Source organism: Pristis pectinata, chromosome 4 (genome assembly GCF_009764475.1).
Source record: "Pristis pectinata isolate sPriPec2 chromosome 4, sPriPec2.1.pri, whole genome shotgun sequence".
In the NCBI taxonomy this organism is placed as follows: domain Eukaryota; kingdom Metazoa; phylum Chordata; class Chondrichthyes; order Rhinopristiformes; family Pristidae; genus Pristis; species Pristis pectinata.
Window position 1 is genome coordinate 86,340,249 of NC_067408.1, and position 58,580 is coordinate 86,398,828.

A 58,580-nucleotide genomic window follows, 5' to 3' on the forward strand; every position below is an offset into this window, starting at 1 on the left:
AAATGAGCTAACGTTTCAAGTCTGAGTGCATTCATCTGATGGCTCCAATAAAGGGTCTCCCACCTGAAATGTTAACACTGTTTCTCTTTCCATGGATGCTGCCTGACCTGCTGAGTGTTTCCAGTATTTTTTATTATGGATTTATAGTCAGCATGGCTTTGTGCAGGGAAGATTCTGCCTTAATAATTTGAATTAGTTTTTGATGGGCTAACCAAGAAAGTTGATGAAAGCAGGGCAGTAGACACTCGCTATATGGATTTTAGTAAAGCATTTGACAAGGTCCTGCATGGTAGGCTGATCCAGAAGGTTAAGGCACATGGGATCCAAGGCAAACAGGCTAATAGGATCCAAAATTTGCAGTGTGATAGGAGGCAGAGAGTAGTGGTGGAAGGATGTTTTCTCATTGGAAATCTGTGATCAATGGTGTATTGTAGGGATCAGTGCTAAGTCCCTTGCTGATTGTGACATACATTAACTTGGATGGGAGTATAGGAGGTATGACTGCTAAATTTGCAGATGACACGTAAATTGGTGTTGTGGAGAGCGAGCAAAGTTCCCTAAGGCTTCAGCAGGATATAGATCAGATGGAAAGTTGGGCAGCATGATGGCATATGGAATGTAATCCTGACAAGTGCGTGGTGATGCATTTTGAGAAGTCGAATAGGGGTAGGACATATATAGTAAATAGTAGGGTGCTGAGGAATTTTAATGAACAGTAGGACCTTGGGGGTCAGGGGGGAGGGTTCAAGTCCATAGTTCCCTAAAAGTGATGAAGAAGGCATATGCTTGCCTTCATCAGTCAGAGAGTGGTATATAAAAGTCAGGACATTACACTTGGAGTATTGTGTGCAGTTGTTGTCACCACACTATAGGAAAGACGTGGTTCCACTGGAAAGTGCAGAGGATATTTACCAAGTCGTTGCCTGGAATGGAGTACTTTAGTTATAGGGAAAAGCTGGGCTTGTTTTCGCCAGATCAAAGGAGGCAGAAGGATGATCTGCGACATACTAATTTATGAAGCCTAAGTAGGGTGGACAGTCAGAATCTTTTTCCCATTGGTAAGTATATCAAAATCAAGAGGGCACAGATTTAAGACGAGAGGAAGGAGTTTTAAAGGCAATTTGAGAGGAAGTTTTTCTTAAACACAGAGATTGATTAATATTTGGAACTCAGTACCAGAGATCAGATACTACCACTACAGTTAAGAGACATTATAAGAGGCGTAGAATTATATGGACCTAATGCAGGCAAATGGATTTAGTTTAGATGGACCGAAAGGTTGGCGTGGATGTGGTGGCCCGAAGAGCCCGTTTCTGTGCTGTACAACTCGATGACCCTCTAGTTTCAACCCAGGTCGGGTCAGTGCAGGAGTTTGGCCGCGGGTGTTCCGGTTAACGGACCATCAGTCTACAGGATGCAGCCGCACCGACTGGCCGTGCACAGAGAGGTAGGTGCACACCGAGGCGGCTGAGCCGAAACGATCTCCATCGGGTCAGGGGCTCTACCCCGTCCCGCCCCGACCCCATGCGGAGACTCCGGTCTCCAATCCTCCACAACGCGGCTTGCACGACCGCCTCTTATTTTCTCTCAGACTCCCGGACCTGTAACTTTAACCCTCTTTCCCATTCCCGCAGATGCTGCCCGGTGTGCCCAACACTTCCAGTCTTTACTGCGCCACGGCGGCCTGTGACATGGCAACCACCCCGCCAGCCCCGCCCCCTGTGACGTCAGCGGCCACATCCGGCGACTCCACCGGAAGCACGGCCTGGCTCTTCCCCCTCCCCCCCCCCCAGGTGGACGGAGGCTCCACCTTAGCAACCCGATCCGGGGCTGTAAATAGACAGCGCGGCAGAGGCGGCTTACGCCGAGCGAGGATGTGCGTGCTCACAAGCTGGATTCTTTGACTCGTTCTTCTTTATTTTTCGCGTCTTTGGAAGATGCTGCACCTGCTTTCAGTAATGCCAGGATTCCAGTGGGTTTAGTGCTTGGGGCCGGGGGATCAGAGAGGGTGGGAGGTGAAGGGAACTGCAGTTGCTCTGAGGGGAGGGCTGAGCAGAAAAGGACCAGTTGCCTGCAGACAATCTCTTGAAAGAACAGTTGTGGTAAGTATCTTTATATGCTAATTTCATGATGCATGGTATAGGGGGTGGACAGACGAGTGAAGTACCTTCAATGCTCTGGAGTGAACTATAACCAAACTAAGCAATAGCATTAATTGTAATCATGGCTACTGATTTCACTAACAACCACCAGCTTTAGCGCTTATCCACCATTACCACTGCTGTCACTGTTATTGAAATAGGCTGCAATTAATATCACAATCATTTACATCACTATTACAACTTGCTTTTTATATATCCTTCATTTAGTAAACCATCTCAAGGTAACAGAAATGTTATTGAGCAAATGTTGACAGCCCAAAGGACAGATAACCCAAAGAGGTAGGTTTTAAGGAGCATTTTAAAAGAAGAGAAGTTTTGGTTATGAATTCCATAACTTAGATGGCTGAAACCATTGGAGCTCATGGGTGGATCAGTGAAGGTTGCAAGTGGGCAAGAGGAGCACAAACATACCGGGTGGCAGACATGCTGGAAGAATTATCACAGAAAGTAAGACTGTGAAAGAATTTGAAAATCTGGAGGAGAATATTAAAACCAAGGTCTTCCTGAACTAAAACTGAAGAATTGGAGGCTCCTCACATTGGCACTGGAGTGGTCATCTACAAGTAACCCAAATGCAAATAAGGGATTCATCAGTAAATGCAGGTGAAAGGGTGGAATTGGTGAAGTTGCAGAGTAGGATGCATGTGATATTGCTAATGGAGGAAATATAGGGATCACCAAAGTTAAGATTTTTTTGTTATGTTCTCAGATGATTGGCAGGTAGACAAAGTCTATGGGTTGGGAATGGAGCTGGTGGCACATTGCTGGGACTGAAGATGGTAGCCTTCGTCTTCTCAATGTTTAGTTGAAAAAATTGTTTCTCATCCAGAGTTGAACATGGGAGAAAGTAGTGGCATTCAGTTAGAGCTGAATGTGGCGAGTGTTGATATGGAACCTGTCAAGCTGCACAATGGAGATTTTGGGAGACTTGGATGTAAAGAAACATCAGTTTCTTGTACTCTGTCAAAGTGCCAGATGTGATTTGGGTAGCATTTCACCTCCGAGTTAGATGATTCTAGATTTGAGTTCCGTTCCATAGACTCATGTACAGAAATCCAGGCTCGCACTTTAATGCAGATACTTACAGTGCATTGTTGATGGCCTCTTGGTCAGAGCTCTTGATTTGCAAGTGACAGCTTATTTCAAGGAAGACTGGAAGTTTTCCAGTAAGCACAATTTTTGTTCTTATTGCTTGCAAAACACTTTTTTGTTATTAATGTAATGTTGACAAACATTGCTTTTTTTTTCGAAAATAATCATTTTAATTCGTGTATAAATCATACCAAGTTTTTTAGGATCCCATTTGCAAATGGCAAATTGTTACTGTGATTCAATTTTGTGTGGTAACAAAAGTATTTAAATTAATTAGATTAAATATAATATCAATTTTAAGATTTGGCTGAGGAAAGTGCCAGAAATTCATCCTCGCACCAGTCGACATGTGTATTTGATAGTGATCCCTACTGTTCTACTGTTGAGTCAGCTAGAATTTGTAGATTTATTCACTTTACATGCTGGTTGAAATTTTCTCTGGGAGAATTTGTATTTTTTTGTGAGACCCCCCTCTTTCTACCACCCCCCCCCCCACCCAGTTGACCTCAAATGCAACTTTTACTGCTTACCATAAGCTGCTGATGTGCCCACTAGTGTAAAATGAGGATACAGGAACTTCTGACGTTAGGAGTTGCAGGCCATTGCGATGTGCCCATGTCTCTTACTGACCTTGTAAGAATTGATTGGAGTTTCCACTATCCAGGTTGTAGTTTGAAACAGTTTCTCCTATGAAGAGATCTTTTACTGTTTTCCAGAGGAAAATAAAAGCAAATTCTAGTTCAAAACCAATGGAAAAAGTTGGACGGGATAAATTTCAAAACTGGAAGCCACTTATAACTTACAGTAGAAATTCAGCATTATTGCTACCGTCAAGGCACTCTCATCTATAAATCTTGGACAGCTGTTATGCACTTTTTGATAAGTAGCTCAAGAGCATCACTGGCAGGTGCCTGGGTGAAGGCCCATCTCCTTCTGGCATTTAGTGCTACTGTATGTGTTGGAAGAAAAATAAGGTGAAGAATAAATCAGCATGTCTAGCTTCAAATCTACTTTAACAAAAATATTCCAGTGGAATAAGGTTCTGGACCATGATTGAAATGATTCAAGCTGAATTTATATTCTTACAAACCTTTGTGGCAAATGTGGGGTTGAAATTTTGAAATAGTAGCATTGAAAACCATTGATGGTTTGTTGGTTATAGAACCGGCATAAATAATCTTCTTTTAGTTTACTTTTTATACATTAGCATCTAAAATGGCATCATTGAAATTATTGTCATTGAAAGTGTACACAGACAAAATTCCTGGATGGGTATGTTTTTTAACTGTTTAAAACGTATTATAAATGCAAAAAAAATTGTAAACGTTGGACATTCGAAATTGAAAATAATCTGGGGGGGGCGGTGGTGGAACTCAGCATTTGTGGGAAGAAAGAGTTATGGGAATCAAGAGTTTTGGGAGAAGGGCAGAAATATTGACTTGAGAAAGCCATGATTGGTGGTACATGTTAGGGGCTGAATGGCTTACTCCTGTTCCTACTTATGGTCTTAACATTTTGAGTCAAAGACCCTTCATCAGATCTGGAAAAGTGAGAAAAAAAATTTAGATTCAAGTTGCAGAGAGGTTGGGGGAGGGATGGATGGAATATCTCTGATAATACTAGAGTTACCAAGGTTATCCTAATGTTTATAGGGCCATTTGATTGATAAATTAAAGAGGGAAGTTAAAGAAAGAAAACAAACAATATAATGTGATAAAGCTGTGAAATGCAGGTCAGATCAGAGCTATCGTTCAAATCTAAAACCCAAAGGAGAATGCTGAGAATATGTAGCAGATTAGACAAACTCTATGGACAGAGGGGGGGAAAAAAAGAACTAAGTCAATACTATCGATCTATCTCTCTCTGTTGCCAGTGTCATTTCCCACCATATTCATATTTTACTTATAGCTTTCCTTGTTACAGAAGTGTGGTCATCCAGCAGGTCATGAACTGGTGCCAGATCACCATACTTTGGGAATACAGTTATCACCCATTAGGTGAATGTGACCAATCCACTATAAATGTTGCTAGCTTTTAACTGTATGAACATTGATGGGCTTAGCACACTCTGGGACCTCTAAATTGGTGACCTTGCCCCACCAGGAGATGTGTAAGATGTGTCTGAGGCAACAGATGGAAACTGTTGAGCATTTTCTCATGCCTTGCATTTGTTGTCTGTGTCTTGCTACTAAGCTTTGGTAGACTCTAATTTGGTGTTCACTGTCAGGTTGCTAAGCCTGGAAATAGCACCTGCAGAGTCTTCAATGTACATGGTAATTTTGGCATCCAATGACAGATAGCTGCTGTTTGAAGAGCCAACATATGTGAAGTCCTCAACAACCTCCAGTAATATATTATGTTTCTTAGCATCTAGCATTACCAGATCAGTTATAGGAAAACTGAATGCAGAATTTAGATTTCTTAACCCGTGGCATTCTTCACTGGTTGCCAAGTGTAAACATCTACAAAAGATATAGAACTGAATACTAACTTTCATTCTATATTCTTACCAGTAATCATATCTGCCACCTCTGCTCCCGTGACCTGGGAATCAATATTACCTCAGGTACTGTTTGTGTAGCATTTGCATGTCCTCTTTATGACCAAATAGGATTCCCCAGTTCTCTGGTTTCCTCCCACGTCCCAAAAATGTGGTGGTAGGTTAACTGACTACTTACTGTAAATTATTCCTGGTGTAGATGGATGGCAGTAGAAATAGCGGGTGGGGTGGGGGGTGGTTGATGGGTATGTGCGCGAGAATAGGTTATAGGGAAATGTGAGGAAATAAGGCTAGCGGGAATGCTGTGAGAGTTGGCGTGGACTTAATGGGCTGAATGGTCTCCTTTGCCATATGTAAATATGAGCAAATTCTGTATTTTAGAAGATGTTTGTCTGAATCCATCTCTTCACAATTCAAACAATGTGATTTAGTTTGAATCTGAAAAGACTCCAATCTACTTGCATAATATTTTTTCAATAATTTAGGCCCTTTTTGATGACACAGCCAACTAACATGACAGACTTGTGCTCTTGATGCATACTAACTAGGAATTGATTTGAGGCTGTCCAAACTCGCTTGATGTATTATCCATACTGTTGGCAGTTGTCCATTCTATCAGTCTGTTGCTGGAGTTTAACACAAGACTGAGGTGAAGGGTCACTGTTTAACCACACAGTTCCTTCAATAGTTTGTTAAAGAAAAGTAACATTTCACCCTGTCTCCCAATAATTTAAAAAGTATCAATGGATACGCTTGGTCATGATACCGGCACTTACCATTGTAGCAATTAGAATCTGACATTTCCTTCTACGAAAGGCAGATTTTGAAGCAGAACTGCACCTCTAGAGTATTTAAATGCTGTATTCAGCTTTCCCATAATCTGGTGCTGAGTGTGTTGCAAGTTTTCTTTTATGTTCCTTGAAAGTACATGTGTTTTATACAGAAAATAAATTCTAATATATATTTTTTTTAAATCACAGGTTATATTTCATTGAAGTATATCTGATTAAATTAGAATTTGTTAATATGTTTAAAAAAACATTTGTATTTTATCACAGAGCACTTCAAATGCAAGGATGGCATTATTTAAAACCCTTGCAGAGTAATCCATGACTGCAGTCTGCTCATACTATTTACCCAATTAAACCAGCTTCCATTGCAATGTCAGGTTATTCCTCAGTAATCCATTAAACCACTGTTACAAAAATACAACCCCTCATTTGATCTTTGCTTATTTATTTCTGTTTATAACTGAAAATTGTTATTAGTGAAGAGAATTATTTGAAATATTGTACGCTTAACAAAGGAATGACTTTTATTCTGAACTTCTTGCATTACATTTTAAAATTTAACTCTTCACTTTTTAATTAGGTCATCTGGGACCAAGATCATGGGACTATTTGACAAACTAGCTGGCTGGCTTGGTTTAAAGAAGAAGGAGGTTCATGTGCTGTGTCTAGGGCTGGACAATAGTGGAAAAACGACTATTATTAATTACTTAAAACCTTCAAATGTAAGTTTTTCTATGCTTTTGATGTCTGCCTTGTAAAATGAAACCAAATTTGTGTAAGTCTGTAAATAACCTTTTTCTCTAAATTATACACATTTTTTCACCTCTTTCTCCTCTGTTTGACATAGTAATATTTCTTCACTTCCCTTTTCTTTATAGTCTTTCTGTATACTTTATTCCTCTACCCTTCTTATCAATCTCTCAGTTTTCTTATTTTTCTTTTTTTTTCTTAACAAATTGATTTCTTTTATTCAATTACCTTTGTAATTTGTGGATCAATGGTCACATTCCCACTTCTGAGCAGGAAGATTGTGGATAAAAGTCCCATTTAAGGGATAATTGTATAATCTAATTGTGGATTCGTGTGCCCATTTTGAATTTGCATGCTCTAGATGCTTTGCCTGGATATGCTTAAGTAGACCATTAATGTCGGTTGGAAAAATGATTGTTATTCATGATACTTTTAATATTATTTCTTCTTTGTGTATTTTAAAGTAGCATACAAAAAGAATGATGAATTTGAGATATTCACTAGTTTTCCTAGAAATAATTTAGTTTTCATCTTTTTTCCCACTTCTGAAGTGCTGATTGTCATTGAATTGCTAGTAGCCCTTTGGTATCAAAATCTCTTTCTGTCATCCAAGAGGCCAGCCTTATGTTTGAGCCCAGACAGTAATTCCTTTGGGCAGTTCCTATATGTGTGGTATCATTGATTAAACTAAACTAGCTATTATCTCGAAGGTGAAATTTTGGCTCTTTGGCAGAGAAGTAGTCACCCTTTGGCTAGGAATTCAGCAGGGTTGTTAGCTTTTTAGTTGTCAAGATCATTAATCAAATATAGAAAACTTCATAATAAATCATGGGATTTTAATCTGAAGAATGATCATTGATTAAAACCAAGGAGAAATATCATCTTTTCTGCATATTAAGAAGTCGACAAAGCACACACAACAGAATCGAGTGATTCTCTATTTAAGTATGCAAAATAAATGTAAAGTGTTTTATTTGTATTTTAATTTCAAAATTTTACATCATCTGGGGCAGAAATTGCATGGTTTTACATTTGGGTAGTGCCTTTCCAATTGCAGTCTGTGATAAACACCTCTTTACATTCCAACAGAAATTCCCTTTTGATTTACCAATATGAAAGATGGTCTGTGCTATGGCAAAGATGTGAAGAGCAAGACACTGAGATTGTTAGTACCCATTTTGACTGTTGCAATCATTTTGGAGCTCCAAAATAACATTGTGCAGGACCTTATTTACATGAGATCATTAGCATGCATGTACATCCTCCAGCTGAAGAAGATGATCAGTCAGATGACAGCAGTGCTGCCATTTTGGAGCTTGGTGCTCTAGCTGCTACTTTCTTTGCAAATTTGAACATATTTATATTATTAATTTATAAGTTGTCAGTGTTATTGTGAGGCCAGCATTTATTATCCTTCCCTAATTGCTCTTGGTGTAAATGGTTTGCTAGGCCATTGCAGAGGGCAGTTATGAGTCAATCAAGATAATATAAATGTGCAGTTGGATATCAGACCAGATAAGTACACCACATTTAATTTCCTAAAGGTGATTAGTGCAAAACATGTATTTTACAACAATCCATCAGCTTCATGTTGCTGATAATAGTTATACTGGTTTTATTTAATTCACAGAAATTAATTTAAAATTCTGCACAAATATCCATTGCTATGTAAATATTCATGGCCATGAGCAGCTGATATTAGTTAGCATTCACTCTGGATTCGAACATAATTAGGAACATAAGTAGAACTCTTGTAGATGAGGAAAGCTGTTGGAGGGAAGTAGTGAAAAGTTCCTCACAGGAGCCATATAGACCCAAAATAATCAAAGGTCAATACTCTGTTTTGAACCTCTGTAAGGGATTGAACGGTTGAGTAAGGATGTCCTTTGTGAAATCGGTCAAGTGCTATAACAATAACTGCAACCTCACAGCAGAGCAAGAACTGTGTTGCCAGTGACTATCATGGGGACCCTGGCAATGAAATTCTTTGACCAACTGGAAGGAACCAGAATCAATCAAGTCAATTTGATTAGTATCCCTTTCACCACCTTAATATTCACTTCCCTGCATCACTGGTCCACAGTAACAGTGATATGTACTGTCTCCATGATGTATTCAACTGTACCTCCCAATGCCTCAGTCTCTACCAGAAAGGAAAAGGTGGCAACAACTTGGGAATGCCAGCAATAGTAGCTTTTTTTAAACCGTCAAATACTATCCTGAACTTGGAAATTAATTGCTATTTCCTTTTTCAATGCTGGGCCTATATCCTGGAGTTCCATATCCAGCCTGTATGTAGAAAAAATTAACCTGAATTAAATACCAATAAATGCAGGTCTAATTTACTGTTCACCAGCGCTACACATTTTACCTTTTCTCTGTTGCTGACCATCCACTTGGCCACAATGCAAATTAAAAGCCACCATAAACTAACTTTATCAATTAGAGCATGCTGAATTATGTACCACAATCAAATAATGACCTTTATTCATTGCCTAGTGGTTCTCCTCGAGGTTCATTTGTGAGTCTTAATGCTCCTCCCCAGGGAGGTTGGGTGACAACAGATAGCTGGGAACTTGTACAGTTGGGGGGTAGTGTAAGCAAAATTAGGGATGCCACCAGTGTTTGTAGTGCTAGAAAAGAAGAATTGGGTATACAAAAGAGTTGGAGTATTGGATAGTACAAGAGAAGAAAATAGTGCAGAATTATATAGTGTTACAGGTCAGGTTGCTATTTGGTGAATGTCCCTTTAAGGCACCTGGACAGCAGTGGTGTCTGTGTATGGTGTCATCAAGACAGCAAGATAACAACGTGCTGACGGTTTTGCTCAGTCGAGAAGACAGAGAGGGAGAGACACTGACTGCTGGTCTCCGTAACAATGGATGAAGAACAATAGCTGTGTCTGTCACTACAATCCATGTATGGATTTTTGGAGCAAACAAGTGGAGTCCACTTTGTCGTTAACCTGTAGTGGGAAACAAGTATCTCTGTGGGTGGTCACGTATCGAATACCTTTTGGGGTGGCAGATACTTTGGAACAAAGCAATGGAGATCACAGGAGATCGAGGTGTCGTATGGGTTCCATCATGGAACATATGGATTTCTTAATCTCTCTCTATATTCTCTCTGCATTTTTTCTTCAGTCAATGGTGGTTTTGCAAAAGCCTTTGCTCACGTCTCACCTAATGACTTGCTGAACTGAACTTTGAGAACTATTCCTGGACTTGGGGTTTGGGAATTTGCCACACACACACTTTGAGTTTAGTTTTGGGGGTTATGTTTGATATATGACATTTTTACTTATTATTACAAGTAGTTATTAATAGTTTTTAACACTTGTACATGTCTCGGTGTGTTTCTGTTGTTGCTGGTACGTAATAATGGGAGCAAACAAAGAGACTACAGGGAATACAAATATGGGTTTAGAATGCATGAACATAAATGCGGGAAGTGTGGTGAATAAAGTTAGTGAATTTCGAGAACAAACTACATTATTAAGTGAAGTGTAGGTTGAAAAACAGAGATGAGCACTTAATATTCCTGTTTATGAGGTGTTCAGAAAAGAGATAAGGAAGAAAGGTTGTAGATTTGCAATGATGATTAAATAGGAAATTACTGCGCTGGAGAGAGAGGATGTCCTTGAGAGGATAAGTACAGTATCCATTTAATTAGAATTGAGGAGCAAGAGGGAGCTTTTGTGCTACTTTGGGTATTCTACAGGCCACCAAACTGTGAGAAGAAGATGGAGGAGCAAGGCTGGAGAGTAATAACAAATGTGCAGAAACTACAGAGATACAATATTGGAGGCTATCAATTATCCCAAATTGATTGGAATAATAAGGGCAAAGGGACACTTTTTGACATGTTTTCCAGAACTTGCTTGATCAGTATATTGTTGGTCCAAGGAGGAGTGGGGTGGGGTGGGGGCGGGGGGCGCATTGCTGGGTCTACTTCTGGTGAATGAGGTAGACCAAGTTCAGCAGAACACTTTTTTTTGTCTTGTTAGTCTCTTGCAATTGATGACTTACTTCACTATAGTTCTGTGGACATATGGTGACTATTTGGGAAGGGCAGCAAGGATAAGCTAGATAACTATAAGCTAGGTAAGCCTTGCTTCTGTGGGAGAGAAATCTAAGGGACAGGATTTATATTCGTTTGGACGGGCAGGGACTGATTAGGGATTGTCAGCATGTCTTTGTGAGGGGGGAAATCCTGTCTCATTAATTTGATTGAGTGTTGTGAGGAAGTAACCAAAGAGATTGATGAAGGCAAGTGGTAGATGTTGACTATGTGGACTTCAGTACAGCATTTGACAAGGTTCCACTTGGCAGGCTGGCTATTTGGATCCAAAATTGACTTGGGAATAGGAGGCAGAGGGCAGTGGTGGAAGGAAACTTTTCTGATTGAAAGTCCTTGATTAGTGGTGTCACAGGGATTGGTGCTGGGACCTTTGCTGTTTCACCTATATTAATGACTTGGATGTGAATGCAGGAAGTATGATTGGTAAGTTTGTAGATGATACAAAAATTGGTGCAGTTGTGGATAGCAAGAAAGAGTGTAAAGCTACAGCAGGATGTAGATCAGTTGGAAAGTTGGGCAGAGTCTGACAGATGGAATTTAACCCTGACAAGAATGAGCTGATATATTTTGGGAAGTCAAATAGGCATGGGACATCTACAGTAAATGGTGGAGCACTATGTAGTGCTGAGGAACAGAGAGACTGAAGGGTCCAAGTCCATAGTTCTCTGAAAGTGCAAACATGGGCCGATAGGTTGGTGAAGAAGGCATGGCATGCTTGTCTTCATAGGTCAGGCATAGAATGTAAGACTTGGGATATTATTTTGCAACTTTGCCATACACTTGTTAGACTGCAGATGGAGTATTGTGTGCAGTTCTTGTCACCACACTGTAGGAAGGATATGATTGAGCTGGAGAGAGTGCAGAGGAGATTCACCAGGATGTGGCCTGGTTTGGGGGACTTTAGTTATAGGGAGAAATTGGATAAGTTAGGCTTGGAGTAAAGGAGGCCGAGGGGTGACCTGACAGAAGTGTATAAGATCATAAGGGTATCAAAGACAGGAGGGCATATTTTTAAGGTGAGAGTTTTAATGAGGGTCTGAGAGGTAAGTTTTTTTTTTACGGAGGCTGGTTGATAACTGGAATATGCTGCTAGAGGAGCTAGTGGAATCAGATACAATTACTATATATACAGACACTTAAGTAGACAAGGCTTGGAAGTATATGATCCTAATACGGTCAAATGGGATTAGTGTACATGGGGAGAAAAAGTCAGCGTGGATGTGGTGGACTGAAGGGCCTATTTCTTTGCTGTGACTAATGCTGCCTCTTCCACAATGGGCTGAGTAGGGTGAGTAGTTTGAGGTGAGCGCTTCTGCCACTTGCACAGTGCTTCTGTGTTCTCTTTATGCATTGATTTGAGTTTCTCAATTTTATCCTAAATCCTCTTTCATTTTGAGCAGTCATGGGCCAGGAATTTCCAAGAGCAACTGGAGATGCTACACTTTTTTCAAGGTGGCTTTGAGCATATCTGTCGACCTGGTAATCTCTCCCCATGATAAAGCTCAGAAAGGGGGTCTGCAGCCGGAGACTGGTGTTGGGTATACAAATGATCGAGCTAACAGAAGCCTGCTGAATGTAACCAAGGCTCAATTCTGGGGGTTGTTTGCCTGGGAAAGGAACTCGTGTGAGTTTGCTTACCTTTCCAGTGGATTTGGAAGATTTTGTGGGAGCAGCTTTGTGGTTTCTTTCCAGTGCCATGAGGTGCCCATTGTAGATGATCCAGGTCTCCTTGGAGGACCGGGATCACGATTGCCCAGTGGACCATGAGTTTTATACCAAGTTTGAGGTCTTATTGTTCAAATAACCATTTTCTCAATCAACCAAAGGCTGAGCTGGCGCATTGAAGGTGATGGTGAATTTTTTCATATCAGCAGACAACAATGATTAGCGATCCATGTTTTTCAGAGTCGTTCCATGAGACTTAATCAGACAGCAATATTTTACAGTGGGGACAAGTTTGTAGAGGGCCTTGATCTTGCATATGTTGAGTACAGAGTCCATTCTTTCGTATGTTTAAGTGAGTGAGTTAACAATGGCTTGAAGCTCTGCTTCTGAGCATACACAAATGTATATATTTTCTACAAACTGCAGTTCAGCTACAGAGGTTCGGGTGATCTTGCTTCTAGAGTACAGCTGCTGTAGGTTCAATAATTTCCCATTAGTTCTGAAGATTAGCTCCTGTAGGAAGTTTATTGAAGACGAGAAAGATTGACAAATGTGCTCAGACAATGTCACGGACTTGTTTGATACAGATCCTCTCTAAGATTGGTGCTGTTAAAGAGCTGTTGGTTCGGATTATGGCTTGCATTCCATCATGAAGCAAAACAAGGTGGAGCTGAATTTCCCTGGGCAGAGAGATTTTAGTATTGTGCTCAGATTCCAAAGGTTTCATTGAATTCAAAGAAGGTCATGTATTGCAGCAGGTACTGCTCCTTCGCTTCCCTTGGAGTTTTGCAGTGAAGATCAGATCACCTGTGCCTCTAGGTAGACAGAATCTACACTGCAATTTGAGGAACAAAAATGAAATAATAAGGTGACTGGGTACCATGCTCTGTCCCATGGCTTTTAATCCCCCTTCCGCCTGGCTGCAGTCATCCAGCCCCTCGCTCCGGCAAACACCTGACCTCATTCCCAGGCACAGCTGTACACCCAGTCCAGGTTCCCAGCCTGCTCCTAGGTGGCAGTAATCATCATATCGTAATGATGAATAACTGGGTTGGACATTAGGAAATTTAAAGTTTAACTACTTAATAGGAGGAGGGCTGTCTGCAAACGGATGAAAAGGAATAGAACCATAGAACACTACAGCACAGAAAAACAGGCAATTCAGCCCTTCTAGTCTGTGCCAAAACGTTATTCCGCTAGTCCCATTTACCTGAACCCAGTCCATAATCCTCCAGACCTCTCCATTCCATGTATCTATCCAATTTATTCTTAAAACTCAAGAGTGAGCCTGCATTTACTACGTCAGATGGCAGCCCATTCCATACTCCTACCACTCTTTGAGTGAAGAAGTTCCCCCTAATGTTCCCCTTTCACCCTAAAGCCATGTCCTCTCATACTTATCTCTCCTAATCTAGGTGGAAAGAGCCTAGGTGGAATCTAGCTAGAATAATGTGAAACCAAATTTTTGTTGGAAAATTTCTAAGAACAATGAGTGAATATGTTTCAGGTACAGAATATGAATGTTCTGACAAGGGGATAAAGTGAAGGAACAAAAGGCAGACTTCCATGACCAACAAAGGAGAGAAAGGTAGTGAAAACAAAAATAGCAGGTGCATGACATGTTTCAGATGAATATTTGAAATTGGAGCCAAGCTGAATATAGGAAGCTGAGAAGCCAAATGAAAGAGAACATGAGGTGAGGAGATGGAGAGAAAATAAGAATAGAATGTAAATTAACATAAAAGGAAGTCCAAGGGTCCATAAACTCATGTATATAGAAGTGGATAGCAAGAGGAGGGGTTAGTATGTGTCGGGATATAGGAGGTGATCTATCCTTTGTAGCAGAAAAGGATAACTGAAGTGTAAAGTACCCATTATTGATCTTCATAGAAGAAGATGCTGTTATAATCACAGTTGGAAGGGAAAGTAGGAGAAGTAATGGATGGTAAAATTGACGTTGAGGAGATACTTAACGAGGCCAGTAATGCTTAAGCAGATCATCTGATCTGCATGGTATGCATCTGGGAGGGTGCTGGAGACTGATTAAGGATTTTTCCATAATCTTCCAATCCATGCCAGATGTAGTGAAGGTGCCCAAGGAGTAGAAAATGACAAATGTAACATCCTTGTTCAAAAAGTTGCATAAAAGAGTTAATATAACCTGAGTAGTTTAACTTGAGTGGAAGCTTTCAGAAACAATAATCAAGGAAAATATTAAAATTAATTTGAAAAGTTAGTTATGAAGGATTCTGTAACCAACTAACTTCTTTTGGATTGTGTATAACACACTCTACAAATACTATCAATACTTGCACCACTACTACAAATTACTGAAACTATTATATTCTCAATTGTATGAGGCTAAGTTGTTGTTCTTTGAGTAGAATTGTTTAGTTGAACTATTCTACTTACAGATCACCAATTTAGCCATATATGTTTGTTCCTCCAGCAATTGTACTGGGCTGAATGTACTTTGGGTTCAACTGCTTGACACTTCCAGTTCCAGTTTGACCAACCTGGTGAAAAACTCCTCAGACTACAGTACCTGCACTCTTTATCACCGTTGTGCACCCATGCCAGTGTATGATGTATTCCTGAATGGCCACCTCGGCCATGGTGTCTTTACTGAATGGCCAGGTATGCATGTATCTTTGTTACTATCTTGTCACAAAAGCCTAAGCTGCGACATTCTGTAAATTATTTGTCTTGTCTAAATTGGTGCAAGGTTCATCAGTTTACAGTTCCCTTACAAATTGTAAATTGCATTCAACGGTCAGGAGTTGCTAGTTTAGCAGATTCTGCAATCTTTTTGCCCAGTCCAGGGCTCTTGCCTAGTTGTTTTCCACTGTATACTTCAAGAAGTCTTTTTTATTTTAACCATTTGAGGATCAGGAGGATAATTCCACAAAACCTTTTTAATTGTCTTTGCTTACAACTTAAACATATTATCTGAGCAAACCCTTATACGTGGCCCCAGTAAGGAAAGAGTGAATCTGTATACTGTATACTTTCTCAACTTTAAGCATATTATAGGTTAGCTTACCTTTTATAGGTTAGAAGCATTGATTAATTTCCATACTCCTTACAGGTTCAAGAGTACAATGAGTTTAGAGAATATGTATGTTAAATTGTGTATGAATTAGGACCAGATTACATTGAGAAACAAACAATCCCATAAGTAACAACTGCAGCCATGGATGTTGAATAATGTTGTATCGTTTTCATGTTTAAGTATGACATGGAAGGAGGCTATTCAGCCCATCAAGTTCATGCTGTCTCTCAGAACAATCCTATTACCCCTCAAGTTTCCCTGCAACCTATTCTCTCTCTTGTACTCATCCACACCACCTCTAGCCTTGCTTTTCCTGCCACTCACTTGCACTCAATTTACAGTAGCCAATTAGCTTACCAACCGGCATATCTTTGGGATGTGGGATGAAATAGGAGCATACAAATGAATCCCACATCGTCACAAGAACATGCAACTTCCACACAGGCAGCACCAGAGGTCAGGATTGAATACTGGTTGCTGGAACTGTGAGAAAGCAGCACTGCCTGCTGTGCCACAGTCCTACCTTTATTGTTTTATCCAATCTACAATTTCCTTTGAATTCTTTGTTCTATATCAACGTTTTGTTGAATCATGTTCACTATGAGCTGCTTGGAGTTACTAGTTCTTTCCAGAATTGACTTAAGATTGAGTGAGAATGGGGGAAGTGGGTGGCCAAATTGCATAACAAATTGATCTTGCATGAGAATGAAATCAGTGGTATTGTAGTCCAGGATGGGGAGCAATGTGTGACTCATTGTTGTTTTTGTGGTCTTCATATAGAAAGGTGATACTGTGAATTCATCACTTTGTCCTCGTGTTTCATTATTTGAGCATTTGCAGTAACACATTTGACTCCCATAAGGAGATACGCCACACGGTATCAGGTTGCTGCCTATGTGTCTGTATGGCACAGCCAAATGAAGTAGGGTCCACCTGTTCTTTGCTGTAATACTAACTGCATTCTAAGTCCAGCCTATTTTTTTTCCCATTTTCTTTTTCTAACCATCATAGTGGTGTCACTATAATGCCATTTTTTGTTCCTTTTAAAAAGGCGTCATTTTTAAACCTTCCCATCTTGTATTGGAGTCAGTATATTGGTTTCAGTCACTACCTAACCACAGATTACAATGACAATGAACAATTACGTTGAATTCAGCTTTTTGGTTGTATGACAGTTATGGTTCTTGATGGTTATATTTCCACATTCTGACCTTTAACAGCGCTGTGTAATATTTACACATTCACATCATGATTAACATCATGTCACTTAGTCCTATTCAACCTGTTTTATTGAAGTGTATGCTTGAATTCCATTTATTCTGATTGATTAATCTCAATGAGAAGACATTTAAGCTTGCTTCATTACTACCCCTTTCTGGAAGCCTCCTGTGACGTTGTCAAGATAATTGGCTTCTGTATGTTGTCTTTTGTTTAATCATTTGGCAAATTTTCTTCCTTCAGTTTGAATGACAGTTCCACGCACTCCAGTGATTAATTCTTTCTAAGAAACTAAAAAAACTTAAGCACTAAGAAGGATATAGACTGAATGCAGGCAAATGGGAGTAGTGCAGATGGGCAGAAAGGGTGTGGACAAGGTGGGCAGCAGGGCCCATTTCTCTGCTTTTCAACTTTATTACTCCAATTATTTAAACTATTTTTTCACATCAGTGGCATTTCTATGGAGGAGTCCCCCTATTTTATGGTTTGGGTATATGGGTATTGTGATACGCAGGTGGAGTTGTGACTGGCATGAAACTTGACATTTTTTCCTTTCCTTCATCGTACCAGTTGTGAAGTTTCAGCACTCAAGGTATAACCACAGTTGGATCTCTCACTGGCTTTCCTGCATACTACATTGTTTGTATTAACCTCATTAGTGAAGCCAGGGGAATGAACTGGGGACTACTCCTGTATTTTTTTTCCTTTTGGCTCTCAGCTTTCCAATGCAAAGTACCCCCTCCCTCTGCAGTGATTGTAGAGGCTGTCTTCTACCTTGCCCTGAGATTTTGCTTCCTGCCCCCAATATTATTGTTTTAGTGGGTCTGAGTTTCATATGCTACCAGATTGACATTTTCCTTCCTATATCACAGTTATATGCCTCAGTTAAGCCCCTAAAACATATTTGCCGTGCTGAACTGGGTTCATGGTTGGGCACAGGTATGTCAGTATTGTATTCCGTCCTCTACTTGCAGGTCTCCCCTGTAGAGCAGATCACCAGCTGGACGTTCCAGTCATTGTTCCTGATGAGTGTTGTTAAGTATTTCCTTAGTCTAGTGAATCTGCCCTTCGAGTAGTGCAGATTAATTTTTTTTATATGTACAAGATGGTCCTCTATTCATGCTTTTTGTTCTGTGGAATCAAATAGGTGGCCAAAACGTTATCCCTTTTGTCCCATCTCCTAATGCAATCCCAATAATCTTTACCTCTTCCCAACTCGTAGAACCTTCCAATCATTCAGATGCCTTCTTGGCAGAACTCTTGACATTAAAATGTCCTGTCCCCTTTCCTCTGCTAAACTTTTTTTTCCTGGCACAGTATTCTGTTATCCACAGAAGCTGGGTTACCCGATTTAGGAGTGCTTCTAGTCATCATTGCTTGTACTGAAATCAAAATCCTGCTGTATCCACCAAATTCTGAAGGGACAAAATATATCCCTTTGATAGATGTTTGACTTTGCAATTTACAAGGCAATTGACTAGGATTCCATAATCAAATAACTTTATTCATGTTGTGTGTGGTGCCTTAAACTATCAATATTTTTACGACAGTTACGAATCGCTTGAGCTCTTCTTTCAGGTCATCCATGCTATTCAGTTCATTTAAGGTGTTCTAATCCAGGTATCCAACTTGATCACCCAGAGCAAATATTGACCATTCCACGAATGGTCATTTTAGGCCAGACAAACTTCTTGAGTTCAACAACTTCTCTGACTGCAGAATGAGGAGGGCATGTGAAAAGAACTGGGGATGAGATTAACATTGTACTGATGACACGAAACTTGGAGGCAAGGTGAACTGTAAGAAGGATAATACATGATAGACTTCAAAGAGATAGAGGCAGGCTGGTGGAAGGGGCATATAGATGGCAAATAAAATGTAATGCTGAGAAGTCTGAAATGTTACATTGGGTATGAAGAATGAGAAGAGGCAAAATAACTTAGATAGTGATATTCTAAAAGGAGTTCAGGAACTCAAAGTTGGGAGTAGATGTACATAATTTATTGAAAATGGCGAGTAGGTTGAGAAAGTGCTTAAATAAAAAAGCGCATGGCTTCTGGATTTGGAGGTATTTGGGGCATTAAACCAAGAAGAGGACACAACTGGTAAATTGTAAAAGCTTTGAAGAAGGTGCAGCAGAAATTTACCAGAATGATTCCAAGGATATAGTATTATAGGCATGTGGATATTCTGGAGATACTATTTAAAGTCATGGTGTTATAGACAGAATTCTAAGAGAAGAAGTGTTCCCATTGTGGAGAAGTGAAAAAAAACAGGGGACATTCATTCAAATTATCTGGTAGAATAAAGTTGCCACACTGCATTGCAAATAATGGGAGAAGGTTAATTGTGCATTCTATTGTTCCACTTATAACAAGGGCTAAAGTTAGAGATGAAACAGAATGGCATTTGAAAATTGTCAGGTGGCTCAAGAATGAAATAATGACTTTCAATTACAATATCATTGCAGGTTCTACTTTAATTTGGTTAGAACTGTCAGTCATTCCATCTGGTCAATTTTTAATTAACATAGCAGATTTGCAATGAATGTGTTTCTTCATTATGTGAAATTATTCTCGCAGTGAATGTTTATCACAAGAAAAGCAATGGTCATATTTATTGCAAAAGGAACACAAGGGTTTCACTACCTTTCTGACCTTGCTGTCAACTCAATGCAAGTTCAATAAACAAAAGGTTATCTTCTTTGAGGCCACTTTGCAATCCTTTCACTTAAATTTTGACTAATAATTTCAGACCAGATCTTTGGCCTCCACACTCCCAGTTTTTTGTTTCCCAGGCCCAGGCTCTTTGTTTCCAAAGGCTTGTATTTGGAAAAATATGACATTTTGATCAGCAGTCGACATGTATTTCCCTCATTTAGTTTCAAGGTCTCCCATTGGGCCTTCTGGGAATATAGACATGAGTGAGTGGCTGTGTATAGAAAGGGAAATGCACCTTTTTGTTTTGCCTCACATGAAGGGCCTCCAATCTAGCCTCTAACTTTTAATTGCAAAACAATGAATTTTGTAGCATTATAAAATTAATGATAAGAAGCACTTCCTCCAGAGGTGAGTAAAACTAGCAGCAAAGTTCCTGATTGAACCTCCAGAGTACCAAAACAGTTGATATGTAGGCTTTAGTATCAGCTGACACACCAACTACAACAAGGCAGGCTTCTTGCCACTCCTACCACCACATGTACTATTACAGCTATAATGATAGATTAGTAGTTCAGGATATCAAAATTTCAATGCACTTTTTGTAATAATGATTTAGAGATGGTGGCTATGAAAAACTGTTATGCCCCAAATCAGAATTCAGAGAATGCAATTGATTTTCTTTTGCATAATTGAAAACTTTTTCCCCATCCATCACTTTATATTAACAATATAGATATACCTTTAAATAGCTAATAATAAAAACAATGGATATTTTCACAGAAGGGTCATTGAGGGGACAAAGGTATTAAGGGAAACAGTGGAGGCAGAGTTAGGCGGGTTTTATTTTCGGTTCTTTCTAGCTGTATGGACCAGAAATCAACTTCTTAATATGTCTGATCAATTTTGATGGCCTTGGTGCAACTTTTAACTGAGAATGCTTTTATAGTAAGATATAACCTTGTACTCTGTAGAGAGATGGCGGCACGTGAAACATTTTTATTTTCAACCCTAAAGGATGAGTTGTTAGTTAAGTCACTGAGATAAAGTCTAGACCCATAAATTGTTCTGTGACACAACAAAAGATAAACGTTTAATATTACTATCTCCTGTTATTTTAGCAGTGACATTAAAAAAAATCCATTTTAAACTAGTTAATGTCACTGCAACATTAATCCATAATTTTCCAAATATAATACTGGGCCCAGTGATAATTGATTCTATTTAGTTTTGGAAAAGTGCATGTACTGGCAGGCCAGTATTTATCATCCATCCCCATTTGTCTTTCAGAAAATGGCGGTGAGCTGTTGCACAATGATTTCCAGAATTTAGACTCATAACAATGAAGGAACAGTTATGTATATCCAGATCAGGAAGTTGTGTGATATGGAGGGGGAAACATGTAGGTGATGGTGTTCCCTGCCCTTTCCCCTTGGTTGTGATGGTGGCAGGTTTTGGAGGTGTTATAGTACTTATTAGCCTAATGCACTGAATTTTTTTTTTGGAGGCGTGCAGTGCTCTAGAATGAAGTGGAAGTGTTAGAAGCCAAATTTGCATTCAGCTTCAGTTATTTGGCAAATGTTAGTTTGAAGTAATTGTGTATTGAAACCACATTCTTCCTTGCCAGTGCCCAGTTATGTAGAATCTCTGCCATTTTAAGAAAGACATAATTGAATAGCACCTTTCACATGCTTGAGTTATTCTGAGGTGCTTTACAGCAAATGAGTATTTTTGAAGTATGTTCACTGGTAGTGAAGGAAATATATTTGTATGAATGGATTGTAATGAAAATGCAATTGGAGAAATGACATAAAAGAGATGAGAAAAAAATGAGATTTTTTTTTCCCAGGGTGACATACTTAAATTATTTGAAGTATAGCAGACAAAAAAAATTGCAAAATGATGTGGAATTTTAATCTAAACTGTAACAATTCTAGCTGAATATTATTTTCCATTGATCATGTCATTATTTTACAGGCTCAAGTACAAGACATTGTTCCAACAATTGGATTCAGCATAGAGAATTTCAAGACCTCTGGGTACTATTCTGTTATATATTTCACTATTTGGTTTGGTCGGCTAGACAGTTAGAACTGTAACTTTCTTAAGCAAATCATATCAAAACTTCAGTACTGTTGGAATCTGGTACTTTCTGGCTTCTTAAGACTTCAATTGTATTCTGGACAGTAGGCCCTGTGCAGTACCTTTCTCATTAAGTAAGGTTGGGTACTATTGTTCCATATTAATTTTTTCTTGTAAATAAAATTGTTTACATGTAGATGATTATAAAGATGAGACTTGGCACATTAATATTGCAGGTGGTACTGCCTGATGCCTGTTATCACTGCTTATCCGTGGATCTGTTTTTGTGAGGTAAAGCTACCCAAAACTTGAACCACCCCAACTCCGGAGCAATTTTCTCCCTTTTCCCAGTCTCATACAGTGTCAGATGCAACTACAGTGTCATGCACCCATATTTCTTTAGATTGTAATTCCTTCTGCAAATACTGACCCGCCTTGGCTTTCAATTTTCCCCACTGACACCAATCATTTTGTAAATAGTGAAGTGGTGTTCATAAACTTATTTATGGAACCTCTGCCCTCCAAATAAGGTGGCTAAGCCTTTTTATCCAGCCTTGAATGTTTTTATTCTGTTGCTGCCAGCTTTCTGGACATGAATCCCATTGACTTTTCAGGGCCATGTTCCATTCAATAGCACAACATGGGTTTGACATCTGACTTCCCTCAGAGTTGATCACTTCATGGTGTTACTGGTGTGTTATTCCATCGAATTGAAATTAATTCTGAAAAGCCACTCTTGGTTGGATTAAAAAAAAGTTTAGCCATCACTTTTGGGGTTTTGTAGGTACATTTATGGACATGATTTCACCATAAGTATCAGGGGGACTATCTAAAGTGCAAAAAGAAACTTTAACTGTACATATTTTTTTGCTTGCTGTATCCATCACTCAAGCATTATTACTGCAAATCCCTGAATATGATGGATATATTCTAAATAAATTCTTTCTGTCAACATTGATATTCTTAGTAAATGAACACAGTCAGTCAGTTTGATGGAGTTCGAAAGTTAAATTGATGAAGATTGTTCTATCAGTTTGATGTGGCACGTGACTAAAGTCCATATTTATGTTTTCTCTGATTGCCCTGGTAGTCAAAACAAATGAGCAACGGGATCTTAAAGTACTTCACTGATTATCAATCTCATTCTCGGGGTACATGTATTCTCTGAAATTAAGTAAATGGGAGAAGTATCTGTCGAGTGGTGTGAAATCATTCGCCAGCTTACAGTTTTAAAATAATATATAGCTTGATAGTAGTACATATTTAGATGGTTCACGTGGTTATTCCAGCTGTTATTTAAGTGCTAATCTAGTTAAAATATGCCCCCGAAGCATTTTTCCATTAAGTTTGTCAACATAGATATCTAGATTTGATATTAGAAAAATAGAAACTGTCCATTTGTGGAATTTCTGGGTGAATCAGTTTTTAGGATTATACCATGACATTGAGTTCACAGGTGTGTAGCCATGTTCTTGATACATTTCTCTCCTTTCTTCCCCCTTCCCTAGCCTGTCTTTTACAGTGTTTGATATGTCTGGCCAGGGAAGATATCGGAACTTATGGGAACACTATTATAAGTAAGTGATGCATACAATTGCAATTATATTTGCATAACTCCCAACAAGCAATTGAAACCACTGACCTAATGTCCTTCTGTAATAAGTCCACTGTCTTATAATCACATTTAATTTAATTTATTTTTGTTTTGTTGGGAACAAACATCGAGTCTGAAACTAAACCTCTTTCTGAGATCTTGTGTGCTGTGTTTTATGTGTGCAGAACAAAAAAAAAACGCAGAATAGCACAGGAACAGGCCCTTCGGCCCACAATGCCTGTGTTGACTATGATGCCAAATTAAACTAATTCCAACTGCCTGCACATGGTCTATGTCCCTCCATCCCCTGCCTGTTCAATGGCTTAACTAAGTGCCTCTTAAATGCTCTAGACTAGATTGGAAGAAGTTCAAGTGAATCGCTGCTTCACCTGGAATAATTGGATGGTGGGAAGGGAAGAGATGAATGGACAGGTATTGCATCTCCTCCAGTTAAATGGGAAGATGCCATGGGTGGGGATGGAAGAATGAACCAGGGAGTCACTCAGTGAGTGATCCCTGCAAAATGCAAAAAGGGGGAAGAAAGGAGAAGATGTGATTGGTGGTGGGATAATGTTGAAGGATAACATGTTGAATGTGAAGGCTGAGATGATGGAAAGTGAGTACAGGGGAACTCTCTGTTCTGTGCCCTGGGGGAGAGGGGATGAGAGCAGACATGTGGGAAGCAGAGAAAATGTGGTGAGAGCTCCATCCATTATTGGCAGAGGGGAAGCCATGTCCTAGGAAGGAGGAGGATATTTCTGGGGCACCAGAGTGGAAAGTCTTATCATTGGGGGAAAAAATGTAACAGAGGCAAAAAAATATGTGGGGATGCAGGGGAGGTGTCCTTGGAGGAGGCTGGGTAGAAGGCTATATAGTCAAGGAATCTGTTGTAGTCTGTGGACTTGTAAAAGATGTTAGTGGCTGGTTAAGCCTCTGAGGTGGAGACCGAGATCCAGAAAGGAAAGTGTCAGAGATGAACCAAATAAACGTGAAAGCAGGGTGGAAACTGGCAGCAAAAGTGGCAGCATCGTGTATTAGTGCAGGATGTGGTAACCATGCAATCATCAATGTATCAGAGAAAGAGCTGGGGGGGAATTGTCCCAAATAAGCCTGGAGCAGGGACTGTTTCATGTATCCAATATCCATAAATCCACATGTGCATCCAGTATATCCATATGCATGTATTGTTTATAATAGCAGCAAGCACTATAATGACTTCAACAGTTTAAATTGAGTTCATATCGAGGCACAATTTGATCAACTTGAACAAAAACATGGGTCAAGCAGTGTCAAATTACTCTCAATACAATGCTTTAGTTTGTATTCCGGGAATATAAATGTTCTGTGACTCATAAGACTTTTCTTATAATCTAATTGAAATCAGTTTCTTTCAAAATAGATTTTAAACTCATGTAAAGGAAAAATCCAATTTGTAGCTGCTATAAATTATTTTTCTCTTTAGAACAGTGGTTCATTTTAGTCAGTTTTGAACTGTTAACTATTGTTTTACATAGACCTTGAGGAAATGTATTTTATTTACTGTTCCTAAACAGAAAAATAATGCAAGAAATTAGTTTATAAAATTACATTTATTGGTAAAAGGAAAGCACTTAGTAATATTGTCAAACACATGGCATGTTAGGAAGAGGCAATTGATTTTGCAAGAGTGCTAACTGTTCAGTCACTTAGTCAATAATGGATCCAGTGCAACGTGAAACTATTGAAAAAGCAGTTGATTTGTTTCAATTGACATTGGTATCCATCAATCACTGAGCGTAAGGAAATAGTTTCTATTTATCAAAGGGACTGTGTGGTTTTTGCAATTTTTTTGGAAGACCAATGGTAACTTGGCAAATATTGTGCTATTACACAGTCAGCACTGCTGTTTTCAAGGTATTATTTGATTAGGTCTTTTGCAATGTTGTTGATATTAAGTAGCTTAAGTGTATAATGTAGAAATCATTTAAAATTGTGGTTACAGCAGGAGAACTAAAAGTTGGCAAGAAAACGTATTTTAGCATTGATAGAAATATTGCTGGCTATTGAATAATGTGTTGGTTGAGGGATTAGAATTGGCCTGGATACCAGGCAAATTTCTCAGCTTATCAAATATAAGGGCCTTTTTAAATCCACCCAAATGAACTGAGAATGTTCTCACTTCAAAAGGTGAAGATGTTGTCATTAAGCCTAAATTGGAATTTAAGCTAGAAAAAGAATTACAATTTTGTTCTTTAACTTGAACAGAAATTGATCTTGATTACTTTGAATGTCATGACTGTTAGAAACAAGTATTGTGTTTAAGGTCGACAAATAAATTCTGGCCTACAATTCTATCATGGTGAAGCACACAGTGCAGGGGTTACTACACACAAAGCACTTGTGCAATATGATTTAAGTGATAAGTCTTAACGATGCAGCTGAGCACAATATAATCTCTTTGTGGTCACTTCAGGGAAGGCCAGGCCATCATTTTTGTTATTGATAGCAGTGACAAGTTGAGGATGGTGGTTGCAAAAGAAGAGCTTGACACACTTCTTAATCATCCAGGTAAGATCATTTGACTTTGCTTCTGTTCTCAATTTACTTCTAAGAAATATTAATCCCTTTTGTTTTCCCTGATAGCTGAAAGATAGACAAAACTATATCTGCCTAACAATGAATCATACAAGCTTTTTAATCATAGTAACTAATAGTGTTTAAGAAAAGGTGTAAATTTAATATTGTTGATCACTTTGGTTGTAGCACACTGTCTGGTAAGCTTCTCAAATATCTCCATGAGTTAAAGATTATCCTGACAACTAGTAAGCTTTTGCTCTTGTTGAGCTTTAATGGTAAAGGTGAATATGACTGATAAAATGAAAGGCCATGAATTTATTTTTGGTGTAAATAAGAAGTTTCAAAGAAACTTGTTAAACTGATCAAAATTCTTGTGACTAATTTCTCTTTCCTATTGTTTCTATTGAATATTGGTGTTATTCCTTGGTAAGAATTATGTTCATTTGAAATACTTGAGAAAAGTTTTCAAAGAAGCAGTGACATGTTTTTAAAAAAAAACATTGTTTCTTATGAAAATCATGTTAAAGGAACTTGAATTCACATATTGACATGAAGACATTGCTGCAATGCTCCAGTAACATTACTGATGGATTATATTTTAGTTTTTGTTTGTACTTTCTCACTAGAGGCTGATCACTTCTTGCAGTAAATTTGGGAGTAAAACAATTCACAATATACTCGGAAGTCTGATTTTTTTTTTTGATCTGTAGTATTACTAATCAGCCAAAGTCTCCATTCCAATGTAAAACATGTCAGAACGCATGTTATGAAAATTTGTGATCTTAGGAATAGAAACGTTTGGGACACCACATTGTGCTTGTGCTAGAAACATGGTTGGCATATAAAGCACTGATATAACTTGCATATCATACATATGACAGAGGGTGGATTACCCTGTGCTTGGGCATAAGTCTGTTATGACTTTTTTTTCATAATAACTTGTATACTGACTTGTATGTTTGGATATTTCTTCCAACAATGCAATAATTGTGTAAGATAGTCTTGTTAAAAAATAAGATGCAAAGAATTGGGTAACAAAATTGATGACTCTTGCCTTCTGATTTTACATGGTTATGACTGCCTGAAGCATTTGTAGTCAGCATAAAATATTTGTACTCCAATTGTAAAAATTATCTTTTTGTGTGTAATTGTATCCTAAGTAGCCTCACAAATTATTTCATGGTTATCAGCTGAAATGTCTACTTATTCATTGTATATGGCTGGAACAAAATAAATTGCAGCTTTACTAATTTTTAGCATGCTGTTTTTTGTTATTTCAGACATTAAACACAGACGAATTCCAATTTTGTTTTTTGCAAATAAGATGGACCTCAGAGATGCTTTGTCATCTGTTAAGGTTTCTCAGATGTTGCGTTTAGAAAATATCAAAGATAAGGCATGGCATATTTGGTAAGTAGAAATACAGTGTATATGTTTTAATGTGTTTGATTCTCAATAAATAAGGTGCTACTTCAAACATTCTATGTATAATTTTTAAGGAAGAGTGTTTCAATTGGATACCTTCAATTGGATAATTAAAAGGGGATATGGTGTTATTATCAAGTCATGTGCTAAAATGCCCTAAGGATATCTGACATTTAAAGTAAATACCACAGTTAAGGGTCAGACATAATTTTAAATTGAACCTGTCAATGTGACACAGGATCGATCCTTCGCCACCAGATGTCAGCACAGGATATAAATCCTGTCACTCTTACAATGTCCAGAGCTAGAACATAAATTACTTCACCCATTTTTATTTGTATTGATTACTGTAAATGATACATGAAAATTCAAATGGACTATGGTTCTAGATCTGACAGCCAAATAATTTTGAATTAATGGTATTGTGGTTCATCTTTAGCTATAACTTCTGCTTTCTTCTAAAATTGTGACCGAAAATATGATGCCTCTACAGTATTGTTTAAAAGACCAGAGAAAAACTCTTTGACCCATCACTAATTTTTTAAAGGAAGTTTCCAAATCAAAGAACAGATTTTTTTATATATACATGCTATTTGAAAGCTAAATTTCAAATAAAAAGTTTTTGATAAAAGTTTGAATCTTTTGTCCCATATTCAAATATACTTTTAATATAACGTTTAGATAATTCTGAGGAAAATCTCAGTACAAAGTGGTTGCCATCTCCATGGATGCTACCTTTTTCACAAGCTTCTTTATATCAGGGACTAGATCTTCAGATACTGGTTCTTCATTTTATCAGCCAAGGAGCACTCCTCTGTGATAATGTGGCCAATATATTTCAGTGCAGCTTACCAGCCCAGTGTACTGGAAAATTGCACACAAGTTATAAACAGCTCACTTTATTGGACTTGAATTAAGGCAGATATCTGGTAGAGTAACTCAGCAATCTTATAAGAGAAATGTCGGGATATTTTTCTTGTCCAAAAGTGGAATAACATTAAGTTATTAATGCTCAGCTTGCCTATTATAAGACTGGCCTTTCAAGAACAAACAGTCTCATTTGGGAGTCAGATCCATCATTCCTCTCCTCCCTTTTTTTCTACTTCCTCCTCCCCAGTTTGTCAGAGATCCCCAACCCTGAGAATTTCCCACACTCTCTCAGACCATTAAACAAACCAGGAGGGCTCATCTTGCATTGTCATGATGGTTATACTCATTAAAGCCCAAATGTCACTATGTGTATGAAACAGGAACTTTGACTCAATATGTTGTTTGTTCCCAGAAGTGCACTATCACTATTTATTTCTGGCACCTTCAGAAAGCAAGGTTGCACAGAGAGGTCGCATTTCGTTGCACTGACCTTGGAAATGTTGAGTGCCGCCACCTCCTCCTGATTTGTGTGGTGTCTCTTCATAAATTTAATCCAGAAATAAAATAAAACTTGAACAAAGCAAAATCAAAGAAAAGACCATGGATTTTCCTTCATGGTTACCATCATGTAAAGAAGTAACATCATGATTGAGATCTATTTATTCATTAAGTACTACATTTCCCACAAAACCTGTAATGATAAATGATACTCAGAACCTTTAGTTTGTGAGGCACACATTTGCTCTCCTGAAATGAGGAACTACCAAGGATGCACATCAGGAAACTGCAGAAGTGTTCTTGATTATTTTCTGACTATTTTAATGATTTCCTGCTATGTGCTGCAGGGATGCAATGTAAGGCTTCCTGCCGTGCTGCATAATCCATATTCCTGAAACTTACCTTGAACAAATGTACCTTGGGTGATGCAGTCAGTATTAAATATTTCATGGTTTGTTTGACTAGTCATGTTTGCAGACAGCTAATATACTTCTCATCTGACAGTAGTTTTGATCCCTTTTCAGTGCTAGCGATGCTATAAAAGGAGAAGGACTACAGGAAGGTGTTGATTGGCTCCAAGGTATAGGTTGTAACTCTTCAATTTTGCTTTTAACTTTTTTCACGTAAAATCCTTATTAAATATCTTGTATTATAAACTTCATATTTACTTTTGAATCTTCTTTATGATTGCATTTGTATTTTTGTGTTCACTGCATCCAGACCAGTTCATGCTGTAAGTACTGTATTAGGATTTTGGCTATTCCACACAGTTCTTGTAAGTAATTCCATTTTGGGGTTCTCTGATAATGTGTACACCAACAAAAGAAGCTAAGAGAAAATAATATAAGCCAAAATGACCAAAACTTCTGACAGTTAGAAAATTAGTGCTGATCTTCAAGGACAGGTTTTTATTTTTATATATATACACACACACACACACACACACACACACATACATACTTTTATGTAGGATGTGAGCAAACCAGGCAATTATTGACCAATCCTAATTATCCTCAAGAAGGAGGTTATTCTTGGCAACTTTCTTGAATATTTCGGATGAAATGCTTCCACAATATTATTGAATAGGGTTTTACAGAATTTTGAGAAGTGACAGTGAAGGATCAACAATATATTTCTAGGTCAAGATGGTGAGTGACTTGGAGAACAACCTGAAAATGAAGATATTACCAAGTGTCTTCTATACTTGGTGATACATGTTTGTGAGTTTAGGAGGTACAGTTGGAACAGCTTTCTGACATTTTGTGCATTTGTATAGATGGTTACACACTGCAGCCATTGTATTATTGGTGGAGGGAATGAATGCTCAGTGTGGTGGATGGGTGTGAATCAAGATGCTGGATGGTATTAAGTTTCGTTAGTGTTAGAGTTGCACTCTTCTAGAAAAGTTATGAGTATTGTCACATGCCTAACTTGCTTTGTAAATGATGGAAAGGCTTGGGGATGTCAGGAGGTGAAGCATTCACTGCAAGGTACGTTGACACTGACCTAACATTGTAGCCCACTGTATTTATGTGGTTGGTCCAATTCAGTTTATAGTTATTGGTAATCTGCATGTTTAAGTGCAGGACTTGAATGTCTTTGAATGTCAAAGTAGGCAGTTAGTGATGTTGGATATGGCCTTGCCGGTCACTGATGTGACATAAGTATTACTTGACACTTATCAACACTTGTCTGAATATTATCTAAACCATCCATGCAAGGATGAACTGCATCATTTCCTGAGGAACTGCAAATGCAATCATCATCAAACATCTCAACTTCTAACCTAATACAAGGAAGGTCATTTGATGAATCATCTGAAAATGATTGGGCGTTGCATACTGTCCTGAGGATCTGCAGAAATGTCCTGGAGCTGGGATGATTGACTTCTAGTAACCACATCCACTATCTTTTGTGCGAGGTTTGACTCCAATCATTAGAGTACTTTCCCCTTGGATGCATTGACTTCATACTTATCAAGGCTGTTTAATGCCACAAAACAGAAAATGCTTGTTTTCTCACTTTTGCTCATCTAATGAAAGGCCTTTGATATGAAACATTGACTGTTTCTCTCCACAAAGCTACTGCATTTTGGTTTTTTTTTGTTCTGGATTGCCACCATTTGCGTTTTTTTTTACTCTAATCTCTATAACGTCACAGTCTGTTAAATGCTACATTGACATCAAGAAAATCACTCCTCACCTCTAGAATTCAGCTGCGGTCTATGTGTGCATGAAGGTTTGATTAGCTTAGGAGCCAAGTGGTCCTGGATGAAGCCCAAACTGGGTAATGGTGAGCAGGTTATTCGGAAGTAAAGTCTGTTAATAGCACAGTCATCCATGCCTTCCATCCATTTGCTTGAATTTGTCCTGCTTTTTGTGGACGGGACCAACATCAGATATTTTCCACATTATTGGGTAAATGCCAAGTTGAATATATACTAGTATTGTTTGGTTATAAATGCTATTAGTTCTGGAGGGCAACTCTTCAATTCTACAGTGAGATTGTTTTCTGGTGTATTTCCAGTGTTCTCAGGCATTTCTTGTCATGTGGGGTGAATCATATTGAGTGAAGACTGCTTTCTGTGATTGGGAATTCAAAAGGAAACTGAGATGAATCATTCACTCAGTACTTCTGGTTGAACACAGTTGCAGATGTTTCATTCTTGTCTTTGGCACTTGTATATTGGGACCTCCTCTCACTGAGGACTGAGAAGTTCTTGAAGTTTCCACCTCCCATTAGCTGCTTCATTAACAACTAATTATATCAGTTGAGAAGAGAAGTAGCAATAACTTCCAATTATAAGGTTTCATCTTGCCACTTACAAATGTTTATTTTGAAAGGCTTTGCCCTAATGTAGACATTCCTAGGAAGTCCCACAGCAAGAGTAAGAATTATTATCAGTTAGTCAGTTTGGTAATAATTTAGGGAAGAATATTGGGTTAAAACAAGTTCAATTTTCCAAACAGAATCGTAGATGTCAGCCTAAAATATTGTAACTAGCTCTTTAGTTTTTAATACCTGCCATAGAACGACATTTCCAACATTGACATCTCATAACAATAGTGAGGAAATGTTGCAATGTAAATTGCACCCTGAAGCAGTGTGGTGGGCTCTCTTTTGGAAACTCTTGTTCAGTAGCAACATACTGCTGTGAGGCAATGCAAAATAGTCATAAAAATTGTAGTTATTTTCTCTAGGCACCACCCCAAATTTAAATTTCAAAATGTTCTCTTATCAAATGGCAAATATTCCAATTTGATGAATATTTTTCCCTCTTTGTCTGGAAAATAGAAGCTACAATTATGCCCTACCCTTTGGGGCATTTGATAACAGAAAATAGACTAACTCTCAAAAATTAATGTTCCTGTGGCAACATTTAAGAATATTATCTGGACCATTTTTACTTCAACTTTGTAAGTAATTTCAGCGTGAATTTAAAAAAAAAATACAATAAGTAGAACTAAGGCAATCGGGATGAATTGCCACAAAATAAAATCCAAAACATATTTTTTATTTTATATATGTGTGTGTATATATGTGTATGTGTATATATAGACACATATAGACACATACACACACACATACACGCACACACATTCAGATTGAATGTAGAATTGAAAGAAAAATAGATGATCATGATGGGTTTACATAGGTTAAATAAGGAGAAACTGTGACCATTCACGGTGTATTCAAGAACCATTAGACAAAGATTCAAAATAATGGACAAACAGGGCATGAGATAAAACTATATTTTTATGCAGAGTTGGTTATGCTGTGAGACCCATTGCCTGCGTCTGTGACAGAAACAGCCAGTTAGGGCTTTCACAAGAGAAATGGATAGGCACTTGCAGGAAGGTAGCTTGAAGGCTCTGGGTAAAAATGGAAATGGCACATATTGAATTGCTCTGTAGAGAACTGGCATGATTCAGTGGACCAAATGGCCCTTTTCTACACTTAATAATTCTATAATTTAGTAATATATTTCAATCTTAGTTTTGGGAATTTGGAGGTGTAGTATTCAGAACTTTATTAATAGGGCAAGCAATGAGAGCAGTTTATCTGAAAGATAAAATATGGAGATTAATGTTCATGTGAGATTTTTGTTTCAGTGTAATATAATGTTATTTGTACCATTATGTATATTTTTAAGTGGTACTAGGAATGATCAGGAATAAATTTATACTTTTATATTGTGAGAGGTGAACTATTGTGTTTAGTGAATTGCATCTATTGTATAAATCTACAGTGGAATTGAAAACGACCTTGGAAGATGCAGTGCCTTTACAGAATCTGGCTTCTAAATCAAATGATCTTCTCAAGACAGGAAAGCAGTGAGGGAAATACCTGAAATCAATTTTTAAAGTGTAATAAAAATGTTTAAAGCAAAATGTACAGAATTTCTTGTATCTTTTTAAGAAACAAGGAAAAGTATTTATGGATATCTACAAATAGCACTTTTTTAAAAGATATTCCTGCATTATTCAACAGTAAAATCAGAGTACTGAATGTTAGAAACTATAGAACAACAGAAAACGTGCATGAAAATTTTTTAAATGTATTATTTGAGAATACTGATATTAAACCTTTTTATCTTCATTATGTGCTGTAATGCCACTAACCAGCTGATAAATTAGGCATGGCAATTTTTTTTTAAAAAGCCACTAGGTTTTGGGTATATTTTGATGCTGGTACTATAGTTATATATGGTTAAACCAAACTTTTCCTAATTTTGTTCTGGTGGATATTCATTCTATGTCTAGTTAGTTTCTTTTCTCTCACCCCCAAATGTCTGTTGTAATCGAATCAAAATTGATTACATCATTTTTAAAGAACACCATAAACTATTTGTTTAAATCTTTTACATAATGCTGTTTTTCAGTGGCGGTGGAATCGAATTTAATAATATTTAGAAGGATAAATACATGGTTGACAAACTTGGAGAATGTGTAAAGATGTGAGAGTGGAATTAGTTGGAAGTGGCACCAATGTCAGATGGGTAAATGGCCTCATGACCAGAATTGTTCTTTACATTGAGGCAATTAAAAAATATTATCAATTGCTTTTTGCACACCAGTTGTTAATTTTTCCCTCTAATCTGCTCTAGATACAGCACTGCTACCCATCATTCATTTAAAGCCAAATGAACAGCATTTTTAACAAAAGTCTCATTTGACTCTTGCCAAAACAAATTACAAGTTCAGACAGGTGTAATGGATAAAAGTTGTGTGTGGCGGTTTTCACAGTTGCATGTCTTTCCAAACAATCAAGATGATCTTGGAGTAAAGAAGGTAAAAATTTGCGAAATGTATGTGTAATTGGAAATCAAGTGGAGCTAGAAAAAAAACCTATGATGCCCCTTTAATTCAATAACTTATCAGCAAACAGTGGAAACTCAGACAATTGATGCTGGCAGAATTACTGAAGGGCAAATGTGATTCATTACCAGCAGAAGGGTCAGCATGTTGGAAAGGGAGAGGGAAGCAAAATGGAGGACAAAGATGTATATTAACAGTCTGAAAGCTTGATCTTAAAATTGTACTTCCTCCGCCAACCTTCCTCCTGCACTTCCCCCCCCCCCCCCAACCTCATTAATTTGGCAAGGCTGTATCTTGCTAGATCTTATTTGTGTGTTTTATAAGCTGATGGTGACAATTACTCAAACCTGTTTTATTGGACAAAATTATTTGTGTATGCCATTTATGAATTTTTTTTTGTTAAATCATGGTTTTCTGACCATATGTTGAGGTTGCCTGCAGCACCCTAGTGCAGTAAAACCTCTGGTCCTGGGAAAAGTGACATTGATCACGGGAGAGCATGAGGAGAAAATGCCTTTTTTGTGCCATTTCTCTGATTTGAGTACCAAGCTGGAACTGGGATATTATAGCCATTACAGAAATGTGGCTAAAATAGAGACTGGATTGGCAACTTGGTGTTCTGCAGTACAGTTGCTTCAGGTGGGATGGAGGCAGAGGAAAGCGAGGAGGGGGAGTTGGATTTTTGATTAAGGAGAATGTCACAACTGAAGTGGACCTGAGAAATAAGAAGGGGATGATCACCTTGTTGGGATTATACTATAGGTCCCCAAGTAGTCAACAGGAATTGGAAGAACAAATATGCAGGGAGATTGTGGAGAGTTGTAAGAATAATAGGGTTGTCATAGTAGGGGATTTTAACTTTCCTAACGTAGACTGGCACTGCCATACTGTTAAAGGCTTAGATGGGATGGAATATGTTAAGTGTGTTCAGGAAAGTGTTTCCTTGGGCAACATATAGAGGGCCCTACTAGGGAGAGAGCAAAGCACGACCTACTCTTGGGTAATAGGGTGGGACAGGTGACTGAGGTGACAGTAGAGGAGCACCTTGGGACCAGTGACCATGGTTCTATTAATTTTAAAATAGTTGTGGAAAAGGACAGAACTAGTCCACAGGTTCAAGTTCTAAATTGGGGCAAGGCGAATTTTGACGGTATGAGACAGGAGCTTGCAAAGGTTGATTGGAGTAGGTTGTTTGCGGTCAAAGGCACCACAGGCAAGTAGGAGGCTTTTAAAGGTGAGATAGTGAGAGCTCAAACTCTGCATGTTCCTGTAAGAGTGAAGGGCAAGGCTGGTAGGAGTAGAGAACCCTGGATGATGAGGGATATTGAAGCCCTGGCCAGGACAAAGGAAATATGGATAAGATACAGACATCTGGGATTAAGTGAATCCCTGGAAGAGTTTAGGGGATGCAAGACTGTACTGAAGAAGAAAATCCAGGAGAGCAAATCCAGGAGGGCATAAGATCTCTTTAGCAGAGAAGATAAAGGAAAAACCAAAGATATAAATATATTAAAGGGAAAAGAAACTAGGGAGAGAATAGGGTCTCTCAAAAACCAAGGGGGCACCTTTTGTGAAGCTGCAGGAGATGGGCAAGGTCCTTAATGAATATTTCTCCTCTACTTTTACTGTGGAGAAAGACGTGAAGACTTCGGAACTGGCAAAAGTAAATGGGGAAAGTCTTTTGGATAGTCTGCATTACAGCAGAGGAGGTGCTGGATGTCTTAAAAGATATGAAGGTAGACGAATCTCCAGGGCCTGACCAGGTATATCCAAGAACACTGTGGGAGGCTAGAGAAGACATTGCAGGAGCCCTGGCTAAGATATTTGTATCATCATTAGTAGGTGAGCTGCCAGTAGACAGCAGGGTAGCGAATGTTATGCCTTTATTTAAGAAGGGTGGCAAAGAAGAACCTGAGATCTATAGACCAGTAGGTCTAACATCTGTGGTAGGTAAGTTACTGGAGAGGATTCTGAGGGATAAGAAGTACGTACATCTGGAAAGACAAGGGTTGAATAGGAGTAGTCAGTGTTGCTTTGTGCATGGGAGATCATGTCTTACCAACTTGACTGAGTTTTTTGATGATGTGACCAAGAAAGTTGAAGGCAGGGTGGTAGATATAGTTCATGTGGACTTCAGTAAGGCCTTTGATAAGGTTCCACATGGTAGGCTGCTGTGGAAGGTTAGATCACATGGAATCCAGGGAGAGCTGGCTAATTGGATACACAGTTGGCTTGATGATGGAAAGCAGAGGGTGATGGTGGAAGGTCATTTCTCGGACTGGAAGTTATCAAAAATTACAGGGAGATCTTGATCAGCTGAGTAAGTGGGTCGAGGAATGGCGTATGCAGTTTAATTCAGATAAGTGCAAGGTGTTGCATTTGGAAAGTCAAATCCAGGTACGACTTTCACAGTGAATAGCAGGGCCCTGGGCTGTGTTGTAGAACAAAGACCAAAGTACATGGTTTTCTGAAAGTGGAGTCACAGGTAGACAGGGTAGTGAAGGTGGCTCTTGGCATGCTGGCCTTCATAAGTCGGGGCATTGAATATGACAGTTGGGAGGTCATGATGTGGTTGTACAGGACATTGGTGAGGCTGCAGTTGTAGTATTGTGTTCAGTTTTGGTCACCCTGCTATAGGAAAGATGTTACAAAACTGGAAAGAGTGCAGAAAAGATTTACAAGGATGCTGCCAGGACTTGGGGGACTGAGTTGTAGGGAGAGGTTGAACAGGCTAGGACTTTATTCCTTAGAGTGTAGGAGGTGATGTTGTTGAGAGGCATAGATAAGGTGAATGCATTCAACCTTTTTCCCCAGAGTTGGGGAATCAAGAACTAGAGGGCATTGGTTTAAGGTGAGAGGGGAAAGATTTAATAGGAGTGTGAGGAGCAACTTTGTTGCTTAAAGGGTGGTATCTATGTGGAAAAAGCTTCCAGAGGAAGTGGTTGAGGCAGGTACAATGACCATTTAAGAGATAGTTGGACAGGTACATGAATTGGAAATGTTGAGAAGGTTTAGAATGCTGGCACATGGGACTAGCTTGGATGGAGAATCTTGGTCAGCATGAACCAGTTGGGCTGAAGGGCCTGTTTCCATGGTGTATGCATTCTGATTGAGTGCTCCTAACTAGGATGCCCATTGAGCACTGCCAACATTTCCTGATCACATTGTGTTGTAACCAGATGGACGTCAAAGCTTGAAAATCAAAAATAATGCAGATGCTGGAAATCTGAAATAAAAACAGTAAAGGCTGGAAAATGCTTAGCAGTCAAGGCAGCATCTGTGGAAAGAGAAACGGCACCAACATTTCAAGCCAAAAACCCTTCAGAAAATTCAGTTTGTTAGGAGGAAACTCTTACTTGCATGCAACACCACCCTAGTACACAGATTTGTTTTTAATTATCATTTACTGATCTTTTATAGCTTCTATTGAAGCGTGTTTTCCACCTAACTAATTAAATAGTTTTTTGATAAACTTCAGTGATCCAAATTTAATTTCCTCTAAGTTTGTTTCAGTGTTGAGAGCTAAACCTTAGTCCCAACAATATCCTGATCAGGTGTGCTCTGAATAACATTCCATTATTTTTTTAAATTAAAAAAACAAAATCATTGTGAAGTAACACCAAACTGTTTTGTCCATTTAATTCTTAAATAATTGTGCCCCAGAGACTCTTGTCTTATTCATTTTCTTCTTCAGTAAGCCTGGCACCCAGTCCCTTCTGGATATTCTTTCCTATAGCATTGTGCCAGTCTCAATAGTTATTCATTGTGTCTGTCTGTCTGGCAATGAAAGATGATTACTTCCATGATTATATGTTGATAAGTTTATCCAAAATTTTGACAATAATTGACTATATATTAAGATATGACCTTTTCTTAGATACTACACTATTGATTATAGTAGATGATTGTCAATTATAAAAGAGAAATAAAGCATTGCTGTCCTGTTTGCATCAAGATTATTGATTTTCTGTTGTTTGTTCACCAGATCAAATCAAAGCAATGAAGACATGAAACAATAATAGCACATGAAGGCCTCTGGTACATGTAGCAGAATGAGACTTGGCAGCAGCTCAAGAGTTGAACTTTGTCCCAGATACATCTTATCATGTTGTGGACTAAACTTTAAATCTGTCTTTGAAATGTATACTTGAGAATGAAAAATAATGTACATAGTCAAAATAATGTGTAATATTTTTACATAATGTAGATTTTGCTAAGAACCATATTAAGGAATTAAACAATAGGTCTGGAAGGAGTACTTTTTGTTCAAGTACTTACCATTGGGAAAACCCCCTGAGAATTTACTTTTTGATAGTTTCTGGAAAGATCAGAAGTGCCACATATAAAGAGTGCTTGTCAGCTTGCAGTAACCCAGTCACTAAGGTGGAGTGGCCTCATGCAATCACAAGCTGCTTCCTGCCAAACTATAGGAAGCATATCATCAGACCTGTCTTTGTATTTCTTGGATCCTTGGCAACCACTTTACAGCCTACTTTCAGGTTGGTCTGAAGTTTGTTCACCGCCGAGCTGCACGAGCAATTCCTTTGGAAAAGGCTGGACAATAAGTGTGATTAGTGTAAATGAGTGGTTGATAGTCAGCATAGACTCAGTGAGCATAGGGCCTGGTTCTGTGCTGTATCTCTCTTCACTCTTTGAGAAGGGAATCAATTTAAAGCTCTTCATGCAGTTAAATTATCTAAAAAAAACAAATCAGAATACCGGAATTAAAAAAAAATCCATCCAGACTTGCCATGACGTTTGTGAATAGAAACATTTACTAAAATATGTATATTCAAAATGTGATCCTTTTCTCTGAATGTATAGTTCTATGGAGGATGGTGGAAATAAGTATGAATATTGCAGAGGTCTCCTGCATCTGTTTTGTTAGGTCACTCAAACTAAATGCACTTTTGTGTGATTCACTTTTACAACCCACTAATCTTTAAAGAGTTTTGATTATTACTGAATATATTTGGGGTTAATGTTATGAAAAAAAGGAAATCGAATCCAGTAAAGAACCATGCTTTTTGTTGACCTAAGCCTATCTTGCAAACAGAAAATAAACTAAAGCAAGTCACATGGTGGTATTTAATTTTTTATGATTAGATGTGACTTTTGAAGGGGGAGTACAGCAAGGGTGAAGTGTATGGCACTGTGTGTGGCTCATCTGTGAAGGGGGCAGGTCAAGAAAGTTGCTGTGATCAGTGTCTCAATAGTTAGAGATACAAAGAAGTGGTTTTGCAGCCATGGATGTGTTTCCAGGATAGGTTGTTACTTTATTGGTACCAGATTAAGGATATTAGACCTGCTGAGGAATAGACTGAATGGGAAAGATAAATCCTCACTTGGATCTCAAAGATTAATATCTACTACTGCTGTTGCATGTTATTGAGAACAGCAGTAGACGAGTGCAGAAGTATATGTGACAGAATCTATTGCAAAGGAGGAAGGGCTTTAGATTCCTGGTGCATTGTAACTGATGTTGGGCAAGATTGGGCTTCTACACATGGAGCAGGCAACATCATAACTGGTGCTAGTATAGGGAAGTTTGCATTTGTCATTGGGCAAGATTTTAGCTACATTGTACTGTAGCTGCTAATAAAGCATGACTGTAAGGCCCAGTTGGCAGCTCCACAAATCTGTTTAGAAGTTTTTGGACAAGCTAAGCAGATTTATTAAAAGGAGGGGATGGTATGGTTAATGAAACACAGAGCTGTGAGGAGGAAATGCAAGAAAGCTTGTCTTATGGTTTGGATTGAGGAACAAAAAGGACTCATTGTAGTTCTGGGAGTGTACCATAGTTGCCCAAGCAGCTAAAGTAAATACAGTCAAATCCTGATTCAGCTTCTGGTTATTTGCCCGTTTGCAGCTTTAACAGTGGAGTTTTCAAAGGTTTGTGCTGTCCACTGAAAAAGCCTATGTTAACTGTGTAAAGATCCATGCTTTCAGATTTGAAAAGCCAGTGCTTCCAGGGAGCCTCCATACTCAGTATGTTACATACTTTGGAATAACGTAGAGTCAATAAATCTTTGAAATTTACAGTATTTACACAGCAGTACTGTATCCTAGAGGTCATCTCTAATGCAAATATTAAATTTGTAGTTTTTGACCATTTGGAAAGAAACTTGCAATAAGTGGAAGAGGTATCACTAAAACAACTCTCAGAAGAATACAGAACCGGTGAGCAAACAGTTCATGATTTTAGAAAGGAACTAGTCTGCACTGATTTTTATTTTTGTTTTGTACTAGTTGTTCTTCAAATGTGTGGAGAAAAAAAATGATGAATACATCATGAGGATTTGGACAAAGCAGTTGCTTGAATTGTTTAATCAACACAGAGGTGGAGGTACACCAATGTCTGGATTTGAGCTAAACATTCCAAGTTTTTTTTTACTTCACACTGGGAATGTAAAAAAAAATTAGCGCTTCGTATGGATGGCTGACTTGACTTTTAAAAAAATTATATTGCAAATGTGAGATCAATAAGGATTTTAACATTCAAGAATGAACAACTTGCTTCAAGCCACAAAGTATGATAAAGAGGGACTTGCACTTGTGTGCTGTGCAAATACACCTGACTTGTATATGCTCAAATTCTAAGTGTCTGCCAAAGCAAAATGACCCACTCACGTAATGGAAACCAGAAATATTCTAGTGGATTATTTCAGGCAAGAATCATTATGACTGGATCATGGCATCTTAAACGAGTGGTCTGACTTCTTATCTCCAGGTGCGTCTACAATCAAAGGGCTTGAACAAAGAAGACTACTAGATGATGGCCTGCCCTCTCACAGCAAAAGATGGTCAAACTTTACCATTACGTATGCCTTCTGCAATCCAACCCATGAATCAAGAAGTGATTGCATGTGTTAAAAGGAATAATCTGGATTGTTACAAAAGCATAGCAGTGATCAAGACAATTTGAAAGAGTGTTTAGGAGTAGTTCATGAAACAGCCAGTGGTTACTCTGCATTCCATACAATCCTGCTGATCAGACTATGGAACAAAATCACTCGAAAAGGTGATAGCAACTTGGACAAGGAAGAAATTTCACCCACAGGCCTAGCAGAGGCGGTGTAGCAGAGGGATGGGATGGAATGGAAAATGTCGGAGTCACTGTTTGGTGTTTGCCGTGAACCAGAACATGAATTACTGACAATAACAGTACATCATGTATGTAGATGGACTACTGGTGGAGTGAAAATAAATAGGGCAAAGACCTGACTCCACACCATTGGGTTTCTCACAGTGTAGCTTTCATCATCGGGGTTAAAATACTGCTTGATTATGTAGAACAGCAAGAGGCCTTACATTATTGAAAGAAAATCTACTTTGGGAAGTGCTATGAAGAAACATTAAAGGCTAGTTTATCAATGAAACAAACATAATAGGATTATTTTTTTTAAAAATAAGTAAGTATGGTGCAATATTTTGAGACATTTTCAATGCACTTTGCACTATTGTTCCCTTCATTACCCTGGATAATTAAGAATCGATTTTCTGATATCAGTGGGCAGAAATGTAAAACCTAGTCAAGAGTATAGCCTTGTTTTAGATCTGCTGATCTGGTCATTACACTTCACAACTCTCTGGCCCCATCACAAAGGTTACTGTTGATGCATTGATACTGTGAGGTTGAAGAAATAGGTGTAGGTAGTTTGGTCCCTCACTACTGCTCCATCAATCAATAAGAGCATGATAGCTCTTTCACTGCAGTGCCTTTTTCCTGTACTAATCCCCACACCTCTTGCTTCCCTTTTATCCAAAAATCAATCCATCTCTTTCTTGAATATACTCAGTCATTGAGCCTCCACAGCTTCACAATTAGAGAATTACAATTATTTATGACCCTTTGAGTGAAGAAGTTTCTTCTCATTTTCATCCTGAATGGCCAACCTTTTATTTTGAGACTCCAGTCCCCTAGTTCCAGAAGCTTGGCCGGAAGAAACATCATCCAACCATCTACAGTGTGAAGCTCTAAAAATGTTGTATCTTTCAATTAAATTCAGAGGAGTACCACTACAGGCGACGACAAGAGCTTCAGGAAAAGCAACAGGCTGCTTCTTTTGCAAATTGGAAGTTCAACACCAGAAAAACAATCTTTAGAGAAGTGTGACTTATAGTCCTCATACCCTGCACATGGTTTGCATGTTGAGTTTCCTGGAAAATTCAGAACATTAGCACCTGGAGAGGCCTAGGACACCACACCAGGTGACAGCAGATCTGTGCAGTCTTCTTGTGACCATTCTTGTAATGGTAGCTGTGTAAGTGACTGTCACGCTCAAATTCTGGACCTTATAGTGCTCTGTCATTAACATCACAGTAGGCTGCTCATTAAATGCATTAGGGAGGTGATAGGTGCCTTTGGCAATAAGGCCAGTCAGAATCAATGTGCAATCAGCTGTGTCATTTTTCTACAAGTACATGGTGCAATAGACCACATGCACAGAAAGTGCCTTCATATCTGCTAGGAGTGTTCATTAATCAAATTATTTCAATCTGATAATGTTAGCTTCTCTGTACCCATTCCTTATGCAGGCTTGTGCAAGATTCCAGGATATGAAACACAATTCATTCATCCCTCATCAGACCACCCTCGATCTACTTTCATCTCCAAGCTAATAGACTGCCTGCTTAAACAAGGGTACCCATTTAAAACCTGCTAATTCTACTGAGGAACCCAACTAATGAGGCTCAGGAGCAGTTTAACAAATGCCACCTGTCCAAAAGGAAGGCACCAGCATCTTGAAGATCTGCAACTGTTACATTGACCAATATGGAAGTAGCAAGGCAGAAATGACACCAATGAGGAAGATAAAAAAAGATGCAGTGTCAGAACAGCAGCCCACATTCATGCCTGATTTGTCTGGGATATCCTCATTGCTGTGAAGCTATTTGAGGACTTTATATCCATCTGACAAGATGGTAACCCTTCTTTCCTTGGCCTCTTCCACTAACAGTAGACAATTCCATGGACAACCCTATGTGCATTACCTATCCTCCATTGGTCCGTGGTCTGATCATTTCAAACAAACTAAAAGGCTAATTGCCACTCAAAAGAAAAACAGAGATCATGGACCATGTCAACAAATAATTCCCGTGAGTACAAAGAACTGAAACTTAACCTTCTAAACTCTAATATTCCCATGTGCATAGCTTTGTGCAACTTTCAAAATCTCTTCCTAGAAAGCTGACCTGGTACCTTGTCCGTTACATCTATTGACCATCCTCTTTAGGGGTCAGGCAAACTCACCTACCTAGAAAGCACCCTGTTGAAAGACACTACCATTGACAGAGAATGCAAATAGGATTTCTAAAGCATGAACAGCCTTTGGGAGACTGGAGGAACAACTCAAATTGAAGACATAATCAACTTAAAGACCAAGCTAAGCAAGTGAGCAAAGGAAAATATACAGTCATCACCATAAGAAATGTAACCATTTCTTTCTAACCTGTCTCAGAAGACCAAAACGAATAAGATGCAAAGAGTAAATTCCAGACACAGAAATGCTCCAACACGATCAATTCAAAATATCAGGATGAACCAAGGAAGTTTGGAGCATGTTGTCTTAATGCCAGGTGACCACCTTCCAAGCTGCCAATAAGTATAAATTTTTATTTACTTATTATAAAATACATAAGTGACTTTTTATGTACTGTTATTGGATGAAATAGTAGTTAAACTCCCTCATAAAAGGTACAAAGAATGCTTGAAATGAAGACCAGGTCAATTAAGACCAACTGATAAGATCCTGCTGATCTTTTCTGCACTAACTTCCTGCACTAACCCCTTATCCCTTTATTCTCTTAATACCCCAAAATCAATTGAAGTCTGTCTTGAATATATTCAGTTATTGAGCTTCCACAGCCCTTGGGTTACAGAATTCCAAAGATTTACTACTCTCGGGGTGAAGAATTTTTTTCGTCTCAGCCCTGAATGCAGACCCCTTATTCTGAGAGCATAACCCTCAGTTCTACAGCCGTCAGAATTATCATCCCCTCATCCACCCTGCCAAGCCTTTGAGAATTTTTGTAAGTTTTGATGATTCCACCATCTGCTCCTCCTCACTTGTGATGTGTAATTCACCAAGTGAGAAAATAATGACCATTCGTAAGTGTGCCCATCTAAGGTTGTGCATGGCAGGGAAACTGCACGTCCCGCTTGATGGCTGACAGCCCACTGGCAAACAAAAAGACATTAACGTAAGAACAGTTAATTTTATCAAAAGTTGTCACTCATTGGTGATTACTTAAGTAGTTTTGTATGTACTATTATTGGATGAGATGGTGGTTAAACCCCCCTCCCCCATCTCCAATGGCCATACCCTTGATCCTGCCAGTCTTTTCTGGTGTTTTCTCTCCACAGAATCAGTTGGTTGATGGCTGAGCACCTCTTGCTCTCTGCTTCCCCCTCATGTTTAAAACTTGCATAGGAGGAATAAAGAACAGTAAATTGCACATGACTACCTTTGCTTTAAGAATATTCAAAGTCTGCTTTCACTCCCCTTCACATCCCTCTGAAAAGATTTCTCCCCACATCTTAAAAGAGAGACTCCTTATTTTTAAATAGTGACCCCTGGTTTTAGATTCTCCCACAGGAGGAAAGACCTTTCCATATCTACCTTGTCAAGACCACCCAGGATCTGATATGTTTCAATCAAGACCCCTCCCACTCTTCTAAACTCCAGCAGATTCAAGTGTAGCCTGACCAACCTTTCCTCACAGGGCAACCCACCATTTTCAACCAATGGTTGTGTCATCAATATATTTGTTAATTGTTAAGACTCTGAAGGAGAAGTATCATGTTGCATTAAGGGGAGGATAAACGTTGATCATAATAGGACAAATGGGATTGTGTGCAGAGCCAGAGATGGATGGGTCCACTTATAAAGTCAGCAGGTGTGAAGAGTGGTGTGGAATAAATCTAAGGGTACATAATTAAATGGCTGGTATCACATTGTGAGTGAACCTGCATTATTATTCACCATTCCTGATTATTAAATCCATTAGGTCATTAAAACAATTCCAGCAATGCCTGAAGGAATGTTGGACCAACTCTTGCTGCTTATATCTGTGGCTGCTTCCAGCCATACCTTCTTTGTGTTACTGTCAGGTTTATTCCACATTGAAGGCCCTCCCACCTTCCAACATGACTTCCAGCTAAGAGTTGCTGAATCCTGAGCAGCCTTCGAGGGTCTGCCTTCCTGGGTCTACATTTCTGGTTTCTTTTTATTTTGCAGTCAATTCCAGAATCAATCAAGTCATACATGCAATGTGTCTTTTAAATAGCAGAGCTGAAATTAAACTGAAATCTTCATGATCGCTCAGCTGAGTCAATTGACAAAGCTAGAAACATTAGGCTGGATTTTCTTGACAAAAGCCATGTAGAATTGACAGCATTTCTGCACATATCTGGAAGTTCAAGATTCCCAACTATGCATGCATGAATGTGGAAATTCCAGGCTTCCTGAGAGACTTTCACCATTGTCATTCCAACATCGGAACACCAAATTCCTGCAATTTTCCAGCATTTGGACAGGAAATCTGATTTGACCCGGTGAGTTTTTATTCCTTTCCCCATTTTGCTTGGGGTTTTTTCCCCAGCAGATGCCAGCGCACAGGCACGGGAAGCAGCAGAGCAGGAAGAGAGTGGAGAGTCACCTGACCTGGTGAGTTTTTATTTCTTTCCCCATTTTGCTTGGATTTTTTAACCATAAAAGGGAGGTAGTGTCGAGCAGAGCGGCTATCATTGGAGTGGGCTGGTGTTAGAGTGGTAGTTTAGAGGCTTTGACTCGAGGCTTCGACGAGAAGAGGCTGAGGCAAAAGAACAGGTAAGGAGGGTAAGTTTGTCCTTTTATTGTTGCTGCTGTGGCCTTAGATTCCTTTAATATAGTGTAAGTGGAATGGCAGATACAGCAATGGAATGCTCCTCCTGTAGGATGTGGGAATTCAGGGAGTTTGATGGTCTCCCTGATTAAGGAGCCGGAGCTGGATGAACTGAGGAGCATCAGCAAGGCTGAGCGAATCATAGATCGGACTTTTGAGCAGGTGGTTACACACATAGTGAAGGATTCAGGTAGTGGATGGGTGAGCACCGAGAGAGGTGGGGGAAAAAGAAGTTAGTGCAGGGTCCCCCTGTGGCCATACCTCTCAGCAACAAGTATACACCTTTGGATACTGCTGAGGGGGATAACCTATCTGGGAAAGGAAACAGCAACCAGGCCAGTAGCACTGTGGTCGGCTCTGCAGCTCAGAAGAGAAGGGAGAAGTCAGGCAGGGCAATAGTCATAGGGGACTTGATAGTCAGGGGGACAGACAGGAGATTCTGTGGCCGCTGATGGTGTGTTGCCTCCCGGGTGCAAGGGTCCTGGATGTCTCGGAGCGGTTGCAGAATATTCTTAAGGGGGAGGGTGAGCAGCCAGAGGCCGTGGTGCATATCGGTACCAATGACGTAGGCAAGGGAGGGGTAGAGGTCCTGCAAAATGCGTATAGGGAGTTAGGAATGAGGCTGAAGAGCAGGACCTCGAAGGTAGTAATCTCCTGGATTACTTCTGGTGCCACGAGCTAGTGAAGGAAAGAACAGGATGATGGCACAGACAAATGAGTGGCTGGGGAGATGGGCCAGGGTTTCAGGTTCTTGGATCATTGGAACCTTTTCTGGGGAAGGGGTGACCTGTACAAGAGTGATAGGTTGCACCTGAACTGGAGGGGAACCAATATCCTGGCAGGGAGGTTTGTTAATGCTACCGGGAAACACTTAAACTAGCTTCGCAGGGGGATGGGACCCGGAAAGATAGGTCAGTAAGTGAGGGAACGAGCAGGAAGGCTGACGTCAGGGAATGTAGTATTAGGCAGATTCCTGATAACAGATGTGATGGGACGAATGGTTTGAAGTGTTTGTACTTTGATGCTCAGAGTATTATGGGCAAGTGTGATGAACTTAGAGCATGGATCAGTACATGGAACTATGTTGTGGCCATTACAGAGACTTGGTTGAGGGAGGGAGGGACAGGAATGGGTGATCGATGTACCAAGGTTTTGAAGTTTTTGGAAGAATACAGATGGGGGTAAAAGAGGGGGAGGAGTTGCAATACTAATTGGAGATAATATATCAGTTGCACTCCGGGGAGACATAATGGAGGTCTCGGATACAGAGTCCATTTGGGTAGAACTCAGGAATAGGAAGGGTGCTATCACTCTCTTGGGTGTGTACTATAGACCTCCCAATAGCCACCAGGACATTGAGGAATGGATATGCAGACAGATTAGGGAAATGTGTAAAAATTACAGGGTTGTGGTCATGGGGGACTTCAACTTCCCTGATATAAATTGAGACCTTTTTAGTGCAAGGGGGTTAGATGGGGCAGAACTTGTTAGATGTCTCCAGGAGGGGTTCCTAAATCCAACAAGGGGAGAGACTATTCTGGACCTGGTGTTGGGTAATGAGCCTGGCCAGGTGACTCACCTATCAGTGGGTGAGCAATTGGGGAACAGTAACCACAGCTCATTAACTTTCAGGATAAGGATATGTATGGGGCTAGCGGGAGGGTTTTAAATTGGAGCAGGGCTAATTATGAAGGCATAAGGCAGAAACTAGATAGAGTAAACTGGGAAAACCTTTTTGCTGGCAAGTCCACGTCGAGCATGTGGAAAGTGTTTAAGGATCAAATACACAGAGTACAGGATAGGTATATCCTGATTAGAAGGAAGGAAATGAATGGGAAAATAAAGGAACTTTGGATGTCCAGAGAAGTAATGAACTTAGTCAAGATGAAAAAGGACAAGTATGTAGAGCTTCAGAAGTTAGGATCAGCAGAGCACATGAGGACTATAGAGAAGCTAGAAGTGAACTCAAGAAAGGAATTAGGAAAACCAGGAGGGGCCATGAAAAGTTATTGGCAAGTAGGATTAAGGAGAATCCAAAGGCTTTCTATACCTATGTCAGGAATAAGAGGATTATGAGGGAAAGGGTAGGACCACTTAAGGATAAAGAAGGGAATCTACATTTGGATGCAGAGGATGTGGGTGAGGTTCTGAATGAGTATTTCTCTTCAGGATTTACCCAGGAAAGGGACATGAGAGATGCAGAAATTGGAACTGAGGGTGGAAACATATTAGGGCATTTAGAGGTCAAAGAGGAGGGACTGTTAGATCTCCTAAACAGTATTAAGGTGGATAATTCCCCGGGACCCAATGGGATATACCCCAGGTTGCTGAGGGAGGCGAGAAAGGAAATTGCTGGGGCCTTGACCAGTATCTTTGTGTCCTCTTTGACCACGGGTGAGGTCCCAGAGGACTGGCGAGTGGCTAATGTTGTTCCTCTATTTAAGAAAGGAACAATGGAAATTCCAGGGAACTATAGACCAGTGATTCTCACGTCAGTTGTGGGGAAATTGCTGGAGAAAATTCTTAGAGATAGGATATACAAGCATCTGGAATCCAATGGATTGATTAAGGAAACCCAGCATGGCTTTGTGCGGGGCAAGTAGTGTCTTACTAACCTGGTTGAGTTTTTTGACAGGGTGATGAGAGAGATTGATGAAGGTAGAGCTGTGGATGTCATCTTTATGGACATTTGACAAGGTCCCACATAGTCGGTTAATCAAGAAAGTTCGGATGCATGGGATCGGTGGAGAATTGGCTCTGTGGATCCAGTACTGGCTTGCCTGTAGAAGACAAAGGGTGGTGGTTGAAGGGACTTATTTGGGCTGGAGGCCTGTGAGTAGTGGTGTTCTGCAGGGATCTGTACTGGGACCTCTGCTGTTTGTGATGTACATAAATGACCTGGATGAGTATGTTGATGGATGGGTTTGTAAGTTTGCAGATGATACCAAGATTGGTGGAGTTGTGAATAGTGTAGAAGACTGGTGACAGATACAGTGTGATATAGATCAGCTGCAGATGTGGGCAGAGAAATGGCAGATAGTTTAACCAGGATAAATGTGAGGTGTTGCACCTTGGTGGGACTAATGTCAAGAGGCAGTACACTCTTAAGGGCAAGAGCAGAGGGTGAAAGTCCATGACTCATTGAAAGTGGCTACACAGGGAGACAGGGTGGTTAAGAAGGCGTATGGAATGCCTGCATTTATTAGTCGGAGTATTAAGTATAGGAGTCAAAAAGTTATGATGCATCTCTATCGAACTCTGGTTAGGCTGCATTTGGAGTATTGTGTGCAATTCTGGTCACTTCACTATAGGAAGGATGTCGAGGCTTTAGAGAAGGTGCAGAAGAGGTTTACTCGGCTGCTGCCTGGATTAGAGGGCAAGTGCTATCAAGAGAGGCTGCACAAACTTGGGCTCTTTTCCCTGGAGCAGCAGAGGCTGAGTGGTGATCTGTTGGAAGTGTATAAAGTTATGAGGGGCATAGATCGGGTGGACAAGCAATATCTTTTTCCCATTATTGAGCGATCCAATACCACAGGGCATGCAGTTAAGGTGACGGGGTAGGTTCAGAACAGATGTGAGGGGTACTTTTTTTTTACTGGGAGAGTGGTGGATGCCTGGAATGCGTTGCCTGATAGGGTGGTGGAGGCAAATTCACTGGGAGCTTTTAAGAGGGGCTTGGATGAGCACATGAATCAGAGGAAAATAGAGGGATATGGGCATTCTGTAGGTAGGAGGGAATAGCTATGTCAGCACAACATTGTGCTGTACTGCTCTATGTTCTTTGTAAATCTGCTCACTGACTAGGTTAGATCTGGCACAGGTTCAGTACTTCCATTCATTAGACAGTAACAGCTGCCAGGAAGATGGATAATCTACTAAGTTAACTTAAATGAATTTTAATGTTTTAGTGTTTTCTAACATTTTAAAATATTTAATATGTTTATATTATTTTAATAATCTTTATCAGCTTTGACAGCTGGCAAGCCTGGGGGCATGGCGTAGCTACCTGACAAAGCATTTCTGTGAGTGGGGCTTGCCATCCAATTGGGTTTGTGGATCAAATGACTGCTGGAAGATCTCCATGTAAGAGTGGCCTCAGCAGGTAGGGGAGCTTCCAGGCCATCATATTAATGCAGTTGCTGCTTTATAGTAACAATATAGTAATAAGAAACATGTCTTGGGAAACTTGCAATCTTCTGCATCCACAACTCCCAACCCCACCACTCAACTCCTGCCCCTACACAAGCCCAAAGTTAAAGCCCAAGTCCTTATTTTTCATAAACTCTCCCGAAACCTGGCTGCTTTTCCTTTGGTGTCTCTTTTGGGTTTAACTCATCTAACTGATCTATTTTGTCATATAAAGGACAAAAAAGTTGGAACAGGACAAGGGCATGACAAGGGCTTGAACCTGCTCCACCATTCAATAAGATCATGGCTGATTTTGTCTTGGCCCCTTCTCTACTCTTCTGCCTTTTCCCCAAATCCCTCAACTCCCTTGTGGACCTTGTCTTCTTGGTCTGGAATACATTTAATGATTCAGCTTCCTCTCTCGGGTAAAGAAGTCCAAAGATGCACAGCCCTCAGAAGAAATTTCTCATCCGCATCTTGATTGGGACAGCCCTTTCCCTGAATGAATCCACTCAGTTCTAGATTCCCTCAAAAGGAAAATCCTCTCAGCATCAAATTGTCAAGCCTTGTACCTCAATAACATCACATTTCATTCTTGTAAACTACAATCAATGTAAGAACAACCTGCTTAAGATCTCTTCCAAAGACAACACCTTTATTCCAGGAATCATTTACTGAACCTTAGTAGCTGCCTCCAATCCAAGTATATCCCTCCTTAAATAAGGAGATAAAAAATACTCCAGGTGTGGGCTCACCAATGCCCTGCACAGTTCTAGAGAGGCTTCCCTACTTTTGTACTTTACAATTAAGGGCAACATCTCCCCAACCCCCTCCCCACCCACAATTACTTGCTGTACTGTATTTACTCTTATGCAAAGGTTTGCATAAAAGGCTGCTTTTCAAGAATTGCATTTTAATTTCAGGAGTGTTATGTTTTCTGAGTGCAGATGAAAACACTGTTTTCAGCAGGTGTTAAAAGGATTCAGTTTTACATGGAGCATGGGCTGTGCAAAGGTTGGTCCCAGCATTTTGAGTCAAAAACACATACAACACAAATTAGAAAGTGACCAGAGAGGTGTAATATGTCGAGTAAGTGGTCCAAGTGCTGGCATTAAGTGCAGAGTGTGAAAAAAGGTATTTGTTTAGTTCTTTCCTCAACAATTTCTTCAGTTAATGCTTTGCAGAGAAGAAGCCACAGTGTTTGAGCTATGTGTGGTACTGGATAGTGATCATTATGCTTTTAATTTTGGATGAGTTGATTGAATTCTTATAAGTTAGCTTGCTGACAGCTTCACTGAATCAGATGCAGGGTTCAAGTCTCAGTTTAGCACCTGGAGCACATCGACTGACCCCAGTCAAGTCCTGAAGAAGTGCCGTTAATGCTGATCTCTCAGAAAGGCCACTCTCTGTAAGGAGTTTGTACATTCTCCCCGTGTCTGCGTGGGTTTCCTCCCACGTTCCAAAGACGCACGGGTTAGGAAGTTGTGGGCATGATATGTCGGCGCCGGAAGCGTGGTGATACTTGCGGGCTGCCCCCAGAATACTCTACACAAATGATGCATTTCACCGTGTGTTTCGATGTACATGTGACTAATAAAGATATTTTATCTTATCTAAACTTCAGCCCCAACTGCCTCCTCCAGGCAACCAATGAAGTTCTTCAGATTCTATAGTTATTTTGTAACCAATAGCCCAAAAGCGGGTCAACGGGCCAGTTACGTCATTTTCTTCCTCTGTATAAATTGACTACTGTGATTCATGTTTTAAAAGGACAGCGGTTGTCGTTAGACTACTGTCCGCAGTTGTTAGTAACTTCCCTGCAGTGCTGGAAGGTGTTTCTGAATGTACGTGCCAGCAACAAATTCCGGAGAAGATAAGTTTTCAGTTGAGTGTAGATACCTTGGTTGTGTTGCAAGGATATAACAACCGGATAATAATGAATTATTTTTAAATCTCATTGAACAAATCGGCTTTCACAGCCTGGAAGAGAAATGGAGGATTCCAGGTGAAATTAAGTGTAATAGTGGACAGGTGTGAAGATGTTAAATTTGCGGTCTCGTGGTGAAAAGTTCATAATTGCCACATCCTTTTTTTGTTAAATAGTTGGCAGCGCCTATCAAACGCACCATTTGAGCAGGGAGACTCCTCCTTCACTATTTTGGATTGTTTCTGTCAGCCCTGCTGTTCAGGTCCGACCAGTCCAACCTCGCTCGGTTTCAGTGAAGGGTTCAGTGTGAGATGCGTCTCTCCCTTCGTCGGTCGGGGTAGAATGAATGCGTTTAAAATGCCAAGTATCTGGCAGGAGGACATCGCAAAAAACTTCTCCAACTTATTTTCTTTGAATAAATCTCCCGAGGAAGAAAGTCCAGCGAAAAACGCAGCCGAGACTGACCGGTAAGTCCCAGAACTGACCGTCACCAGTTGCGGTGGGGCACTGGTCCTAGACATGGGGAAGTGCATGCAGTTTTGTTTTATTTCACTGAATTGGATTAAGTTTGGGACTGTTAAAGGGAAACAGCGTCTTCAGAGGTTATAAAGGCAGAAATGGGTAGCAAAACGAGAAAACAGCCTGTGAATGAAGGTCTACAGAGAAAGGTACGGGAGGAATACCGGCAAAAGGACAGACAGGTCTGTGCTGATGTGGTACAAGAATTACTGAGTGAGAAGGACCATATATTTCAAGGCAACAAAACCGGGGCAGATCAGTAAAAGACATTAATCTGTGTGCCAGGAGTATGTCAACTGAGTGAGAAATGCTAGTCTAATTTTAATTCATTTTTTGGGATCTGCCCAGCATTTATTGCCCATTCCTAAATTCCCTTAAAAAGGTGGTGGTGCACTGCTTCCTTGAACCGCTGTAATCCTTCTGGTGAAAGTACTCCCCACCATGCTGTTGGGCCGGGAGTTCCAGGACTTAGACCCAGTGACAAGGAAGGAGTGGTGGTGTATATCCAGGTTAGAATGGTGCACGAATTAGTGGGGAACCTGTAGGTGGTGGTGTTCCCCTGTTCTTTCCTTGAAGGTATAGGTCGCAGGTTTGGTTGGTTGCCATCTAACTAGTCCAGGTATGCAAATGCCATCTTGTTGATGTGGTAATCACTGTTCGCTGCTAGTGAAGGGAATAAAGGTTTAGGGTGTGAATGGGGCACCAACCAAGTGGGCTGCATGTCCTGGATGGTATTGAGCTTCTTGAGCACTGTTGAAGCTGCAGTCTTGCAGGCAAGTGCAGAGTATGCCATTCCTGCTCCTGATATACCTTGGAAATGGTGGAAAGACTTTAGGGTGTCAAAAGTTGAGATACTGAGCTTCTGACCTGCTCTTATTGGCCACAATATTTATGTCGATGGTCCGGTCAAGTCTTTAGTGACTCCCTTGATGGCAGGGGCTCCGTGGTAGTAATGCCATTAAATGTCAACAGTCGTTGGTTGGACTTGAAGTGGTTGTTGGAGATGCTCATTGCCTAACACTTCACTGGCACATGTGTTGCCCACTACTCATCAGCCCATGCCTGAGTATTGTCCAGATCTTGCTTGCATGCAGGTAAGGGGCTGCTTCATTTGCTGATGACTTGTGAATAAAGTCAAACAACAAGGAACCAGACCCTTTTGGCTTGCCGACCATCAACACCCATTAGTGTTTGTTCTCCCCAAACTCCCATACCCTTAACCCTCCTCCCCAAGATTGTACCCTTCAACCTACACCACCATTGGCAATTTATAGTGGCCAGTTAACCTACCGGCCCTGCACATCTTGGGATGTGGGAGGAAACTGGAGCACCTGGAGGAAACCCGTGTGGTTACAGGGAGAACATAAACTCCACACAGACAGTACTAGAGGCCAGGATTAGACATAGTCGGTGGAGCTATGGGATAGCAGCTGTATTGGCTGCACCACTGTGCTACCCCAAAATTGAACGTAAATATCTCCATTTCTGAACTTGGAAAGAAGGTCAGTGAGGTAGCAGCTGAAGATGATTGGGGCCAAGATGCTGTCCCAAGGAACTCCTGCAGTGATGTCCTGGGGCAGGGGTAAAGATGTAAAGTGAAAGATTGAATTAGTGCAGATGAATGCTTGGTGATGTTACGAGCCAGGTTGCTACTTGATGAGTGTCCCTTTAAGGCACCTGGACGGTTGTGTAGTAGAGTGTGTGTGGCTTTATCTGACTACTGCGAGTGGGGGCGAAGAAAAATGACTATAACTGGAACGTGCTGGCAATTGCACAGACAGACGGAGAGAGAGAGAGCTGGTAGCACTGACTGCCGGTCTCTGCATCTATGGATGAAGAATAATCGTTGCGTCTGTCACTTTAAAATCCACGTATGGATCTTTGGAGCAATTGTGGAGTCCACTCTGTCATTAACCTGTACTGGAAAGCAGGTATATCTGTGGGCGGCCACGTATTGAGTGCCCTTGGTGTGGCAGATACCTCGGAACAAAGCAATGGAGATCTTCGGTGATTGAGGTGTCGTACTGGTTCCATCGTAGAACTTGTGGAATACATTATCTCCACATCCAAATGTGGTTTTCAAAAGCCTTTGCTCATCGTTCTACTCCGTGACTTGCTGAACTGAACTTTGAGAACTGTTCCTAGACTTGGGGTTTGGGAAACTTGCCACACACGCACTTTGGGTTTAAATTGGGGTCAATATCTGATATCTAATGTTTTCATTTCTCTTATTATTACAAGTAGTTATTAATAAATAGATTCTAACATTTGAACATGACTCGTGTTTCTATTGTTGCTGGTATGTAACAAAATTGGGGACTCGTCCGGGATCGATCCCATGATTGACAAGGGTGGTCCGGGATCGAACTCAAGACTGATACAAGAGGTCTGGGTTTGAAGCAAATTGGGGCTTATTCAATGATCGATTGTCGATTGGACTGATAAAATTTCCTTTTGATTGGTTTGTAGGTGTGGAAATCAGCAACAATGGATGTTGACGCATTTTTGAGATCACCAACCTTTTGAAAGACCTTTTTGTAGCAATAAGATTTGTGAATCTTGATGCCATCATATAAATGTAAAATGAAAATTGATTGTACTCCAACTAAAGAAAAGAAGAACCCCCCCCACCCCCTGCTGAGTCTACACTATGAATTGATATCTTAAAAGAAAAGGTTAATGTTTATTCAGTGCCCTTCATAATCACAAGGTACCACAAAGCATTTTGCAACCAATGAAATACTTTTGAGGTATAATCGTTATTGCACTGTAAGAAATATGACAGACAATTTGTGCATAGCAAGCTCCCACAATGAAATATGACCACAAAAACACTATCAGTTTCGTTTGGGGGTAAATATTGATCAAACATTGGGCATAATTCCCCTAGTCATTGTCAAAATAGTGCTATAGCATCTTTGCATTCACTCAAAAGAACAAATTCAGCTTCGGTTTAATGTTTTACCCAGGTGTTTTACTAGAGATCCATGTAGGGTTTAAATCCCAAAGTTGATTCCAAAATTCAAAAAAGTGGTATCTGTAAAAGTAAGGCACCTTTATGAGAAATAACAATCCTTCAAGGCATTTTAAGGTACAAGTCTATTAAATAAGTGTGTGGTTTACATAAAAACAGCTCTAGAGTGCAAACACATGAGAATGCCATCCGAGATGATGTTTCAAGCCATTTAAATATATTTTCTGATCACATTTTGGGTTACCGTTTCTACAGGAGTTCTTCCATTCATCTGTAGTAACTTGTACAGAACACTGACTTAAAAGCTGGAGGAACTATCCCTACAGGATACCCACCAGTTATGGTAGAAATAGGGAAAACATTCACATAGATTTTAGTTAGTTAACTTCATTTGATTTATTTATTTTTTGTAGTGAAAGAGTAAACTTTACAATCATCTGGTTAGCGTAAGGCAATTACAGCACCAGAGACCCGGGTTCAATTCCGGCCACTGTCTGTAAGGAGTTTGTACGTTCTGCCTGTGTCTGCATGGGTTTCCTCCAGGTGCTCCGGTTTCTTCCCACATTCCAAAGACGTACGGGTTAGGAAGTTGTGGGCATGCTATTTTGGTGCCGGAAGCGTGGCAACACTTGCGGGCTGCCCCCAGAACACACTATGCAAAAGATGCATTTCACTGTGTGTTTCGATGTACATGTGACTAATAAAGCTGGCACTGCTGCATTCTTGTGCTCACTGGTCTCAGTGGGAGAAGACAGTGAAGGTTTTGTAATCAGATTGTTGAATCATCACACAATAGATGCATCATATTGTAGACACTCCCTGTTTCATTCTTTAGGGTTTTATCATTGATCTCCTCTGTTAACTATTTTTAGCAAATAATAAACAAAAACAACATTTAAAACTTAATTAAAAATGTAAACCAAGGAAAAGTGAAATGTTATATGGAGAAAATATCTTGGAGTTTTCCAATCGATCAATGGATCCCAAGATAAAACCCAAGGAAAATGTTGTAAGCACTCATTCATCACATTAGTCTAGAAGTTCCAATGTGCACCACTTCACAGGGAACTCAAATTTTTTTCAATTTTTTGCTTAATTGACTTCCTCAGCTTCAGCAAGAGATTGTGAAACTACCATATAAATTTGACCCTATGATCTTTCAGCCTGAGACTTCAGTATTTGATAATGGACATTTTTGCATAATAAACCAATATTATGTCTCACATTTCTGTGCACATTCCTTGATGATCTTTACATCTGTAGAAGTGTGGCTGAGGCCTGTATTCATTGAATCTCTACTGTCACAATTCTTGGTGCAATTTCAAATTAATCTTTTTAAAATGGGAACAATACCTTTTTTTTAATGCTACAGGTACATACATATAATAAACAGCCCAGTTGCTAACTTACACACATTCTTGTGGCTCCCTTCCCCTGCTCTGATGACCTGCCCATCTCCTCTCCTCCCCTCCTCCATCCTTTATTCCATGGTCCACTGCCCTCTTCTACCGGATTCCTCCTCCTTCAGCCGTTTTGCCTCTTCTATCATCTCTCAGCTTATTACATCTTCTTCCCTACCCCCAACCACCTGGACTCCCCCATCACCTGCCTGCGTGTGCTCCTCCCCCTCCCCCACCTCCTTATTCTGGCTTCTGCCTTCTCCTTTCCAGACCTGATGAAGGGTCTCAGCCCGAAACATCGACTGTTTATTCCCCTGACCTGTTGTGTTCCTCCAGCACTTTTTGTGTATTGCTCCAGATTCCAGCATCTGCAGATTTATTTTGTGTTCAAATATCCTATATATAGTAGCTAACTTGATAATGTGTGGAGGTCTGGCAATCTACTATGTTTCCCAAACATTTTTTTGTTGCTGTGGCTCAATTCAAATACCTTGTTGTTCCCTGCTATGTTCCTCTGCCAATGCCCCAATTTCTTCACTAATAACAATTGATTGATATTTTCACCTGTGAGTATAAGAATATCCAACTAATAAAAATTGGATGAGTTTGCCTCACTAAACTTCATCCAATTCTTAAAACAAAAAGGATGTGCTAAACCAATAGACATATTCATAATGTTTGCCCTCATGTTTTTGTTTAATTCTAGCAAAAGGAGTTACAGAATGATCTGTCAGGAATGTTTGGTTGGGGTGGAGGTAGTCTTCTGGGGTTGCTGGGAAGTGGGAGGGAAAAGTAAGCCCAGGCCCAAGAGACTAAAGGGTTATTTGTAGAACCTGAGGAAATGTTCCCAGCCTTTACCCAACGAGGATTACACAGAAAATATCTTTTTTTTCAAAAAGACCATCTTCAACTCTGAAGAAAACAGAAAAGTGAGACGTGAATGGTGCTGTGGAACTGAATCCCTTTTGATAAACAAACTCAGTAATTTGCTGCACTCATTTCAGTGTATTTGCAATTATTTTTCTCATGTAAAACATGCCCTTGCATCTTTTTCAGTAAACTCTTTTTTGCCATTTTATTTTGTCTATTATAAATGCCTTATGATTTTTTTCTCTCTTAGGCCTGTGCACAAAGAAACCACAGAGAGCCCAACAGATGGCAAGACTGCCAATAAGTTCCTTACTGACCTAGCAAAGGTAAAGTGCATCTTGATTTCTTTAAGATGTTTTGATGAATTTGCTGTTTAAATCACTGATAAATAATTCTTGAAGCATAAAGTTGTGCTGTGTCTTTCCTCTGGGTTTTACAGACTTCTGTGGATCAAGAGAAATCTTCATCTCAAGAAAACAAAGAGCTAATGAAAATGTTGCATTAAACCCACATAAATACATCTAATATTTCGAAACAACCAGATGATGGAATTCTATGGAAACTAG

At 39.7% G+C, this 58,580-nt stretch overlaps 1 protein-coding gene across 2 annotated transcripts; it reads left to right on the forward strand.

The window, feature by feature from the left end:
* Positions 1-1,799: 1,799 nt before the first annotated feature.
* On the forward strand, positions 1,800-39,387 carry arl6 (ADP-ribosylation factor-like 6). Of its 2 annotated transcripts, none has more exons than XM_052014044.1 (8): positions 1,800-2,102; positions 7,126-7,267; positions 21,945-22,006; positions 23,558-23,626; positions 26,096-26,190; positions 27,480-27,609; positions 29,517-29,578; positions 38,296-39,387. In XM_052014044.1, the coding sequence occupies exons 2-8, from the start codon at positions 7,145-7,147 to the stop codon at positions 38,319-38,321; spliced, it is 567 nt and encodes a 188-aa protein (XP_051870004.1). In that variant the 5' UTR covers positions 1,800-2,102; positions 7,126-7,144; the 3' UTR covers positions 38,322-39,387. The 2 variants fall into 2 exon arrangements, with proteins under 2 accessions (XP_051870004.1, XP_051870005.1); XM_052014045.1 differs by having other exon boundaries at positions 29,517-29,572.
* Positions 39,388-58,580: the final 19,193 nt, after the last annotated feature.

Excerpts from the sequence above, each read along its gene's own strand:
- arl6 (XM_052014044.1), top strand. The coding sequence starts at position 7,145 with ATGGGACTATTTGACAAACTAGCTGGCTGGCTTGGTTTAAAGAAGAAG. Across the intron at positions 7,268-21,944 it reads ATTACTTAAAACCTTCAAAT|GCTCAAGTACAAGACATTGT; the intron begins GTAAGTTTTTCT and ends ATTATTTTACAG. Across the intron at positions 29,579-38,295 it reads TGATTGGCTCCAAGGTATAG|ATCAAATCAAAGCAATGAAG; the intron begins GTTGTAACTCTT and ends TTTGTTCACCAG.